Here is a 71,887-nt window from a genome sequence, read left to right on the forward strand (position 1 = left end):
TATCAAGCCATTAGAGAGTGTCCAAAGGAGGGCAACAAAGATGGGGAAGGGCCTTGAGGAGAAGCCATGTGAGGAGGCCTCACTGCAGTGACAACATCATCGAGGGGAAAAGGAGGGACAGACAGTGATCTCTCTGTGATGACAATGACAGGACCCGAGGGAATGACCTCAAGTGTCAGGGAAGGTTTAGGTTGGATATTAGAAAGAGATTCTTCTCCCCAGCACCACCCTGGCAGCATTCAAGCAGTGTTTTGACGATGCTCTCAGCACAGGGTGTGATTCTCAGGGGGTCCTGTGCAGGGCCAGGAGTTGGACTCGGTGATGCTTTTGGGTCCCATCCAGATCAGGATGTGATTTCTGATGTGATTTCTGGTCTCCTCATCTGGACCAAGCCATCTTTGGACATCTGAGCTGCGGCCCCTGTGGGCAGCAAGCAAGTCATCCACTTGTGACTGAGGCAAGCACTGCATGTCCCCAAGTGATGCATGTCCCCAAGTGATGCATGTCCCCAGGACAGGGAAATCCAACAGCACACCACCACAAAGTCCTATAAACTAAAGATGGGGTTTTTTTTGCTAAATGCAAGCTCTCAACCTTGTGTTGCTCTTCCACTTGGCACTATTTTCTCTGTCAGGAGCAGAGCAACCAGTGATGGACACTTCATAAAACAGAGAGAAAAAAGGAGGAAAGATGAACAAAAAAGGGAATAGAAGACAGAAGAAGCTTCAGCTGAGCTAAACATCATAAGCTAAATGCCAAGAAAAATAAAGGTGCAACGAGTCTTGACTTCTCTGGCAGAAAAAAACTCTCCTCCACCCCATGCTTTAATATGGATGTGCAAGGAGACCAACTTTATGTGCTAAAGCTGCCTGGGATTTCAAACCCAGGAAGACCCAGATTCTGTAGACACACAAAAGAACCATGCTCAAATTAGTGATGACGCTTTGGCACAAACTGAACTCATCATTATGGTGGGCTCTGTTCAGAGCTGTAGTAAGGAATGCCTGCCCTCAAGATCTGGTAAACCTCCAACAGAACACTGATGGGAACATAAAGCACATTCCTTATCCCTGTACTTTAGATGATTGTTTCCTTGCTGAGATCTAAAAAAAGGCCATGCAGATCTACCAGGTTGAGCAGAAGGAAAACCAACACACATTCAGCTGAGTAAGAGCTGTTCTCTTGAGCTGCAGAAATGAATTCCATACAAGCCAGAAATATCTGAACATTTATCCATGAATTTTAAGTTCATCATTCAGATAGAAATTCAGTCTGGAAGCATCTGGAAAAACTTTAATGTAATAATGCTTATTGTCTGCTGTGTCAAACTTCCCCTCACATGTACACTGATTTAATATTCTTGATTAGTATCAATCCTGCAAACTACAAATTAGACAATGCATTTGAGAAATATAAATTACCTTTGCTTCATTTTCCTTATGTTTCAATAAATCTTTATTTAGATTTGCAGCTTTGAAGGAGTATAATACCTATACAAATGTTCTGCAATTCAGAGGGGAAAAAACTGCAACCATCAAGATGCTATTTTTAAAATTAGACTGAGATGTTTGCTGTGTTTTCAGCAAGAAATGAGGGCGTGGGAGGGGAAGGGAGGGGCAGGTTGCCTTGGGATGGTCACATTCCCATTAATCCAAAGGGAGGAAAAGTGCACTGGCATCAGGGAGATTGGAGACACTTTTCAATATTCTGGACTGATGTCTCCCCACAGTCCTTTTCCTGTTCTAGACCAAGACCAGCCCTTTCAGCAGGATTATTTATAATTATTTATATATTATTTTACTTTGTAAGCGCTTCTCCATTAGAGGTGATGGGGGTGGAAAGGGGATAATCTCAGAAGTAGGTTTCATTTTTTCCTCTTTCTCATAACTTAGAAATCCCTTTACAGTTTTTATTCAAACTTTTAATTGACTTGAGCATTGAGCAGGAACTGGCATTCCCAAAGGGGAAGAAACAGGAAGATTATTAGCCTATTTAAACCAAATGGTGAACAGTACTGTTTTTACAATAAATTGTTGTTGTAATTCAAGGAGTTACTACAAGGGCTTTTGTTGTATTTTCTCTCTCCTGTCCATCTGAGAAGGGGTTTATATTTGGTGTTAATATATTTAGCAATGAATTTATTAAATGGCTTATGTACACATTGCCATTTTGATAAATATTTTTGCTGGCAAAATGTACCTGAGGCCCCTTCCCCTTATAACCACACTTCACTTCCTCAGGCAAGGACCTTGTCAAAATCATCTGAAGTACAAAATAAAGGTAAGTTTGAAGTTACACAAAAAAGTCCACCCAAATTTTTCCAGAAGACAGAAATCTGCAGTCAAAAAACCCTAGTAGTTTATAGGGCTGTGAATAATAAATCTAAATTACCCAATAATTTCAGAAGCTTCTGAAGCAAAAGAAAAAAGCAGCTACACTATCTTTCTGTCTGAACTTGACAGCCAACCAGAAGCAGAGGTATCTTAAAACAGCTGCACTCTGACTTGTCTGTGGCCCCAAATTTGGATTTTGAACCCTAGGAATTAACTGCTGTCCCCATTTTGAAGCTTGGTCTGTTCAAATCCAAATATCCAGACACCTGGAACGTCAAGACCTGGCGTCTTCACACAGGTGCCACGCAACCATCATGTAACCAAACAACACAGTAGCTCCGAACATCACAGCAGCACTTCCAAATGACAAGATCAGTTTCTATCAACAACAAAGACAATGTTTTATTGAACAAATCTATGTACAGTACAAAAGGTCTTTAAAATGAAACACTACTGTAGATTTATTGCAGTTTGATGGCTCAGTTTTAATTTGTACTCTTATATAAAATGCAAAGTAAAATAATTTAACATTCAACAAGGAAGCACAAATTTCCTTTCTTGCTGAACCTGTAATAGCTTTTACAAATTAAGAGTCCCAAAATGCATACACTGCATTTAATCAGAAAGGTGTTATACAGTACCAAATAAATTAAGAAAATAGTAACACTACCACCCCCTTTGGGTCTTTTGTCCATAGCACTGGTGTTAAACAATAAAATAAATGAGTACAGCTGAACCTTCCATGTGATATTAAAATCACAAAGTTTAATGTTATAAATTATCCAAACTATACAATTAATATAATTTTAATGAATATGGCTAAATAACCAAAGTACCAGTGACCTTGCCCCACAGATATGACCACTTGCAACCTACTTTCAGTATTCCTTTTGTGAAAGGTGCCTACACCAAACGGCAGTTTTTTGAAATAAGAAGTTACATGACCTTTACAGTGAAACATGATGGGGTTAGAAGAGACTTTTAAAATCCAACTGAAGGAATGTTATTAAAAACAATTATGAGCACTGGATTGCACCAACTTGGATCCAACAAGGCTCCTAAGCTCATGTATGACTTCAGTCAGCTTTAGGGTAGCTGGAGGCTTACATTACACATGTACTTCAGGATTTATTGAATCAAAGTGATACATCTTCAAGGATTTCCAATTATATCACACAATGCTTAATGCCTGGGGAAAAAAAAAAGCAACCAAAAAAACCTCCAACTCTCAAGACTTGTAACCTGTTTTCAGCCTTAGAAGTTACAGGCTTAGTATGGAGTAATACTCAAGATAATAAAGAATCCTTAAAAAGCATGGAGAATTATTCCACACATGATTAGAAGTATTCCACACATGATCAAAGTATATTTTTGCCTCTGACTGAAGTTGCTTAATACTGCAACTATTTGAGAATACCAACAGGTATTAGAGAGTAGCTTAAAGAAAATGCAGTGTCTTTTGAAGTGAAAATTATTTTAAAACATTACCACCCACTTGCTACTTTAAGTCAGTTTCACAGATTCCTGGTAATTGTTAGGTGATGCTCATCTTCATCTATGTAAGAATTCATATTTCCTGTTCTCCAGAGTGTACACACTGAACACATGACAGAAACAAATGGTGGTGTCCCAGAAAAGCATCTTTGAACAAAAATGGCTTTAATGCAGGTACAAAAAATTATGGTCACAGTTTATGCATGTACACAGATGCAATTATCTACACACTTAAACCAAAGATAATACAAGTCTCAATCATGTTTTTAAAGCATCTTCAAACATATGGAGCTCCAGGGAAAAGGCAAAAAAGCACCAAAGATTAAAAGGTACATTAAAAAGATTTTACATAAACATCTTTGTTGTATCTTTGTTGACTCAGTTTTTAGATTTTCAGAACTGTAATACTTTAAAATGAACTTTTTTTTTCCCCTCAAATATATTTAAGCAATGTCAAGCAAAGAAGGGGGAGCCTGGGAACATTCAACACAGTACCTGGGTCCTTAACAATTAGTTGGTATCTTGAAAGTAAAAAATGTGAAAGTGCATTTCTCTGATAAGGACTCCATTAACTTTATGTTTAAAACTTTTAATGTTTTTATACATGTAAATATATATATAGTGTGTATATACGTATATATAATGAATGATGCATTTAAATCAGGTTTTTTGCAACTACAAAAAAAATTCTTTGGTGCCTCAAACATCATACAAATCTCTGGAAGTGGGCCATAATTGGAATTCATGTAATGCACACATACCTGTGATCATAATTTTATAACCTTTTATGTTAATCCAACTCAAAGTTAAGGCAAAACTCTTCTAGAACTCAAGAACATGATTTTGAATTTGCATTCTTTTTACCTTGCAGGAAGGGGAAAGAAAGCAGAATTAATGCAAATGCCTGCTTATTTCCACAGAGGATTATTAGCAGAGGCATTACTGAACTACTGAGTTTATGTTCCAGAACTACTTCACAGCCAATCTTACAAAGAAACCCTTAGGTCTGCAAGTGTGAGCCATTGCTACAATGAACAGGGGGTTTTATGCACCCCCTGATTTTTTACTCAGTTTTCACCCACCTGTTGATTTAAGCCCTGCACACACTGGGACAAACTCTTCAATGACAGCTGAGCAGGAACAGTTGCTCTGTGCTGTCCTGCATTTCTGCAATGACTCTGAACATCAGTTTTCACCCCTCTGCCTCCCCTGCCTGCAATCCCACTACAATTTTCATAGAACAGGATCCCAAACTTAAAAAAATATTATGTGACAAGGCAGTGTGAGATGAGCTAGAGGATAGATTAGCACAGTAATTGGACAACGTGCATGTTTGCCACACCTCTGCCCTAGGGTAGGAAGACCAAAAACTTCAACGGCATCTTTTTGGTTTCAAAATCGTCTGTATTTCAGTTTTCCATACAGAACTGAAGGACTCCTATTTCCTGTCTTCACATTGTGATTGTTTCTATGAACAGTGAATTGTGAATAAAGTGCTTAACATTTAAGTAACTCCTTCACCAGCCTCTGAGAAAGGCTCTCCTTTCAAGGGATGCTACTAGATAGGATTTGCAGTGTGTCTTCAGGATTGAGAGGATCCCTGTTTTCTCCTTCCTAGGCAATGGATAAGTAAGGACAGTACTGAGTTGTGGCTCACCACCACTAAGGAACATCACAGATGTGACTCAGGTTCTTCCTCACCTTTTTGTTCACCCCAACCTGAAGTGCTCTGCTTTTGTTTGCCCAAAGTTCCTGTCGGTCCTACCAACAGCTGAGGGACCTCTGTACTTGCAGAATATTAGTTTAACTCTGCTCTGTAATGAAAGCTTAACCCTCCCAATATTCTGGATTTGCTGCTGTTAATATCCACACAATCTATCACTTGTGCTGGTCTTCCCACACCTACAGCAGATGTTTTACAGGACACTTTTCTCAGCCTTGCAAAGGGCTTCTCTTGCATGCATCTGATTTCCATTGTGTGCAAGTCTCACACAATTTCACATCAACTCACTTTTTCCTGCTTGTTCTGTATTTCAAGTTTTTGGCTATTCCAGCATCCCATCTATCTCAAGATTTCCTTCCACATTGCTCTTTGGATTCTGAGTAGAAGTTTATGAAACAAGCTCCATGCTTTTGAGCAGATAATGAACTCACACACTCAAACTTTGAAAAAAAAAAAAACAAAACCAAAACCAAAATGCATGGTTTCTTTATGCATTTATCCACAAGGTAAGAATGTAACACCTCCTTGAATGATTCCTTCTCAGCTGTGTGGGCAGATACCATTACCCACACAAACTAGAGCAGCTTTCAGAACTGGCTGGTTGGATTTCCACAAGGCAATGAGCACCTCTGCTTCCTCTGCCTGCTCACCTCTATGCCTTATTGTCCTTCAACTTTCACGCTAGAAAAGCTGTGCCATTAAGCTTCAATCATACATTTGGAATGAACATGGCTTTTTTGGATAACTGGTACTTTGGGGGTTTTGTAGCAACTTTTCTGGACTCAAGACCTGCAGAGCTCCTATTACTCCTCTGTGAGTTTTGTCTAGAAAATGTGCTTTGTCTTTATCAAGGTCATGTTTTTCTATAGGAATTTGAGACTGCTTCATGATTAAGGCCAACTGGGAAACAAATTGATGCCGTTTCATGTAGTGTTTCTTTACACCACTCCTCATCTGATACTTCTCTCCATAACATTGAATCAGGCACCTGTAAAAGACAAAAGATCAGAATGTGAATAACTTCTTAAATCTAGAACACTGCTTATGTTTTTCACCATATTTTGTTTCAAATATGCAAGGAAAGAGTGGTTGAATTACTTCATTCTGTTTTATCAGAAGTCTTTTCCTTTAGTTTGCCTACAAATTCTCACCACCTCTTGCTTATTCTGAACAGCATGTCCAATTTCAAATTCCAATTTAGGAGAGTACTGTGATTTAGTTAGTGTCTGTCTTATCTATTCCTGTTTTCAAAGACCATTTTCTGATTGTTATTGACTGCCAAAGAAACCAACATGGAAGGACTGCAGGACTTACTTTCATCATCTGAATCGAATCCAAAGAGTGTCTGACACTTCTTTTGTGCAAGATGAGCCTCAAGTGCTTCTGAATTACAGTAGATGGTCAAGCAGTTGCCACATCTAAATCTTTCTGTTGATTTGCTACAAATTTTGTCTTGTTCAGAATAAGCATCTACTTCATCAGCCAAAATTTTTCTCCGTTTTGGCATGCTAATGTAACGTTCATCAAGGTAGCTCGGAGGCAATGGTCTGACGTAGGGTTTTGTTAAGATGACACCATATGAAGTAGTCTCTGTTGTCTGATTTGGTTTAGAAGGTACTTGTGAGGCTGCAGGAGCACTATTTTGTGGTGCATCGTGACAATTCTGTAAAACTGGTAACACTGACCCATTTTCTGTCCTTGTTTCATCTGCTACTCTGTCCAAAGGTATCTGGGATGCCTTGGATGATGTCTGATCTGGGTCACTGTGCCCATTGACCAGTTGGTCACTAACAACATTACAGTTTTCAGGATTTGGCTGTAACACAGGTGTCTTTTGGTCTATCAAACTTAAAACTGGAGCACTACCCTCAGATGAGCTTTCATTTCCATTGTGAATTACATTATTTGCTTTCTTCTCCACGCTTTGAATATATGTCTTTGGTTCTGCAGAATCCTTCCTTGACTTCCAGGTTGGAATTGGTAAATCTACAGTTTCTTTTTCATTAACGGATTCATCATCATCTTGGTAACTACAAAGTTCTGAAGGATCATCTGAAGAATCTTTTTCACTTGCATCTTCTGAACATTCTGGGGTTTTATTTAAGTAATGCTGAGCCTCGTGTTCATACAGCAAAGGGAGCTCCTCAAATAGCTCACGGCAGTTTGAGAAATTGCACTGAGCTTTAAACACGTTGTGACTTTTTGTATGCTCTGCAAGCTCAGTCGACAGCTTAAATCTCTGATTACAATTAAAGTGTAAACAAAAGTAAACATTTGGATACACATGTCTCTTCAGGTGGTCTATAAAATGTTGGGAATCAGCAAATTTCCTCTGGCAGAAGCGGCATTTTCCTTTATTCCATTTCATTATATGCTGTTGTACCTTCAGATCAGTTGGATGAGTTTTTCTGGCGTGTTTGTTGAGGAATCTTATTTTTTTAAACTCTCTAGCACAACCATTAGCAGGGCACTTAAAGGTTCCTTCCTCATCCAAAGCATCAATGTCTTTTTCAGGGCAAAACACTCCATTCACTTTATGCAGAATGGGTGACTCTTTACTGGAGCTCTCATCATCCTCAGGCAGGCTCTCCGTACTTAAAGCATCAGGAACATTATTAAAACAGCTGTCACTACTGTTTTCAGTAGCATCATCCTGGTCACTTAGATGGTTTTCCACTGCATCAAAAACCTGTTCTGCATTCTCAGCCTCCTCTTGGACCTGATCAGAACTCGGAGCTACTGTAGCCTCTGGTTCAGTATCTTTGGAGCCCTCAGAATTGCCATTTTCAAGAGACACAGAAACAGCAGAACATTGCACTTCATGAAGAGCAGGGGCCTCCTGACCAGTCTCAAGGGCTGCAGCAAGATGCTGCCTTTCTATCTTCCTGACATGATTCCTTAGGTGCTTCAGCATGAGTCCTTTCTGCCTGAACTTTCTGGTGCAAAGTACACAGGAAAAGCTGCCCTTTTTTTGGTGAGCTTGTGCGTGTTTCACTATGTGATCCCCAAGGAACTCCTTGTTGCAGATCACACAGCGGTGCCTCAGTTCAGTCTGATCCAACGTTTTGGATGGCTCAAGAGCTTGGTGGTTCTTCCTGGCATTCCCTTTGGAACGGGCTCCAGAGTTTCCAGGGTCAAGCTCCCCGTTGCTGACATCTGTTAAACAGCCACGTTCCTCACCCAGAGCCCTGTACTCTGCTGTTTTCTCTACGTTTGCAGGAGAGTTTTCCAGTGTACTTTCACTCAAGCCATCCAAGGCTTTATCTCCCAATAACGCTAAACAATTCTGCTTGATCATCAAGAAATTCCAGAACTCGGGATCGAAAAACAATCCTTTCTTCAAGATGGGCAGCAGCTCAAACCGCACGCGGTTTTGAACAGAACTAGTGCACTCATTGTATTCTTCATCTGCACATTTATACAAGTGTTCAACAGTGTAGTAAGATTCCAAGGTGCGCTCCAGGAAAAAGATGGAGAGAGCACAAATTCTGAGGATCTCCAAGTCATTTGGCAGAAAATGAGCGATTGCTTTATAAATAAGACTTTTCATGTTGGGATCTTCACGGAGGTCCAGCTGTAGGGCACACCCACATATCTCAACACAAATCTGAAGGCCATCTTCACCAACCTGCAGGAAGGAAATCATAGTGTATGTAAACAATTCCCAAATACCCCACATATTTATATTCATCTATTGATAAACAGGAGTTCAGAAAGCATCCTGCCACTGAACTTCACCCAAGGGCACGAACATTTTTAAATATTGCTCAAACAAGGCTAAAAATACAGACACAAAAATGGTTTGCACTGAAAGCTGTATAGCTACAAAGCTTCAGCTCTGTCCCATGCCCTTCTATAGTTAAAGACAATTATTTGGGGATATAGATCAAAACTGCTGATCTACAAAACTACTGATCTATCAGTATCTTCTGCCTGACTCCTCAATGCCTAGGCTGTTTCACACTGTAATTGGACAGTTTCATCTATATTTTGGCCATTCTAACTTTTTTAGTTTGAATTTCATAAAAAAACCATGGTAATTTTGCTCACAGTTTTGACTAACTAGCAGGAGAACTATAACAACCCATGGCCAAGAATTCTAAAAGGCTTCATTTTCCAAAACTGCAGAATTACTATTCCACACTTTAGGCTGGGGGCCCTGTCATGAACATGACACTCAGTAATGATCAGAAATACACTGCCCAACAGGCAAGAGATTAAAGTCAAAAGAGGTACTGGAAATTTAGAAATAATTAATACCTCCTATATTTGGGTTTTAAGAAACACAGACAATGTCCCATAAGTAGGGGGTTATTAAAAATATAAGACTATTCAGATGCAAATAGAATTATTAATATCACCACAAGCATTTTAGAATACATACCCTTGAACAGCAGCAAATTATTGCATTTAGATGTGACAAAATAATTTAGAATTCATTTAGGGCACAAAATATGAAAGAGCTCTGTTAAGTCAGGTCAACAATAAATTACATTTGCTGGGAAACAACTCAAAGGCCTGTGTGCAAAGCATTGCACATGACACCTTTTGCAGATGGGACAGAACAAGCCTGAGACCTGAAGCATGAAATACAGCACAATTTTCTGAAGCAAATTAACATCTTCTCCTGTATTCTGCACTTTTCTTTTATGTTTTATTAAGCAATTTTTTACAGATTTGATTAGAATTGGTAAAAGGCTTCAGAATTTAACAAGGATGAAGGGTACCTGCAATTACATAGATCTTATTTCTTTAAGAAGTCAGGCTGAAAAAACCCCAACTAATAAATCACTCACATTTATTCCATAAAATTATCAATCAAACTTGCTGCAAAAATAAAAAATCTCAGAAATGAGTAAAAAAAACCCAAAAAACCAAAACCCTTAAAACCACCCAAGCAAATCTAATATTGAAGCCCATTCTGGAACCCAACAAAATTTTAAAGATAATTTTATGTCCTTCCCTAACCCCTCTTTTTAAACTTTCCACAAAAAATGGTCATTACACAATAAAAACATCACTTCTCTTTACTTTAACCAGTTACCAAAAGAATGGAGGATGAGGTAAAAACAAACAGAACTTACTTCATCCTTAATGACTTTCATGAAAGGGAAAATTACTCTGACATTTGTAGCAATTCTTAGAAGCTGGTAGCACTGGTCCACAAATACTTGTTTTGATGGATTAGATTTGAGCTGCAGTTTACTCCAAATGAAGATCAGGTCCCTATTAGGTAGAGAATAAAATATTCCAATTATATTGAGTTTAGAACTCTCTCACTAAGCATAATGCATTATGAAAGACCATTATTTGCATATTCTGTGACTAAAATCATATTTGAGAGTGTAATACTGATCTAATTAACACCACGACTGCACACAACATGCACAATGGAAAATGCATCCTAATTACTTTGTTAAAGCATTCAGGGTATCTCCTATAACCAGCCAGTTAAATATTCAACAAAACATTCATGTATTCAGCTCAGTTTCAGAGAAGTGCACAATAAAATCAGATGGAACAGCACCTAGCTCTCAACACCACAGGCAATAAATATCTGTGTGCTCTTGGGATTAAGTCACTTCCAGTACAAGGATGAAGAATCCTTCAGGGAAAGAAGCTTTTGAATGTGAAACAAGGAAGCAGCATAGGAAGCTCCTGATGTGGCAGGAAGTAGCAATGTTCTCCACTTAGCACAGCATAATTTTCTGCCTAGAGCACTTACACCAAAGTTTCAGGCTATACAGCTATCCTACATCTCCATGATCTGCAGTCAAATAACATTCCTGCCTGAGAAAAGGAAATGTAAGAACAGATTACTGCTAAACTCTGCACAAGTGAGGTGTTAGCCTACAAAATACAGCTAATTGAAGTTTGCAGCATAGAAGTTCTGTGCACTTTAATTCAGAGACTTAGGGAGGCAACTGGGCTAACTTTTAGTCATAAGATTTGCCAGAACAAAGATCTCACACAAGGGTAGGACTCTGGAGAAATCCCACCACAACGTTACAATGAAAGCAGGACCCACTGACTTTCATTTTCTGAAGGAAGACACTTTTCTACTCCAGCAGTCTCCTCCCTCAGAAAACAAACCTAGTTACTGACAAAATATTTGGCTGATTTCCAGAGTCAGACAAACCTTTTGAGATTAAGCTTCTCTTAGTGAGCCCAGAGTCTGAATGAAGGGAAGTGACAGAACTGCCTACAACAAAACCAACTCAACTTTTATGTTCAGGACAGCTCTAGAATGCTGCTTGACATTGAGACCTTGATTGTTTTCTTTCATTTAGAACCCAGGAGAACTAAAGTTGAAAGAAAGATCAAGCTTATGGAGGAAACTGAAAAGGGCTACCTATAAGCAGCTCTACACACAAAAAAAAATTAGTCTTTCTGATTTTCTAAAGATACAGACTGCTCACCTCTGCCTTTACCAGGCTGGGAACCTGAATTCTACATATTTGCAAACTTCATATGCAAGTTTGATATTAGTGTCTTCATGCACTAAACCATTCTTAACAACTCAATAGAAGTCTCAGCCTGAAGTATAGAAGTAAGAACCGAGTATTTTTACTGTAATATATTTCAATTCAATAATCCATTTCATTCTCTGCTTTGTCTCACACCATTTCAGAGCAAGCCATTTCAATACTACTCCCAGAGAATGTGAGAAAAATCCAATTATTCTTCTGAGAGATTAGTGGTTAAAGAGGCTTGCTGTGTGTTCAGACAAGTGCTAGGCAGGCACAAGGAAAGAGCTGAAAAAGGAGAGCAGAAAAAGAAGGAAGAGCTGCATGGGTGAAGAACAAGGTGTTACCCACCATTTACTTAGACCCTAATATGAAACAGTATTTTAGTCTTTTAGTTTTATTTTTCTGTGTCAATACAATGGCTTCTCCTTTTCATGTCCATTTCTGACTTTGTTGGGACAATTTAAATTGTTACTGGGAGATCACAGAACTGAGCACCTCTTTACCAGAGGTAACCATGCATTCCAGCCTCTTAACTACCTATAAAATACCAAAACCACTGTATGCCTTCACCAGCAACATGAAGTGATGGTTAAACCCTCCCTAACTGAACTGGATCTAAATCTTTGCCACTCTTAATAAGTAGAAAACACAATATGCCAAAAAACTGATCAAACCTGTGGTAAAAATTATTTGACTTACTGAATTTACTGCATAGGAGTTACCTGGAAACAGCCAAAATGGCATTTAAAAAAATCAGAGAAGGAAGGCCATCTATGCCTGCTCCACCAAAATACCATGTGTCTTCCTGAAGAGACAACACTTTGATACAAAGTATTATTAATTGATTTCTTACCAGTACTTCGCACAAAAAATATTTTTAAGTATTACCAAGCACAGCTTGCTTGGTCATTTCTTTTCTGAAAAATAATTTGTTCATCTGAATCTAGAATTTGTTCTTAACATCTGTGAAAATTTGAGTTTTGTGACCAAGCTGCTTAAATTTCATCTTCCTTCAAGATGACAGCTATTTGTTTTAGCTTGAAGATTTTATATAGGCTGTAGCAAATATCTGCTATTTACAGCTTTCTAATCTGTTTTGTTGTCTTATCTTTGCTTGTAGTGTTAGCAGCTATATCTCTGTTAGATCTGCAAGGCCCCCAGTTCCAGACAAGGTGAGATAATTTATACTGTGCTAGAGACATTAAAATCTTCCCTGGAGAAAAACAGACTCTGTAGATTAATTTAACCTGGCTCCTACTTCTTCAAAAAATTGGATTACAGTATAGTCATGCCTTCACAAGCTTTCCTGCAGTTTCCATGATCCATAAAGTATTACACAAAGTTCTTGTTGGGAACACAACTGTTAAGGCTCAGCATCTGTGAAGAATGAAACATCTGTTTGAGCTGCACAGACATAACTGCTCTGAACTCTCTTCCAAAGATTCTAAATTTCTGTATTCTGAATAAACTAAAATACAGAGATGCCAAGATTATTTCCCTGAAAACCAGGTATCAAACAGTACTTGAGGCTCTACTGGAATTTCATCTTTGACATCTGCTTTGCCAGAGCAAAAACAGATATATCTTGCTTTGAACAGAAATTTCAAAAATGGAGGATGCAAAACTCAATGGTCAGCTAGGTAAGAGCAAGATCAACATGTTACTACAGCAAAAGGAGTTTTAATTACAGTATTAAAAGTGCAGTTCTTCAAAGAATGAATCCTCCAAACAGAAGGAGGATTAATCCATGGAGGTTAATTAATCCATGGAGGTTACACCTGTAATTTCCTAGTAAGAAATGGGGAGATAGAGCTATTGGGCAGGAATCAGCAAAGATGGATTCAATTCCCACTGAGCTCACACCTTTTTGGTTGAACTCCCTCTTTCCTATGGGGACAGTCCTGGCCATCTTTTCCTGGATGGATTGGATGAAAAATGCCAGTAGCTATTGCTAACACATTGTACAATAAATGGATGTCATTATAACAACCCTAATGGTTTTGACTGAGCAAGTACTCATCCAACAGTCCAACATTTAAGGAAAAACATTAATATCAAACCAAACATTATCATATCTAACTTCCTTTAATTTCTCAAGACAACAAAGCTTTTTGATTTCCCAGAATCTGGGAACACAAAAAGCCAGGGTAGCTTCTGAACTTGATATTAAAATTAGTTAGACAGATTGATAATTTCATCTCTATCAAATCCTTGCTAGTATATTTTGCTTTAACTACATAAACAAAGAAAGCATAATTTATCAAGGAATGCAGATGTTCCTTTAGATACAGAAATTATACAGGCTCAACAGAAGGATTATATTCCTTAGCCACCTTTCAGTCCTCAGAATGATGAAATTTGTTGACAACTCTCTAGAAAACAATTCTTAGCCCTAAGAACAAGTGCAGGTATCAAGATAATTGGATGTGTGTGAAGACATCTTCAATGTTTTCTAGAAAACCCCATCTAGGTGATACCTCTGATCATGACATCCAAGTTTCCATTATTAACAGCACATTTCCAGCACCATACATTCTCTTTTTAGGCACACTGGTGACACATTGCAGTTACAGAGCAAAATATCTACATGGCTAAAGCCTAAATGTACAAATGCTACACTTCTAGGTAAGATAGGTAAAGGATCACTTTTCTGTTACTTTGAAACAGTAAATAAGAGTTATGAACTATTAGGCTACCTTGTATATGACTGTGTGTAAAAGGGCAAACAGGCACAACAGAAGCACGAGGAACATTCAAAAACCATTTTCATCTGGTATTTTTAAGTTAGGTGGGTTTCATTTTGGCAATAAGCATGTATTTTCTGCTCAGCTGCTTCCCCAGAAATAAAGTATTTACCATATACAATACATGTCCCCATTTTGGAGCTGTGGGACTAGGAAGGATTCACAAAGCTGTAAGGCTAAGGTAGTCTTCCCTTCTTTTTCAGTGTTGCAGATGATCTCAATTCCACTCTTGCAATCAGTCCTCAACAAGTGCTATACAATTAAAATAAAATCAATTTAGATCAATTTGCTGACATGAAATCAAAACCAATCAGACCCTGCTCTACTAAAAACTTCAGGAATTGCTATTAGCACAGAATGTCTTTGGAATGGCTTTTGTGTACATCTGTAAGTAAAGTTTTTGGAAGTAATTTGAGTTCTTTCATATTTCTTAGAGTTATGACCATCAGAATAATTGTCTGAGAAATTAAAATACTACACAAAAGCACTTTTTTTGCTTGTTCTTGCCACTTTTTGGTGTCTTGTTCTTAAAACAAGGTTAAGAAAAGCACTGTTATCTGCTAAGTGCTATCAGTGATAAAACATGGCTACATTCAGCTCAAGTGCCATTTTACATATTCGGGCATCATTAAAAAACTTTAACAAAACTATAAAATGTACAATTAATATCAACTAGGCTCAAGTGCTTTTACTAAAATAGTCAATAGTAAAATAGTCAATACACTTAGGTTACAAAATATTTAGGGAATATACCTACAAGAATACTTGACCAAAAAACTGCATTTAGGTCAACAAGATTTGTAGGCACTTCACATTCAACTTTTCCAAGCTTAAGCCAGTACTAAGTTTAGCAACACCAGTGTGGCTGCCTGATTTTATGACATTTGGTTCTACAAAATCAGAGTTCCACATGCTCCTCTTGACAACTTGTATACAGCAAGTATAAAGCACCACTTCATTTTAAAAAAGAAATGTATACTGACAAACAATACCTCCTGGAATAGCTGATCTTCTAATGGTGACATATAAAGACAGGTGAAAAGAGCTTGATGGAAATACAGATCTTTACTGATATCTGGATGATTTATGCAAGATTTGATAAGAGCCATTGCCTCAGGGATGCGTTCACAGGCAATAAGGTATCTGGCACGGAGTTCAAAGAACAGTGGATTTTCAGAGCTTAAATATTTGTTAACTGCACAGAAAAGAAAGATTTAAAGGCAATTAGAATATGAAGTCCAAACAATAAATATACCTAAATGTAATGTTGATTTTAATAACAAATAATATTAAGAAAAAAATAAAGGCTCCGCTAAAAAAGTCTATCAAATATTAAATTAAATCCCATAAGAAATTTGCCCTTCTGCTTGCAAACAGAAATTGTTATTTTTTTAAAACCAGTAATCTAATTCAGTATTTTGTTTCTAACAGGTTAACACAAGGTGCTGCAAAGGATTGGTAAAATTTATATTATATAGAAGCAGATGTGACCATTTTAAAGAAAGAAAATTCCCTCCTTTCTCAGCAGTGGAATCCATGTGACTGTCAGAAGTATAGAATTGACATCACTTCCAAAGCTATAATTATAAATATTTAAAAAAACCTCAAGATACTCATTATCCATTAAAATGTAAGACCTCAAAGTGGTGAAAAATGTTAACTACAATTCATATGCTATTGCCTTAAGAAGCTTTGAATGCCTTGATTTTGCTTGCTTGGAAAACATATCTTCCTGTGCAAGTGCTACTGGGCACAATCCTTATCTAAATATCTTTAAATTCTGGCCCCTAATTTCTGGAAATCTGTTTTTTTCAGCTCTAAAAGATAATATTAACACTAATATTTGAATGAAATAATTTCAAGTGAGATACTGAAAATACTCAACATTGAAGTAACTGGAAATTCAGAAATACCTAGAAGACATGCTTTGCATCTTTATTATATAAGATCATACAGATTGTAGTATCTCTTTGGATTAAAAGTTAAAATATCTCTCAAGACTACAACCGTAGTACTTTAGTGTTTCATGTTTTAAAGAAAGAAAGAAAGAAAGAATGAGATTACCAATTTAAAGCCAATGAAGGCTGAAAGTTCACCCCTTAGAAGGAACCTGTATTAATTACAAGCAATTTAAAGTGATACTTAAGAAATGGTTACTAAAAGCCACAAACCCAACAAAGCATTTTTTCCCCCAAAATGAAGAGATTACTTGTACAATAAGCTTTCAGTTAAAGCTTTTTTTTTTTTAAGGATTGAAATAATTCCTTACACTCAAACCCAAGATTTCTGTGGCATCTTCATTTTTATGCAAGTTAGCGGTGTTCCATGCTAATGAACATTTAAGCAGTATTATTCAAGGTGTCAGGTTTCAATTTGATTTGTTAACAGATGCACTGTAAGAAAAAAATATCTCATTCCCACTAGCCATTAGCACTTTTGAGAACAAACTCAGAAAATGAGGACTAAAAGGAAAGCCCGTGTCTAATGGTGGTGATGAACTGCAAGAAAAAGTTCTTTTCCATTATATGGAAAGGTTCTTAGAGCCAAGTAAAGGCCTCTCCTTTTCTGAATTACCACCCTTAGGAAAATAAAACTACATCCTCTGTTTTGTATGCAAGCATTACCCAACAGAAATTTACTGAATTACTGAAAAATAAGGCTGGAAATACTCAGCTTTGGTAAGTGCTAATGGTAAGGAAATGCTGCCCATCTAACAAGTGTCTGTAACATCCTTTCCCCTTAAAGGAGGGAGAATGGCATTCCACAGCACAGCTCACCCTGTTCTACCATTCCTACTTGGTGTGGGGAACTCTCAGGTCTCGTCTGCTGCAGAAATGAGACTGACATACTTCTCTCCCAGGGAAGGGCATCTCCATACCCTACACCACTTCCAGCAGGAGCTCCCAAGGATGAGGGTTCCTACAGCTTCCAGTTTTCAAACTGTTTCATTGATGCTGCTGGCAGGACAGTGTTCCCTCCCTGTTGTGGAATGTCCTATTTTCCCAGGGCAGCACACAGACCTTTTCTAATGCCCTAAGCCAAAGACAACTGCCAGCTACAGTAGCATTTGGCCAAGCCTGTGATACATTAAGAAACAGCATTTATTCTTACCCAGGCAGTGATGCTTTGCTTTAGAGCTACAGACATCAACCACCACTCAAACTCATTAACTGTTCCATCTGACTGGACCTCTGTAATGTTCCCTTCTAGATGCTCACCTTATTCTCCCCAGTCCATTACAAGTTGACTGTTCCTATGTTTCAACCCTACTATTTTTCTTTCAACTCAATGACTGCTTTGTTTCCAGCCATCTCCAAGCAGATTGTGACATCTCCAAGTTTAATACAACTCATATAAAGACAGACACAGAGAGGTTTATCTGGGCCTAAGCTTCTCCGTGGAGTTAATGAATCCAGGACAGGATTATGTAGTTCACACAAAATGATTTTTGCAAGGAATGGTTGGTGATTCAGCAATAGACAGTTTTTTCTATTTAAAATAACCCCTGAGAGAGCTACATGGCCAAGTTTCAAAGTACACACTAAACACAGCTAGCCTATAAAGCAGCACAGGATGTTTGCTTTGTGCAAGACTTCACAAGAATCAAATTTTAGAGGAAGTGAGAGGAAGAAAGAACAAGCTTTCAAAATATAATTGTCTAAAATACAAGGTTTGTCAGCACAGATGAGATGTGTCAAGGGTGTGTGTGGGGATATCAGAAGATAAAAGGAGAGAAAAATCTCTCAGCAGAGGGGAAGGAGCTGCAGCCTGAAACAAAAGGGAACAAAGTACTCATCTAGTGATAACAGGTCTCATTCCTGCTCTGCCAGCTTAAAAACAAACATCCTCAAACTGTTACCCATCAGGGAGAGGATTCATGATGATCAAGAGAATCATTATAGCAAAGGACTAAACTAAGTCTTTGCTGGAGAGATGGAGATCGAGACCTAATTCCACATCACAATCACCAAAATCATGCCATGCAGAACAAAACAAGGTTCATCTTGGTTTTCATTTTGTTTCCTTAGGTATTTCCCCACAAGTTTATGAGGTATCTAATAAAATCATTGGCAAATCTGTTGCTACAGCAGTTGCTTCACTAAAGAGATAGAACAACAAAGGCATAATGATGTTAATTTGCTATCCAAACCCTTGTTCTGGTAAAGGAGGCAGCTTACAGAGCTGTCCTGACTTCAGTACTCTTCCTTTCTCTCAGTGAACACACTGTCACACAGTGATGAGTTTGTATCAGGCACTACACTGCAAGAACTAGGGAAGAACTAGCATTTTCCACCACTATCAAATAAAAACAACTTTTAAGAGCTCCCCTGTGAACACTGTTGCTTAACATGTTAGTAGAGACTTTACTGTAGCTTGAGTATTTATCCCCTTAGGAACTTTCATTAACATTCCAGTGATTTTGTTCCCATGAACTGCACCTTTCCCAGCTCCAGAAATTACATATCCATAAACAGAAAGCAGCTGTCACATGTAGCCATGGGCATCATTGGAAACAGAACCAAGAAAAGCCACAAGACCAAGTATTTACAACTGAAGAGAAAAATTAAACCGAGTCATAGTGCCAGGAGACAAATACAAATCAGATCCTCTCCAATCATGTTATTTCAGGAGTCAACTGAAGTCAAGTTGCTCTCCATGCTTTAAATGTATACTTAGATTTGGGAAACCCACCCAATCAATTTTATTAACTACTCTGTAGCTACCTGTGTCTGACCAATCCGATCTCTACATTATAAAAGCAGACTTAAATTAGCAAAGAAATTCAGCTTTCTTTCAAACAAGAAAGAGACCATTTTACTACAGAAAAATAGTTAAAACACTGTGCAATGCCAGCTGATAACACCTGATCCCATATATTTTTAAAAAGCAAAATTGAACACATTTTTCAGTACTCTAGAAAATTACTGTGACAAATGAAGTACCTAATTCCTGTGACACAGGCTTTGCTTTAAGAATTGCTTGTAATACTGGATCCTCCCATGGTCCACCATCTCGAATGATTCGAGTCACTAGTTCCAGGTTCAGATTCCTGTATTTATTTAGAAGGTTCTGACATTCCTAAGTGTAAAAAGAGAAACAATTAGAAAGAATAAAAAGATGTTGTCTAAAAATAGTTAGGCCATCCCAGAGATACAAACCAAGAAAGCCATGCATGGCTGACAATTTCCTCAGTCAGTAATTTGTGCTACAAAGTCTTTCATTGACCATACAGAAAACTCTAATAGACAACTGATATTGTCTACAAACAGCAATAAAGAATTGTATAAGATCAAATTCACACTTCTAGGGCCCTCAGAAAGAGCCTTCCATTTGTATAACAATGCAAAACCAACTTGGATTGGAGGTATTACTGGCATACACTGAGGCAAGTCTTCGACTCATGGCAGCCTGCACAGACTTAAGACATGTTGAGCTGGATTTGTGATTTCTGAGGGGAAAACTGAATTAAGCCATGAGTCACCAGGCCTCCAGCAACCACTTTTCTCCAGATTTCTACATAACAGGAATTATGTTTGCCTGTAATATCATGGAATGCTTTAGCCAGACATGATTTTCACATGTCAAGTTCCCTCTCATCCCCACACATTATTTGCTGTAAAAGTGTCAACAACACCATTAATCAACAGAACATTTTAGTAACAAGAAAGTTATCTAATATTGAAACAAAAAATGCAGCAGAAGAATGGCTTCCATCCACATACAATTACCTGCTTTTCCTTGCCGGTTTGATTACACAACTGATGCAGAAACAGTGCTAGCACATTAATTTGTAGAAGCAGTAATAGACAGGTATCAACATAAAAATAGCAAAGGAAGATCTTTTTCTCAAACTGTCTTTTACTGAACAGTATTCATAGATCCTTTTCATCCTTTCTTTCCCTACCAAGTTTCCTCTCATGGTGGCACAACCCTAAAAATCTGTTCAGGTATTAAAAAACCCAAACAAGCCAAACCCCACACTGACCTGGGAAAACAATTTTTTAATCCAGGGTCATTTATTTTATGTATTTTTATGTAAACATAGAAAACTCTGTCTCAGTCTACCCAAGAATAGAACAATTTAAACTATCCATGTTTATGGTGACTTGAAGATTTCATTAAGATTAAGCTTCAATTTTAAATTTACTGTTTAAAACCAGAGGGGCAAGATGATATTTCATGTCATGAACTGAATGACATTAAGCTCCAAATAGACATAAACAAGCAGAGTTTCTTTCACTATAATGGCATGTTTCCTCCAGGTCATATATTCACAAAAACTGTCTTTACATCAACTGAAATAATATTATAAGTTTATATGAAAGTAGGCAACACTACCTGGATTGAACCTAAAATATCTTTCAAAGGATCTTCATAGAACTCATCCTTTCCAAAGAACAGCAGCAATTCAAAAAAACTCCTAAAAAACAGAAACAGCGACAAGTTAAACTTAAAACATTGATTCAAAAAATTAAAGTACAGTAAGTCTCTTCACAGGACTGTAACCAGAATTAGGAATTCTGTAAATTCTAGACTTGTGCCCACATGGAGTCACTCAAAGGTTTTTGCTGGCCAGCAATTCATGTTTTCAGGCACTTTCTACAAACACACTTTATTTTATTTAATTTCAGCCTGTCTTGCCATAACTGAAGTCTTTCTATGATGATGTTGGTTTAAAGGTATTAATTATTTTATCTTTTCAAAAAAAGCTTTGGGGATTATTTAGAAAGGGACAGATTTTGTGCAAATATGTAAACAAAACTACGTTCATCTTTTGTGTGGCATTCAAATCCATACAACTTGAATTTTACCACCACCAAGTTTTTAAGCAGATCTCTGTCCAGCAAGATGAATTCACAAGTGCTACCCCAAGAGGTGGCAGAAATGGGTGAAGATAATACTTGCCAACAGCTGCTTAGATTCAAACTTATATTTGTGGCCTCCATGGTTTTTAGCATCTTAAAATACCAGTCTAGCATTTTATTTCTTTTAAATCCTGTTACGGGATCGGAGAGGTTGGTAAAAAGCAGCTTTCAAGCTCTTCTTTCAATTCAGGTTTTCATTTATAAAAGCCTCCTTCCAGATAATGCAGTTGAGTCAATTCAATCAAAAACTTGGCACTCAGAGCTCGTGGATCTGCAGTGTAACTGTTACTGTTCTGCCTGAAGATTCTGAGAAATTTCATTTCTACTTGGAAAAAGTACCAGGCAGGCATTGCACTAATGAGCTGAAATTGCTGATTGAGAAAGTCAAGAACAGCAGACAAGAACCAAGCAACTCTCAGAGGGACAGGCAGGACTTCAAAAAATATTGTGCAAATTAAAGGCACCTTTTTCTCCTCAGTAACATTTTTAGGAATACTGGGCATTAAAAAAGTCTTAACACTCACAGAAAAAATTAAGTTTTCTATAGGAATAACAGAAAAGTACCATAAAATTAGATTTACAATGGGTTATGCTGAAGTATTTTTTTTTTTTAACCAATGATTAACTATGCCAGAAACAGGCTTAGAGAAATAGATATAAACTTATTATATTCAGTGACAGAATTTCTCTCAAGGCTAGGTCTTAAATCTCAGTTACAATATGCAATGAAAAAACAATCCATACCCAAATAAGTACTTGGTTCTGAAAAAACATTATCTCATTTCATGTGAAACAAAACTTTGCAGCACACTTGACTCTCAGGAAAGGTCAGTCATGAGTCATGATCTGGCAAACAACCAAACTGGAACTTAAATAATAAGACAAAACTAGTTTGAGCAAGTGATGCATGCTTGTATTTAAATTTGCTTTGACTGATTTAAAGAGGAGAATCTTTCAAAAAAAAAAAATAAAATCTGGAAGCCAATAGTGAACAAGTGTAAACTGTGATTTTCTGCTTTATCAATGCACCTGCTCACAGTCTAATACCAGAAATCTTCAAAATATTTTTATTTCCTCATCACCAGTCTCCAGTTAAAATGACTACAGTCAGTTCCAACTTTGTTTATCTCAAAACTGTCTGCAGCACTGCAATCCATCTAGATTGATCACATCACTGCTTTGGCATCACAAGATTGCCTAAAAACACCAGTATGCTACCATTATAAAACCCCCTGACATTAACGCAGATGCTGCTTCATTCGATACGAACTGCAAGGTTATTAAGTATAGGAAATAAACCAGTTGCTCCTGTTACCAGTTTATTGTCTGGTTACCAAGGAAATCTTACTCAAGGATGACAATACAGTCAGGCAGGGTTTTGCTCTCCAAGAACTAAGACCTAATACACAGTGAATTTTCAAAAGAGATTCGAGCAAGGTTGCCCAGGTAACTGCAGCTACTAAGCCCTGGGATCCCTTTATATCACAGCACATGCAAAACTGTGCAAGCCAGGCAGAAGAATAAATAATCTGATATCCTAGAATGGAAGCAAATCTCATTGAGTAAACCCAGTCTCAAAAATCAAAACAGACAAGGGTGACAGGAACTCAGTGACCAATTTACCTGTCAATTATCAGAATGTATCCATCCAAAAGAATACCTGCATTTCCACCTTTCTACCCCTCCCAAGCTTTGCTATTTAAAAGCACATAAAAACATGGTTTGAACTTTGATTTTTTTTTCCTTAAAACTAGTGAAAAAACCCACAGCAACAGATGTTACCATGTTTTGACATAACTTTGAACATTGTGGTCTTATGATGCCAGAAATAGTCCTCCGTCAAACTGTTTCACACACATAAAACAGGAAATGTCCATAGTGAAGCTTCAGCCACATTATAAAGACAACACTTATTTTTCCTTATGTACTTATTACCCTGACACTTCCAGTCTTCATGTAGGAAAATGACCAATGCATCTAGAAAATTGAAATTAGAGCAAAATTTATGGCAGAACATTCAGCAATTCTTGCAGCTGAATGTGACTTTGGGTCAGTTAACTGCATGACAAGTAATTCCTGTAAGTGTTTTGATGACTCAAACATAAAAATCCAAACAATTTTAAAGTAACTAACTTCTCTCTCAAGAAAATTATCTTAATAAGTACTTCACTTATTACATCACTAGAAGTACAGAAGTAAAAACTTGAGATAAATGACTTAAAATTATCTACTGGCAAATGTTGGTCTTCAAATATTCCAAATTAAGGCTATGATAATCACTTATTTCTGAGATTATTTATTTTGCCAGACATCCGTTATGACAAAACCCTGTCATAGCCTACCTGAATATTTAACAAGGATGCAAAAAAGACAAAACTAAATTCTACTTAGTAATTCTTGGTTCTGTGTAGCTACACCACCTGTAAAACCCCTCTAGGGAGCTCTGAGGATCTGAAACCCTTTTGCTGTGCTATTGTAAAGGAAGGAATAATAAAAATGAAGAAGTACTCACAAAGCAAGGCTACTCAGCACGTACTGTACGTGCTCACATTCGGCTGGGAATGACACGCAGGCAGACGTGAAGCAGCACAGTGCCGTCTGCAGCACCTGGAGCTGAGGCAAAGGGACCTGCCATCTTCCAGCATAGTCTTCAACAACCTAGGCAAAAACAAGGAAATATAGATTATTATCCAAGACATCCTCCTTGGTCAGAAAGAGGAAGCAGTTAACACTATACCTGCTTTAGCTCCCCTCCTTCTCCCTCAGGAGCAGAGTTTGTAAGCTAAAAAATTTGACAGTTTTCTGGTTTATGACTTATATGGTGAAAAGAATATCAAGGGATCTTCAGCTATTCTTTTCAGAGGATAAGACAGGAAATACTTTCTTCTTATGCTGTACCATAGTAGATATTGCACTCTGCACTTAAACACAAGTTTTTATTTTACAAGGGGATGCAAATTAAGAGTCTGTAACAACATCCAGACGTTCTAGTCTAAAAACTTTCCAAGAGGGGAAAGAGTAACCTGCATTCTTCCAGGCTTTGTGTCAGCAGAGACAAACATTCCAGTCACTCTTCCTTAACTGATCAAATGAGTAAATTTGGCTTTATTTAGACATAGGATGGATCTAAGGCAGCAGCAGCAGAGATGGATTCATACTCTGTATGTAGATTCTAAGTTTTCCAAACTTATTTTAATCATTTGTTTGAAAAACTGTTAGCTTAATGCAGCAAATATCTAGGTCAACTGAAGAAGGAGCAGACTTGTAGGTGAATACTCTTCCTAAGAAGACCAAACATTTTGTAAGATAGTCCTGACTCACAGATCTATTGAGTTCCCAGAAATAGTTTTAGTCAAGTCCCTTTCATAGAAAACCACAAAAGCCTTAGAAAAACTAAGTAGACAAAAAGAAAAGACATCCTTTTGAGGTGTGAGCCTCCAAAAGGTCAAACAAAGGTAGAAATAAAGTATCACTTCCCACCAGGATGTTTCACAATTCTTGCACCTGATAGGCACAGTACAGATAAGTTCATAAATTATTTCAAGCAATAAAACAACATTTTGTGTCCCACTGTACAGCCCTCACTGCACCTCCAGCACTCATCTGAACCCAATGTAATCTCAATTAGGAATGAATGGGCAGGGAACATCCTCTTCCCAAAAAAAGCCATCAGTCCCAATCTGCACCAGCTCCTCTGTCACACAAATACCAGAGCCAGCAGAGAAAGGAACACAACAGCAACACCACCTTGCTTTGGCAGTTGTTCTGCAACTCAAACATACCGAAATAGCTTCACAGCAACAGTGCCCCCATCCCAAACTGCTCAGGAAAAATAGGAATAGCAAACTTTTTGCTGAATGTAGATAACCTGAAACCATTAATTCATCAGTGGCAGGAAAAGAGAAGTCTAACTGGTCAATCCTCAGAAGACTTGCAACAATCAGGAAAAGATGGGGGTGTGGGGAGTCTATGGACAAAAAGCTAAACTGACTATAAAATAAATTCCAAACCACACTTCACACACATTCTATACAGAAGGAGGGGCAGGGAATAATGTATACTTCAATGTCTGTTTTTAAGTAATCCCATGGAATAACTTCTTCTGTAATAGAAACCAAGCTCTTTTTTTTTTGTACAAAACACTCAAGATGCCATGCTTTGAAATAGGACTGCAAAGCAGAACATAAGTAAAAGTTTATCAGCACATTTTGAACAGGCACATTAATTTCAATGTAATGAAGCCAACCAAAAAAGAAGCACATAATATTGTCAAAGCACAGTGGCCTGCTCCTTGTCCAGCACTCAGGAGAGAAGACCAGAAGCAAAGCAATCTTTTATATGTGACTTTTTGTAACAGTTGCTTTCAAGTTCTCTGTTAGAGTGCAGTTTTTAATATTCTTAAAGCATCCTACCCCCCCAGGTCTGTCTGTACCTGCCAGTGCTAGTAAACACAGAGGGACCAGGCCTGTTTTGTTTTCTCTCTCATTTAGAGCAGATAAAGATACTGAAAGGAGGTTGAAGCATCTTCCTGACACCAAACTCTCCATTCAGCTCCACCTTTCTCCCACACCAATACACTACTTCTCCTCCTTCAGTAGGTTTAAATAACTCACAGCAAAATCCAAGACTCAGATGTGTCCCATTAAAACAAAATCAAGACCAGACTTATCAAAAATTCCTGAGCACACAGCTAAGGCAGCTAACTCCAAAAATAACAAGGTAGTAATTAAAAACCTGAACTAGTGAAGCAATAGCTTTTCTTGGAATATTATGTTTTAACTGATTAATTATACACATATTTTAAGTGATTAAATATGCACATATATATATAGTTATTTGGCTATATTTCAAAGACTTAAGAGAAACAGCATTGCAAATGATTAGATTTACAAATACACAGGACACAAACCCCAAATGTTTTACGCAGTGCTAGGCCACAAGTTGCTACAGCTTTTCCTATTCCTACACACAACAAAAAAAAGAAGCTACAAATCCCACCAATTTTAAAAGCTTATCATTACTAGGATTTCAAACAGTATTACTCTCATAGTTTTTTGTGAGATTTAACAGTAAAGTCACCACGGGATTAAAAGCACAACAATTCTCTGAGCTTTTCTCTTTATAATTTTCAGACACAGAAAGCTTCTTGGCAAATATAATGGTTGTCATTCCTTATAATAGACATGTGTAAGGGTTGTCACGTGAGAGGACATGTGGGCAAGGTTAGAAAAAACAAAGTTTCCTGAAAATTAAAATACATTAAAAGCAACACCTACCACCAGTTGCCTGATCAGCAGAAATACCAGAGCAGCTCAGATACCAAAGTTCAGCTCTAGAACTTGGGTAACACTACATTTACTCTTCCTGGAAACACCACAAGAAATAATCACATCTTTTAAACTGTCTTTTGAACCTGCTCAGTGCATGAACAGCATTTTGTTTTGTTTGCAAATACAAACAAGACAACCATGTCCTTATAAATAAAGATTTTACTATCCAAATAGAGAGCAGGAAAACCCTTATGACTTTAGGGTAATATGAAATATTACTTAAAATGTGAAAGTTTAAAGTGGCTTTATACTAAAATATGTAAGCAATGGCTTTATTCCAATTCACATGTGAATATTACATAAGGAGTAACCAAACATAATCACACTTCTGGCAAAAGAAAACACAGCACCCAGCAACAGCATGACGCATCCTATAAGAGAAGTTTCTACCCTTAAAGCTTAATGCTTTCCCCCTACTCTTAATCACCAAAATCTCATCCATCTCCACAGCCTGCCTGAGGCAAGAACAATTCCCAAGATTGGTACGTCACATTTAGCAAGCCAAAAAGTCATGTATGTTTATAGTCTGTCACTTGCACAACAGTCAAAACTATACATTAATTCTAGAAAATCAGTTTTGGCTGATTGGACCACTGTAGTAAGCGTTCCTACGTATGCTTTCTGGATAAGAGATAGATATATATACTGAAAAGTAGAAATATTCCTCCTCATTTTGATTAGCACCTCACCCTCCAAATGAAAGCCAGCTAATGAAAGGAATTGTTTCGCTCACATATAAAAGTGAGAACTGCCAATCTTATGAATACATAAATGTTCACATCCATATCACTGGTAACCAGTAAAATACAATTTATTAGGTGTACCAGTGAAGAAGTACAATTACTTTTTTTCCTCATCTAAACAAAAGGATATAACCTGGATTTCTGCATTACCTCCTGCACCAAGAGTGCCTTCTCCAACCTGAAAAACCCATGTAGCAAAACTATCAAACAGACAGAAGCATCACTTAATGGAGATCCTTCCTTTAGATAGAAAAACCTGCAAGTGCTTTCTAAATTATAATCCTAATACATTTTCTATAGAAAAATCATGAACTTATTTTCATATAAAAGCTATATGCAATGAAAAGGCATTAAAGCCTAGAGAAGTAGGAATACCAAGGCGTTTGTAAGTGTCAAAGAGGAAAGTTTCAGAAGGCTAAAAAGATGTTACAAAGATAAGAAAAGTCTCCAATGTATTGCACAAATGTTTCTTTTGGAAAATACCAACTTCCTAATCCCACTTGTAAAACAGAGAGATCATTTCCCAGGGTAAAGCTAAGAGGACAGCAGGCACAACAGCCGATGAGAACCAGCCAGAGTATGTGAATAAGAAAAGATTTTATGCCACTAATGACAAAAGCACTGAAGACTGGAAGCCTGGAGGAGTCAATCTTCAGATAAAGAGGTTGCAATTCAACTGCTATTGTGAATTCTCATGAATTGACTGAGGAGCCAAGCTCACTTCACCCACAACAGCCCAGTTTTGCATGACAGACCCTTATCAGTTTTCCCATCAAGTGTCAAAGGAAGGTCTGACACCACCTAACCCAGCCCAAGGACACCCTTCTGCAGAGAGGTAAATCCTCACCACAACTGGAAGTTCACCTTGGCACCCAACTTGGCAGTAAACACCACATGATTTTGCCACATCTGTTTCATAAGGTTTTCCTTTTAAACATGAATTCACTTGAATATCAAGCAGCACAACACTAAAGTGACAATAGCTAAACTGAACACGCTGGTTTCCTCCAGTCCCACATGTAAAAAATACCATGACAGGTTTTTAAAGTTAAATAGTTTCAAGTAGATATGGTACTCCTTGAAATTTAGTTACTGGAATATATGATTGGCCCTTTGCAAGCTTTCATGTAACAAACAGTATCAACATTCAAAAACATGAAAAAGTTAAATACAACTTACAGTGGTGCTCTAAAAATTTGAGCCATTAACAAGGATAAAGTATATTTGCTCAGGAAAGTACAAAATCCCCCAAACATCAACATCACAAAGTATTACACGAGCAAATAGGTGATGAAAAATTACAGATTCTGCCTTCTCAGAGAAATAAGCTTCAAGGATGTTGAAGAAATCACTTTTCACTACTAGTATTCGCATGTAACTGAGCCTAAAAATAGTGTTTGTAGATCAAATATGGATCCCAAAGACACAAAATTTGATAAAATATAAGTCTGGTATAACCTAAAGGTTTGGGGATTGTTCTGGTTTTGTTTTTTTAATATAAAAACAACTTAACCACTATTGATTTGAAGTCCAGAGTAAGAGACTAAAAAGCAAAAACTTTCAAATTTGGGCACAAAAAGTGTGTAACGACATTAACCCCAAAGTAAGAAGAACAAACATCTAAAGTAGTATATTTTTTTACTTCCATCACCACAAAGCAAGACAAACAACAGCTGAGTCACACATCCCTCCCTACCTAAATAAATCCAGGAAATACTATCTTCTCTGGTGTGTTACTATATTTTACTACTTAACTTTTTTATAAGCCAAACAATTGTTTTTCCACCAATTAATGTAAGCAAAGGAGGTAATCTTTCTTTCAGGGGTGGAATCATCCTGGAAGGCTGTAAGCTGATGCCACAGGAAAAACAGATCAAGGAGTGTTTATGCCTCACAGCATCACCTTGTTACTTGAGATGAACTCACCTGGTGTCTATTCCAGTCAGTACCAACAACATAAAATAACATCTAGTACAGTTATGCAGCCCTGAGGACAACTACAGAAATGCTGGAAGCAACTTGTATTATTTTGATAGTATTTAAAGTTATGAGAAAATATCCTGAAAAAGAAATTAATTTTTTTTTCCTAGTTAATAAAACTGTACCCACTTCCAGGGCAATGAAGGAAGCTACATCCATTTTCCAGCTTGCCATTAAAGTTTGTTTTTAAACCAAGTAAAATTGGAAATTCATTCTTCTAATTACAAAAGCATTCCCCTTAACCTTTGTACCAAAAAAGTCACCATCTATGCTATTTTCACTGCCCTTCACCATTTGTATTTCAGTTTCACAGGAACCTCTCAATGGCTATGGTTCCTGAGAAACCTCAGGAAAGAATTTCAAATTCTGGATACAAACACAAGCTGAAACTCTTCCAAATGTTTAGGCTGAGGCAGCTTCTTCTAGGTACCACCTTTCAAATGTCTTTAACTTACAAAGTAGTTACAGATGCGTTGTTCTTTTGCCTGCCAAAGCTAGGAACAGCAGATTTGCTTTTTCCAACATCCAAGTGGGTTTGGAACTCCACAAATAAGAAGAAAAGCCACATCAGCAAACTGTAGAAAGTAGCATAGAAACAGCTGGTGACATGCATAAGCTGGGTACTTGACTCATCTTCCAACTGTCTTTTCTCTTCCAGCCACAGAAAGCTTGATTTTTGCTTTGCTCATGTCATCACTCTCAAAGAACATTCCAATAAATAATTTTATTCCATTTTGCCTAGAAAGGTTCAGGCTGTAATGACTATGACCAGGAACACCTACAAGATATAGATCCCAAAACTACAAATGGGCTTCAAGATGCCACATTCTAACTGCATCTTGTACCACTAAATTGTGATTAACCACAAATTTATGGAAAATGCTCTCATAATCCTGACATCTCATCTTTTTTAACTGGTACTTAATTGATTCAAAAGTGAAGTTGAGCCACAATACTCCAGGCCTCAAGAGAAGTGGGTCTGGCTGTTTACAGCAGTTTTTTTTTTACCTTTCTAACATCATTCGAGGATAAAAGATGTGCACACCAATGCATTTCAAGCTCTAAGCCACTCTCTTAAAAATCAGGAGAATTTTCTGTGTACAGATCTACAGACTGAAAAAGGCTTTATTTACACCTTGCTTCATTTCTCCTGTAGTTCTTACTGAGAGATGCTCACAGACTTCAACAGCTTAATTACAAGCAATTTAAACAATACTATTTTCTGATGGAAGTGAGATTCAGTATTGTGTCTCAAGCACAGCCACATGTTTTGCTAGGTTGTTATTCTGAAAATAACAATATTTCTGTTGGGGAGTTCAGTCTCACTGCACTATGACTAAACAACTATTTCTAAAGTGTTATTACATTTTGGACACAAAACCGAGAGCACAGGAGGCAAACTAGGACGATCAGAAAGGCCAGAGGAGTAAGAAGACAAGCAAAACTGTGTTATCAGTGCAAAGTGGAGTGAGGAGAACAGCAGCCAAATACCTCCTTCAGAAGATCTGGACAGAAAAGCACAAATATATACTACATGTATAATTATACAGTGTCAATCCCATGAAGGAAAATAGGCTCATACGGAGCACATTCAACTCCATTTGTTGTCAAACCATAAATGTCACACAGCTAAAGGCTTTTCACACCAGCACACCCCTTAGGATCTTGTGTTTGCATAGTTAAATCAGTAGAAAAACCCATTACTAAAAAACACGCTTCAACAAAACACTGATTACCTTGAGTGAGCACATGACGGCTGTTCACACCAGGCGAAACTTACACAAAACAAGCAAAAAAAAAAATAAACCCCGAGGACAAACTGTTAATATATTAACTTACTCTCATCAGAATTATTTCAACTGTGCATTGTTAAAAAGAAAGTTTAAGAGAAAAGGAGCAGAGCCCTTTACATACTCAGAACATTGGCTGCTTTTCTGGAGAGTTCATCAACTCAAAGTAGGGGAAAGTGTTTGGCAACCTCCCTAGACAAAAAAAAACAAAACTGCAGGAGAGGTCAACACTAGATATATAGCACATAAAATACTTGTGATACAACTATTTCACATGAAAATTCTACCCCAGCTCTTATCCTGTTCTGTTTCCTAATAATTAATACATTTCCCGGGGATTAACATCAGTACATGTAGTTATCATCTTGTCTGCACCTCCTGAACACATTAAATTCAACATACTGTAAGCACAGAGAGAAAAATTTAAGATAAAACCCTCAGGCCTGAGCAAAAGTTAATGTCTTTCCAACTAGACAACATAATCAAACATGGTTGTCATTGCTTACAGTTGTCGAACATGCCAGACTTCCAAAAACATTAGCTTCTCCTTTTACTGGCTCCACGATTTTTGAGAGATCGTGAACCAGAAAAAAATAGGAAAGGATTGACAGCCCCAAAAAGCAACTTACGGGCTCAGAAAGCAGAATGCACCCCGAGATTATTGTAAGCACGTATAACAGTAAATAATATCCCAAACAGGATGTTTCACTGAATGATAGCACAAAGTGAATGAAAGAACAAAGTGACAACAGGACATCACATTTCTTTAGATGGCAGAAGACAACTGTAGTGATAAGGCAAGTCAAAAAGTTGATAAAATGAAGCCATTCTATATAAAATGACCTCTAGGCTGTGGTTTTTTGGGAAGCAAGCAAGTGGCTTGCATTCAAGCAAGAAAACACCAAAGGTAACTAATGTTCCACCACACCTGCTGGTGAAAGCAACCAGGAAAAGCAACCTGTTGGTGCTTGTTACTTTCCAAGGCACACCTAAAGGGCTTGTGAGGAGCACAAGAATACCGGGCCCGCATCAAGAAAACGCTGCTTTCCAAAGGACAAAACCCTAAATATCATAAAACACCCTGTTCTAATTCGGTCAGCGACACGAGAACTGGTCCCGAGGCCCTACCTTCCTCTCTACCTCCCTCCGCCTCGAAGGCGAAGCCACTCGGAATCGTTCTGTCCGCAGCACCGGCAGCACCACGCGTGTCCCCGCAGCCGCCCCCAGCTCTCCCTGCCCTCTCCCGCTCCGGGAGCCGCCTTCCCTTCCTATCCCTTCCCCACAGGAGCCTCCCTGCCCGCTCGGCCCGGCCCCCGCTCCCCTGGGCCGCGCCCTGCACGCCGCTCCTCACGGCCCGGGAGCGCGGCGGGCCCGGCCCGGCCCGGCCAGGCTCCCTCCGCCGCTGCCCCCGTCGCTGCCCCCCGCGCCGCGGCGCTCACCTGGCAGAAGCGGCGGCAGTAGTACTGGCTGCGGAGCAGAGCGGGCAGCCCGGCCGGGAGCCCCGGCGCCGCCAGCGCCTCCAGCTCCTCGCTGAGCCGCTCCGACTCTTGGTCGCTCTCGTCTTCCGCCATGGCGGCCCCGCCGCCCCGCGCGTACCGAGCACCCCCGCCCCGCCCCGCCGCGCCGGAAGAGCCGCCCCCGCCGCGCCGCCAGGCGTCCGGCCACGCCCCCGCCGCGCCGCGCTCCCATTGGGCCTCCCGTCCTGCCCATCAATGCGCCGCTCACCTCTGGCTCCGCCCCTTCGCGGCAGCGCGCCTCGATTGGTGGAAAAGTCTCGTCGTTACTTCAGACCCTCCTTTCCATTGGCTGCTGGTCCCGTCTGTCACGCCCCCCTCCGCGGCTCCCTGCCCGATCCCCCGTCCGCTGCTCGCCGCCGCCCGGGCTCTGATTGGCCGGCGCACGCCTCTATCAGAGCGCTCACGCTCGCCCCCCCATTCTTAATTGGGGGCGAGGTTCGCCCATCTCCGCGGTGAGCCAATCAGCGAGTGACTTCCGGCGGTGGGCGGGGCCGTGTGGCTGCGGCGGAGCGGCGCGTCCGGCCCGGCCCGGCGGGGCCCAGCGCGGAGCGGCGGCGGCGGAGCCCCGGGGCGGCCCCGGGCGAGGGCGGGCGGCGCGACCGCTGCGGGTAATGGTTCCCGGCACGGGGTCCGCGCGGATTCGCGCGTGGGGAGGAGGCTGCGGGGCCTCCCGGGGAAACACCCGCGCTGCGAGGAAGGGCCGCAGCCGCGGGGCCTGGGGTGTGCCGGGCCGGGCTCCGCGCGTTTAACCCGCGCGGGGCACACGGCGCCGGCAGCCCGCGGAACAAACCCGGGCAAGGAACGCATCGAGTTCTGGTCCCGGTCCCCGGGCGCAACCCGCCCAGTGACTGGAGATCCAGACTCGTGCTCTTCACCCGGCGGCTCCGGGGCTGGCAGCGGGTCCGGGTGCGGTGACAGCGGCCGCCGCCTCAGCGGGAGTGGCCGGGGAGCGGATCCTTGTGCGCCGGGCACCCCTGCGGGGGGAGGCAGCAGTGTTCTGCAAGGAAACCACGCCAAAACTTGATACCCCACCCCCCCCAAAAAAAAACAAGCCAGGCCTACAAAAAATCCTGTGTTCTGCTGCTCTCAGAAGCCCGAGAGATTTTGTTGCAGTAGGATTGCAAACACCTGATTTGGTGGGGGGAAATTTTTTTTTGGCCTTTCAGAAGCCAAAGCAACAAGTTTGTATTGGGTTAGGACTTGTTTTCTTGATTTCAGGAAATGGTTGCTTAGGTAACTCATGTGTAAAGCAACAAAAAGAACGAAGAAGATTACGTTGATGCTGGATAAAGATTGTTTATCTTTGTATCGGTCTAAGACTTATGGTTCTGCAAAGTCGTAGTGAGAGCAAAAAACAAAATCACTAGGAAATAGTTAATAGCAAAATTTTTGTTTCTTTTTTTTGCAGAAGCTTGTAATCTCTTCATGTAGCAATGGCTTAAGAAAAAAAGACAATGTTGAAGACAGAATTCTCTATTCCTTTAGTTCCAGGGTGGGCAAAAACCATTCTGGACAGCAGAAACTTATTCAGCCTTTTTTTTTTAAACATTGCAACAGCAAACTGAGTAACAAAAGAAAACAAGTATAGAGAAGTACACCCTTCCCCCCACACCGAGGTAGCTGGATACTTAGAAGAAATATTGTTGCTGTTTGGAGTTTTTTTGTTGTTTTGTTTTGTTTTTTAAGGAAATGAGTAGTTTATATTACCATTAGCTTTGCTCAGAAAACCTCAAACCTGAACAGAGCTATTACTTGACTTCACCTTTACTTTAAAAAAGGAGTTAAATTATCTTTAGCTGAGATTTGCAGTAGCTATTCCATACCTCAACAACAAAAGGACACAGGCCTTGTTTGATTTCAGAGCACTTAACTGGGTTATTGCCTGCTTTGGTGACATGGTCTAGTTTAGAGTGACGTTAGACCTCTTTGAAAATACAGTTTCTTATTTTGCATTGTAATACATGCAATTCTATGTTCCATTAGGCTGCTCCAGTACTAATTGCAGTGACAAAATTATTTGCTCTAATCTCCAAGTTCAGGTTCAATCTAATAGCTGTGGTTTAAAAACCAGGGCTGTTTCCAAATAAGTGCTGGCAAAGCTTCAGTTTGGTTTTGGTTTGGGTTTATTGTTGTTGTTTTTTTCTTGTTGGGGGTTACTGGCTTTTTAAAGCGACGAAAATGGTTTTATTGCTTGCAATGGACAAAATACACAGAAAAATACTGACTCAACATAATTAAAAAACTGTAAAATACATTTAAAAAGTGTTAAGAAGGAAATACCCTTTGTCCTAAAGTGTAAAGGATGAAAAAAGGTCTTCAAGGAAAGCAAAAAATGTTTTTGTTTGACTTTAAGTGATTACAGATTGGGTTTTGAGTGTTCAGTTGAGAAACTAAAGAGCATTTTACTCTGACCCACAAGGATCCTTATTCTCCCAATTTCTTTGGACTTCCAGATGAAAAGCCTTTCAGTGACAGTGTCACAAATGTGTCTTACATGTAAGTTGTGATATTTTAGGTGTCATCAGGTGCCAGGCTGGATACTGAATTAACACTTGTTTTGTTTGCCAGCTTTGCCTGGACAGAGGCAGCAATGGAACGGTTCGGGGTGAAATCAGCGCCGTCGCGGAACCGCTCCAAGACCGCTCTGTACGTGACCCCCCAGGACCGCGTGACCGAGTTCGGCAGCGAGCTGCATGAGGACGGGGGGAAGCTCTTCTGCACCTCCTGCAACGTGGTGCTCAACCACGTCCGCAAGTCCGCCATCAACGACCACCTCAAGTCCAAAACGCACACCAAGAGGAAGGCGGAGTTTGAGGAGCAGAACGTCAGGAAGAAACAAAGGACTCTGACTGCCTCCCTGCAATGCAACAGCACTGCCCAGACAGAGAAAAGCAGTGTGATCCAGGACTTTGTGAAAATGTGCCTGGAAGCCAATATCCCACTGGAGAAGGCTGATCACCCCGCTGTGCGAGCCTTCCTGTCCCGCTACGTTAAGAACGGCAGCTCCATACCCAAGTCGGAGCAGCTAAGGAAAGCATACCTGCCTGATGGCTATGACAATGAGAACCAGCTCATCAACACTGAAGACCGTTGAGAAGAGAACTGTTTTCATCCTTGGTGTGAAGTTTTACATATTGATGGTGTGGTTTATTTTTATATTCATGCATATATACAGTGTTACATATTGATTTTACAAGCTATTTTGTATTCTTGTAGAAATGACAATCTACTTCTGAACTTAGTGGTGTGCCACAGATTGTTGCTAACCCTGCTGTGAACTTCAGAGCTACACTGATGTAGAGCTCACGAGGAATGTAGGGAGCATCCCTGGCACACACCTGATCTCTGTTCAGTCCAGCTGTAACTGAGGCTGAGAAAAAGGCACTTGAATGAATGGAGCACCCCACTTCACAGTGCAACTAAGAAGACAGTGTGGTAGGGATTGCTGCTTGTGGCAGTGGATTGTTTTGTCCAGTATCCTGTCCCTGAGTGACCAAGAAGAGGTGCTGCACCTTTGAAATGCAAGAAGCTCTAGGATGATTAGTTAAAATATCACTGTTGGGGGAGGACTATTGCAACTTTCTATTCAAGCTTGGTTTACGTTTTGAAACAGGAAACATTTTTCTTCTAGAACTCTCTCTTACGCTGTTTGGTGCAACTGTGGATGTATTTGTTATCCAGCTTAACCAGCCAGTCTCTCGTACTGACCTCAGAACTCCACTATCCTCATAAGCCTAGGAGTTCTACCCTGTCGGCTTTTCTAAAATCACTGTTCCTTTGTCTTGGTTTCACATGCCCCCTTCCATTTCAGTGCCAATACTTGGAAGCTGAGTAGACAGTAACTGAGTGTGGTTTGCAGTGCAGCTGCTGTCAAGTGAAACTTATGCTGGACCAAGTTCGTAGCAGAGAAGATTAATGCCTTTTTCCTACTAGCAGGACTAAGCTAAATCTAATTTGGGGATGGCACAGGCACTAAATTGAGGAGTTGGGAAAGTTTTTTCATTGTGCACAGGAGAGGCTGCTCCATCTTTCCCTGAAGGTCCTTTACACCTCTGGCCTTGTCATCAGCCTGTCATCAGTCAAGGGAAGTGAAGTGATTAAAATAGTTTTTAAAGCAGTTACTGCAAAGGCTCTTCAGTACTTGTAAGCACAAGTAGGAAGGCACATACACTCCGAACTTATACTGGAATTACAGACCTGGGCTATATTTCCTACTCTGTGCTATGGCCACATCTATTAGACTGGCAAAAACCAAAATGGGATATTGAAGAATTTCAATAATGTTACTCTCTCCAAAATCTAGTAAACTGTTACTAAGCTGTTCCAAATGATGACGCCAAATATTTCACCTGACACAAGTGTTCTGTAAAGGTTTTGAATGAAATGAGGGAGTACTGTGCAAAGTGCTATAATTCAACTGACCTGTGCCTGCTCCAGATCTCCTGGGGATGCTTTGGGTTCAGAGAGGTGCCAAGCAGCTCCTGGGAGCACAGGAATCCTCTCTCCCCATGTACAATGTTATAAGGATACAATGGTATAAGGATGCTTTAACTCCTGAGGGTGGAGCCACTTGTCCAGCTTCCTTTCCCCAGCAGAGTTTCACAGCAGTTTATTTACAGCAATACCAAGGAATTGCTGAAAGGAGACAAAATAACCAGATTATTTTGGGTTTGGAGGTATTTCCCTAGCTGTATATAGAGCAGTCTCCTTTGGTGGGCTGAGAGAGATTTACATACTTAGTGACAACTGTTTTTTTTGTGCAATTAGCCTGCAGAAATGCACTTGTGTTCCATGTCCTGCTATGAAACCTGCTGGAATAAATAGACAAAGCTAAAAAGTAGAAGGTTTCTTACCCATGTGCATCAGTCCAGGGGTGCTCACCCCACTGCTGGTCTAGGACTTCAGGCAGAAATAACAGTAGCAACTTTTTAATTTAATCCTAGAGATCAAGATATGCCTTCCTAAATATCATTTTTTATTGCACAAGCTTGGATTTAGCTTAAAATCCTTAACTGCCTTGGGCTAGAACTGTTTAATAAATCTTCTGAAGCCAAGTGAAAGGTAAACTGCCAATAGCCTTTTCTGTCCTGACAAGAATTGAAAGTATTTTCTCACAGCTGCTGTTTTCTTACAGTGAAACAATATCCTTGCTTTATATTTTAATCTTTTTTGAAACCTCAGCAGTGGTATCTTAGAATTGAAGCAAATAGAGAATAATGGGCTATTGAGAAAACAAAAGCAGCTAGAAAAATGGGATGGTCAAAAGGTACGAATTTGGGCTAGTTCACTCAGTTTTTGCTAACATGGGATTTTCCAGACTGCACCCCATAACATTTTTTTATAGTTTAGATGCTGTATGTTCTTCCCTTGACTGACTGACTGACATTTTGAAATGCTTCATGGGAACATTAATTAGGCTCTTTTATAACTGAAAAAAAAAAAAAAAAAAGGAAATTAAGTTGTTTTAGAAGTTACAGTTTTACATAAAAATAAAAATATTGCTAAGTGTAAAGAACTCACTTTGCAGGACTGCTGCCTTAATAATAGGATATTTTCATTTAAAAATGAAGCCACAATACTTTTCAAGCTTTTTTGAAAATCAAGATGTTGATCTTGACAACAAACATTAATAATGGAGTAAAGTTATGAAAAATAAAGCACTTCCAGGTGATCTAGAAAGAATGTGTAAGTTTAGAATCATGAACATAACCCAAATCATCAAGACATTTTAGAGAAAATATGAGTAAGTGATTGCATTCTGTAATGAAACAGAGTCCTGCAAACACTCAAATTCAGAATGTAATTTTGCCGGTATGGCTGCAGTTGGATAAAGCATAACTTCCTTTTAATTGCTGTTCATCTCAGGGAAGATTTACAGCAGAAGTTTTCTCATCTGTCTAGACCTAAGGAATAACTAAATCCTCATCTATCTAAACCTAAGGAATAAGAGTAAATTTGAGGCTGTGATGGAGTTGTCTGAACAGTCACCATGGATGTTTAATTTCTTGTGCAGGAATGTATTTCCTGTAAAGAAGAAAACTCTCAGAAGTAAAGGGAGGATGGTAACAATGTCAGCTTTTCACATTACATCCAAATGTAGGAACAAGCTCTAAGGGATACTTTCTGCCAGGTGGTTTTATGAATATATTTGAACTCTAAATGTAATAGAAAAAAAAATAAAAATAAAAGAAGACATATTTTCTTCTCTGACCAATACTTAAACTAACATAGCCAAATAGCTAAAATTACTCCCAAGTGTTTTTCTTGAATCAACATGTGCAAAGAGTAAAATACAAACAGGAGCACCCTCTGTTGTGTGACTCCTTACATGCATACACAACGATAGTTTCAGCTTGTGTGCTCTTGAATAAACATGAGCAAACTTAAAAAATTTTAATAATTTTGAAGACTGTAATTTGGCAGGTCCCATGGGAAGGTGAAGCATTCAGCATAATGAAAGGGAAATCTGTTTTTCATCTGAGAGAGAAACTTGTTCTGCAAAGTATGGGATATTCTCATGATAAAGGCTGGTTTTAGCCAGAGCCCCTTTTAGCAATTCTGTTGAACTGAAGAGTGAGATGTTCCCCGTTAGGTTTTGCAGCATAATGAGCTGGTTTTCAGGAAAATGGAAAACAAAAAGCTGGAAGTTTGGCAAGGATAATCTCTATTTTTATTTGCATATAAAGAGAGGCAAGGCCCACTTGTTGCATTCACATTGTACTCACTGCTACTTACTCTGTGTAATTTGAGTGCTTGTTGTCTTTGTACAATTTTAAAGTCGTGTCTAACTTTCAAAGTATTTTTATTTTAACAAAGCTTCTCACTGTAATAGTGCTGTTAGAGTTTAGTCTCTTTTGGACTAATGAAGATGCTTTATTTTTGTTTTGGTGGTAGGAATGTTTTGTTCATGGTGAGTGGCCACAGAAATGGTTTTATTTAAAAATCAGTCATGAACTTATGATTAGATACTAGAATGAGGCTGAAGATACCTGGGTCCTGCAGTACCACAAGACTTCCTGTAGGAACATAAGACCAGAGTAAGGGATTTAAGTTTTTATATTAAAACAATACTGAAGAGAAATACTTTACATTGTAAAGTTTTCACTTGGTAATGAAAAAACGGTCTCTTTAAAAAAAAATAAAGGTATTCCTTTTTTATAGAATTTATATGATCTCTTATTTTATCAACCAAGAACATGGATTAAGAACATGTGGTAGTTCACTTAGAGAGGTGTAATACAAGACAGGAGGAATGGATGGGGACAGGAAAAATGAGGGAGGTGCTGCTGTAGCTTAAGGTAACATCAGATATTGAAGCAGTTGGGTATCTGTGCAATGACACTGAAGTCTGTTTCAGGACTGGTTATACAAAACCTCTGTTTCCTGTCAATTCCTGATTTCCTTCATAGTGACAGAATTCCCTACTGATGCCTTCTGCTCCAAGTGAATACCAGGTGGAATGATTGTTGGGCTTTTTGACACTGCAGTAAATGCTTTGAAGGTACAGGACCTTGCAGCTATCCAAGGCTTCAGATCTATTCAGGAAGGGTTTCTGAAATGTGGAAGAAACCAAAAAGATCACAGTTTGATCCTGTCCCTTAGGGGCTTTATGAAAATTGAGCAGATAACATCAACCCATCAAAAATTATAATCAAGTGTGGGTTTGATTGTTTACACATTTCCCGAATTCTGACCTGTCTTGACATCTCAGGATGTATCAATGATAAATTCAGGCAACCTCTTGACTGATGAATTTATGCACAATTATCTTCTCATTTTCAGTCATTTCCAGGTCACAGCACATTAAGATCAAGTGCTTCTTGTTGTGAAATGGAAAACCAGAATAGAAATAAACATACCCTTCGTAAAATCTTCTTGTGCGGAGAATTAGTATATGAAACAGCATGTGCACACTTGCAAAATCAATGTATCAGTCAGGATTTGTGTGGAAGCTGATGCAGAACCAGGTGAAACAAATATTTAAATTTCAGTAATTAGGCCATGCTGAATTCTGATGGTGACATTTTACCTTTTTAACTGAAAGAAGGCAGTTCAGTGCGTATCTAGGATGCAGTAGGATCAAGTGCACACAACTTTCAGGCCACAGTGATGTTGATAATTAGGTTTGACATTTGTTATTTGCACAGGCTGGAGGAGAGACAGCCTGTGGAAGTTCTGGCTTGTTGGGTTTTTTTGTTTTGTTTTTTTCTCATACCACCACTTTTTTTACAAGGGGTTTGGAATTTTGTGGCTTGTGTGGTGGTGGTCATATCCAAAAGCACATCTCGAGTAGAAGCAGAAAGTGCAGGATGAGAGCTGGAATACAGAGAGCTATTGCAGCTCACTTGAAGATATTGTGGAAGAAAAGCATTTAGGGACTTTAGACATTCTTAGGAGGGGTTTGTATATTGGTTTGCCTCAAGTGGTTTTTTAATCTGTCCTCCAGTGTACAAAATAGCTCAAAATTCAGAATTTCACTGCAGTAATTGACACCTTCTCACCTTAATTCTTCTATAATTAGCTTTAAATTGCTCTCTCCCTCCTTTTATTTCTGAAACCTGTCATTACCTCAAGACAAATCCAACAGCTACCCATGATTGCACTTAGGGAAATGTTTTACAGACAACGAACTCCCAAGTGGAGCTTTAACCAGCTCTGGACTGAATGGACTGAGCCCCCTTGTGAGAGCACCCAAGCTCAGCCTACAATACAGAACCTGGCTCAAGATGTGTGCTTTGGTTTAACAAGGCTCAGCTCATCTCCTGAAACTGAAATTGCTGAGGGAAAAGTGGGGAGATGCAAAGAATCTCACATTGTGAAGGACTTGAATCAAAATGAAGGAGCTGATCCTTCCTTTAACAGGAGTAAAGCTGCAAGGGCCACCTTGGCAAGTGCAGCAGCAAATCCTGAGCTCTGTGATCACCAGGGACAGGCAAGGAGCTGATGGGACACTGCAACACTGCTGTTCCTTTAAGGCACTGAAACCTCCTTCACACAGTGTTAAAAGGTAATCTTCAGCAGACTTCCTGGAGCCCACTCTCAGAACGCTGTGTCTCACCCTGTGGTTTCCTGCAAACAACAGAAAATTGCAGCCTTAAAATAGAACATTGGTCTTGTCAGAAGAAAAACGGAGGTGGGACAGAAAGAACATTGAATAGATTATGGCTGGGGTTTTCTTTTCACTTACATTCAGTAAAGTAGCAACAGGCATGACAAACGGGACTGAAACAGGTAAAGAAAGTTTCTGTTTATAGCAATCCTCAGTGCTCAGATTTCACCCCGTATTTTTGAAACCTCTTCCTCCAAAATAATCCTATCCAACACAGAGAACTGTGCTAGTGGTGTTTAAATTGAATTAGTTCTTTGAATTCAGTTGCACTGAATGGGGTTTTGTAAATACCTAATGTCTGTTAGGATTCAGCAAAGACGTTATGAAGTTACTACCAAGAGTGCAAATCAGTGCCCATCTGGTGACATCTTTTTCTGCCATCTCTCCTTCCTAATTATACACTTTAGGATTGGGACTCCCATTCCTTACTTTGACAAACACTTATTTTATATTTATTTAGCATTTACTATCCCCTGAAGCATTCTTTTAAAGTGAAACTAGTCTCTTGCAGTGTCTCAAATCCATGGACTGAGTTAAAAAAACAAAATTAAAAAATCTAAATTACCATTTAGATGTCAATTGTATCTAAATGATATCATAAAAATAAAATGCCTTAAGATGGTAATTAAGTCTCAACAAGAGAAAAACTTCCCTGAATAACCAATTTTTCTCTTGGAGCTGGCTTTGGATGCAGCCACCAGGTGTCTTCAGAGCACAAAAATGCAATTAGTGGTAGGAGTGTTTTGGCTCAAGTGGAGCCCTGCTGTGTGTGCAGTTACACTCAAGGAGTTTTCTTCCATAAATATTTTCCATTTAGGCTGGATTGGAATTTTTGTCAGGCTTTTTCAGTTCTTCACAAACATCAGTAGGATTTTCCTGATCATCACACACTTCATCCAAACACAAAATTTTTGATAAAGGAAAGAAATCCAAACATAACATTTCAGAAAGTTGTTCCATTATTTTTTTCCAAAACACTACCCTGGGAAAAAAAATCCTGGTAATTTAGTAAGCATCTAGTAGCATTTGGTAAGCATTTCCATCATAAGCAGAGGTGACAATTGTTATATACAAAATTTCCATTTGCGTTCAATTTGGTTCTAACTTTATGAAGGAATTTCGCACAGGCAGAAGTTTTTGGGCAGGTTCAGCTAAGTGCTTCAATGTCTTAAAAATATTTAGGGGAAAAATCAATCTTGAAGACATGCTGAGAAAGGAATACACAAAATCCAAATTACTTGTCCTTATGAAGATGCTGAGAACAAGCAGCAGAAACAATCATCCCTTACAGTGCAGATGGTTGTGTGAATAGTGAATTTTTTAAACTTCTTAACTGATTGATGTTGAATTAGTCATGCAGAAGCACTGAACAAGTTTAAAATCCTGTTTTGCATCCCTCCTTTCTGCTATCTTGCTTCTTGAAAATCAAAACCTCACTTCCAGAAGCAACCTCACTTCCAGAAGCATCTTTCAAAAAACCAAAAAAAAACCCTGCAGCTTCGTTCATTGCCCTGTGAGGTGAGCCAGGAGCCAGAGAAGGGGAGATGTTTTTTAAACCCTCAGGATCACCTTCTCTTTCCAATGCCCAGACAATTAAGGTTTCTCCAGTCATGTTGATAAAAAGGGTATTAGTGTACATTCTTCAGGTAATGCTGGCTCAGAGCAATTATCAAGTTCACAATAAGATCTGGCCTCATAATTAAAGCTGTCTGTAGCTATTAAGCATTACAGGTGGAGAACAGAAACCAAAGCAGTGCTCAGTGCACCCTGCAGATAATGGGTCTTATTTTATTACCACAGCAGAGCCTCCCAATTTAATTTAAGAGGATGATAATGATAATAACTGAGAAATATTCAGTAACCAGCTAGGTTACTTAATCCAGTAACTCCAGAACCTGAGGGTTCAGGTACTTCTGAACCATGGCCAAAGGTTTTGGTAGCATTCAATCCTGAGCTTGAAATCTGGAAATCCTACAAGTTCTAGGTCCAGTCTGCAGTCAAATTATCCCTAATTTCACAGTATATCTTCAATTATTTAGCTTAACCACATCTAATTATCATCCCACTTTCAACTTTGAATGGCCAGTTTTTGAGTAAGAGGCTCTGCTAATTTGGACTGATGTGAGGACTACACTGTGCCCCATATCCTCCTGTGATAAGGCACTGCTAAAATGACACAAATTACTACAAATATCAATATAATGTTTATAGGAGCATTACACAAACAAAAGTCTTGCAAGTCAGTCTCTACAGAACCATGATGGAAATATTCTTTTTTTAAATGCACTTCCTTCTTACCCCTTCTGAACTTGTTTGGTTTTTATTTTGGTCAAAAGTAAGCTGAGAGTTGAAGCCAACTTATTTAAGCTTTGTATGTCGCAAAGCTATCCACAGAAAAAACAATGAGAGCCCCAGAAAACCCTCCAGCCTACACCAGAAAAACTACATTAGTGTTTCTTTAAAATGGGGGAAAAAAAGGGAAAATTACTAAAATTCAATTTCTATTTGCAAAATTGCATTCCTCAAAAAATAACCCAATGGAAATATAAACAACTACAATTACTAATATAAAATCTTCCATCATTCCTTGAGAAGCCTTCTCTGAAGCTTGGGGAAGGTGTTTAATTAAATTAATTTAATTAATTGTGTTGTAGAATTGTTGTGCTCATTACAAGGGATTGAAGAATCCTCTCTATCTGCTGCTGGAACATCTTCATCTGTTGGAAAAGATGAGAAGTTCAGTACCCTGAGTAGTACAGCAGCAAAATATTTGATAGGTATGTGAGAACAAGTGAAACAACTCCTAACTGTGCCTTCACATTTTGTATATTCACACTGTATAATGTGCCACTGTATTTCCATCTGTGCACTGATCCAAACTTCCTCCAAATGCTTCAGCGGTGAACTCCGAGCATCTGTGTATTTTAACAAGGCTCTTTCTTCTTCTCTTGAGGTCAGAGGGACATGGAAGACTCCGGTCCTTAATCATGGCCAAAGTGATCCATGCTGATAAATGCTGATCCTGGGAGAGGAAAGAACTTTTTAAGCCAAAAGGAGGATATCTTAGTCATGCTGCTTGGAAACTTGCAGTTTGTTGTGAATGTTGATGGTGTAAAATGATGCTGGTTCTGACCAAGGACAACTGAAGACAACAAAAGTGATACATGTGCATGGCTTGTGAGACTCTCTGGTGTGTGGCATTGGTTATGTCAGAGGATATTGGATCATTACAAACCTGTTGATATTTTGTTCCCTAGTTCATTTTTTGGGTTAATTTCTTTCTTGATGTTTTTCTTGCATAAGTAAGTTCCTGTCATTAACAGAGCAGACTGCATTCACTGCAGTGTTACCAACTCACAACTCTGTGTTCAATTTTCTTTATGCCTACTACCTGGCAGGTGAAGAGAAGTTATCAAGACTTCCTGAATCTGAGGATTGTCAGCATCTCTGGTCCCGCTTGCCTGGAAAGTATTTGTGTGCCTTTTAAGCCACTTTTCTTCATTGTTTCCAGAATTTCATCTGTAATGGAAAGTGCAGTGTTTACAAATAAGTTGAAATTGGTTATAGAAGATAGTTCTAAGGTATCTGCCAAACTGTAAAGCAAAGTTTATAAACTCTGCCCTCTTTCAGACAGGAATTTTTATGCAAAATAATCTCCTACCAAACGCAAATAAAGCTCATAATTTACAAACTGAAGTTTGGTGTTTTTCTAGAATTCTGCATGAAGCTAAACTGTAAGACAAAGCGAGCTCTGTAGCATCTTTTCATAAAAGCTGCCTAATAAAGCAGGTATGAAGAATAATCTTGACATTACATGATCATTTGTGGCCATTAAGCATTAGATCAGAAGGAAAAAGTCCAAATCTTTTCTCACACCTGTAAAATTAAAGACATCATATTTCCCACTAAGCCTTTTAGGTTAATACCACCGTTCTCTTCCATAAGAAAAAACTGGCCTGGCATCATTAATTAATTCAGATTTTATTAATCCACTTTCAGACTTGAAACTGAAATCCTGCAGAGCTGCTAGGGTCCCACACACTTTCACTTTCCAAACTAGCTTGGGGAGTTCTTAGCTTTGATAAATTTGCCTGCATTTTTGGTCTAGCTGTGATCAACATTTTGATTTATACCATGTTCAACCTGGTTTGGCACATTGGAATGTCCAAGGACACTGATCACCTGGATTATTTTCTTTAATTGTGACCAAGTAGAATAATCCTCCTGGTGAAAGCAGGTCTGGTACTAATGGGAAAACTCTATCCATTACTTCTCTGCCCTGTTTGCCCCCAGCCCAGGATGCCTCTATTCCATGGCTTTTCACCTATGAAGGAGGAAAACAAAGATTTTCATAATACAGAATGACAGAACTGTCACAACAACAGACACCAGCAGTACTATTTTTACTCTGTATTTCAAAATTTTCCTACCTCTTCAGAAGGTGTTACCACATATGGTGGGTTAAACAGCAGTAGATCAACCTTCCCATTTAATCTTGGGGATAATCCTTTGACCTGTAGGTGAAGTTGATGATTGTGTGACGTTTCTTTTTGGGAACATGAAGAATGCAAATGTTTTGTAAAAATACAGTCACATAGTGCAGTTGTTCAGCCATTTTAAATCCCATTTATTGTGGCCTACCTGCATCATCTTTTATAAATGTATAAAATGGTTAAAGAAATGAGAAAAAATATCTTTTCTCCTCATCAAATTTTGTAAGAAACTAAAGGCAACAACAGACATAATTAAATTCTAATTAAATCATAAAAGGCTGAGAACCAAGAATACCATAACTTTAGACAAAGGGCTATGATAATGACAGGCCACTATAAAATTCCTTGTCCAGCACTTTCCAAACTATATCTACAGTTTGGTTTCTTTTTCAATTAATACAATGAATTTTTAGAGCCTAATTTTGAATTTTAGAGCTTGAGTAGTTGGTTGGGGTTTTTTTGGCAGGGGGTGATGTCCAGAGGTCCCTTCCAACCCTAACTATTGTGTGACTCCATGGTCTCCAGTAAGCATTAAGAAATTGTACAAACTATGAAGAAGATACTATTGAAACCTCTCTCTCACCAAGTCAGTAATGATGGGCTGCAGGTGAACATTGTTAAGCAGAGCTGTCTCCTGGGTACAGTAAGCTGCCATGGGGTTGATATCTGTGCATCTAAATGGGAAATATTACAAAGTGTAAGTTATAGGCTGCTGTACCTGGAGGTTTAACCCTATGAACCACAAGCTAGTTTATAAAACCACAGAATATTGTGAGTTAAAAAGGACCCACAAGGATTAAACCCAGCCAACACAAGTGCAGACTTAGCAATTTGACTGAGAAATGGGAAAATGGATTTCAAGTCACAACACTACTCCATTTGTTACAGAACCTGAAGTAAATAATTCAGGCTGCACCATAAGCTCAGAAATGCTTCACGGGCTCTCTTTGCTTTGATTTATGTATCTACAGAATCGAGAAAAGAATAGTTTTTAAAATGCGAAAATGATAAATACATATGAAAAGGCTAAGCATCCTGGGCTAAGCATCCTTTATTATTGCATGCAACAGTTTAGGTGCTGTTATACTTACATGTACAGTGCACTGGGTCCAAGGATGGAAGAAGCCAGAAATGTTGAAACCACACCAGATCCTGATCCTATTTCAAGGCAGATCTCAACTCTAAAGAGAGAACACTCTGGATGACTTTTGTTTATAACAGACACAGAATTGGTCAAGACAGTTTTATAGACCATGCTGTCCTCCCAAACACGTTGAAGTACAGAATCACAAAACATCCTGAGCTGAAAGGGACTCAGAAAGATGATCATCCAGTTCAACCCCTGGCCCTGCACAACCCCACCCTGTGCATCCCTGGCAGCGCTGTCCAAAGCCTGAGCTCTCTCAGGCTGGTGCTGTGACCATTCCCTGGGGAGCCTTTCCCATTGCCCCACCAGCCTCTGGGAGAAGAATCTTTTCCTGATATCCACCCTAACCCTTCCCGGCACAGCCTCAGGCCGTTCCCTCAGGTCACAGAGAGCAGGATCAGCGCTGCCCCTCCGCTGCCTCTCATGAGAAAGCTGCAGACAGAGATGAGGTTTCCTCTTCTCCAGGCTGAAGAAGCCAAGCGCCCTCAGCCCCTCCCGGCACGGCTTCCCCTGCAGGCCCTTCCCCATCTCCGCAGCCCCTCTGGACGTTCTCTAACGGCTTTAATTAGAGATTAAAGATTAAAAATTAGAGATTCATTTAACTGTGCCCGCAATCCCCCCTCAGCTCACCCCGCCCTGCCGTACCGAGCCTCCCGCAGGCTGCCCGCGTCCCGCTCCAGCGCATCGAGCAGCAGGAAGGTGTCCTCGGCCGGCTCGTACACGTCCCGAAAGGGCCCCCGCGGGCCCAGGTGCTCGTAGCGCGGGGTGGGCAGCGCCATCCCGGCCCTCCCGGCCCGCATCCGGGGGAAGGGGAGGGACGAGGAGAGGAACATCCCTCAGCATCGCTCCGTGCCGCTCGGATGTGCTCGCCCAGAAGTTCCACCGGTTCGGTGCGGTCTGGTGGCCCGGATCGGACGGGAAACAGCGTCGGTGTGGCGGCGCTGCCCGCCGGCGGTGCCCCTGAGGGGGAGAGGCAGAGCGCTGCTGCTGCTCCTGCTCCGGCCTGCGGTGTCGGCCGTGCCGATTGTGTTTCCCTTACGGGAACGACCACAGGGAGTCAGCACAAACCCGGAGGAAAGAGGTGCTGAGGGAGCTTCTGAAACACACGGGGGAAACCCTTCTATCCCTAGCCAGTAAAGCTCCGTTTTCTATTAATAAAAAAGACTATACTTCTGTGGTTCTTAGCCAGCAACGCTAGACAGCATCCTTCTGTACCAAGCATCTGAACTTCAGAGTCGCAGAAACACAGATTGGTTTGGGTTGAAATGGACATTAAAGCTCACCTCATTCCACCCCTGCCATGGGCAAGGACGCCTGTTCAATCACAAAATCATAGCATGGTTTGGGCTGGAAGCTCATCCAGTGCCACCCCTGCCATGGGCAGGGACACCTTCCACTGTCCCAGGCTGCTCCAAGTCCCATCCAGCCTGGCCTTGGGCACTTCCAGGGATCCAGGGGCAGCCACAGCTGCTCTGGGCACCCTGTGCCAGGGCCTGCCCACCCTCACTCAGTGAAAGAATTTCTTCCTAATATTCAATGAACCTACTCTCAATCCATTTGAAGCCAATCCTTACTGTTCTGTCGCTCCAGCCCCTTGCAATGAGTCTCCATCTTCCTTGCAGGCTCCCTTTGGATAGTGGAAGGCTGCAATTAGATCATCCTGAAGCCTTTTCTTTTCCAGGCTGAACAATCCCAATTCTTTCAGCCTTTCCTCACAGCAGAGCTGCTCCATCTCTCTGATCATCCTGGTGCCTCCTCTGAGCTCTCTCCAGCAGTTCCTCATCCTTCCTTTTGCTGGGACCCCAGGGCTGGAGGCAGTGCTCTAACAGAAATGAGGCTCTGCAAAATTAAGAATTGAGGAAAAATTTCAGGCCACCGATTGGATTAATAATTTTCTCTGCTCCACGAAACCCAAAGACATTCTGACCAAAAGCAGAAGAAAGAACTGAACAGATTCTAATTCCCATCAAATGTCTGTGTGGGATTATTAAGGCCCTGAACACTCAAATTCTGAGGGAGGTGACTGTCTAGGTCAATGAAGGAAAAAGATGATGTTAAAAAAGGCAGTGTAATCAGATATCCAGAGATTAATATTCACAGATCCAAAGACGAGGTTTTGACTCAAGGGTTGTTTTTGTCCTGTCAAGGAAATGAAACCACCAATCTTTATCTTAAAATAGGCTTCTTGCTCCACTACCTAAAAAAAAATCGAAGCAATTCTAGAAACTCAGAAGTTCAGAAAATTTCAGTTCCCAGAGTAAATTTATTCATGGACCTGATCTTGTACTAATATTACCTTTTCATTTAAAATGTTACTTTCTCTTCAGGAGACGATACCAGCTTTTTTTGGCTCCAAAGGAAATATAGTAGATGCTCCTTCATTTCATCTGCCCTCCCAAAGATTTGCTGCTATGCCAGAGAAACAAGTACTTGTAAAACATAGTAAGCTTGCATGAAATTCCATTCCTTTGGCCAAATGAAGTCATGTTAAGAGACAGAATTTTGCACTGTACCCATATTAGGAAAATTAATTCTTTGGATATATTTTTTTATTCTCTCCAGGTGGTCAAGCTTTGCAGTGCAGTAGGAGAAATGACTTCATCTCCTTCAGCTGTACTGGTTATTATTTTTGGCTGTTTCATACTTCATGAAAACTGGTTAATTATTATTGGGGACTTTTTTTAATACTTCTAAGTCCTTGTGGGTGAATTTTATAAAACATTTATTTTTACTGCTTATATAACTACCTGCCTAAAATGTTTTTCTTGGTAGACAACTGTACTGTTTTTGCCAAAACAGATTCTATTTCAATTTTGGGAAATTGTTGGAAAGCTGATATTCTCATTTTTCAGCGGTGCCCGTGCCATGTTATTAAACTGGGCTTTACAGAGATGAAAAATTGATCTTGACAGGAATCATAACCATTTGTTTACACTAAGCTGCATGGTTTCATCCCATCTGGAATTCAGCGCCATGCCTCTCATACAGAATCCTCACCCATGATTTCCTGTCAGCCCTCAAAGGCTTCCTCTGTAAAATTCTCAAACATTTCACATCTCCTGGAAGAGACCTAGGCCTGTGCTGGACCTGGGAATTCTCCTGTTTTGCTGCATTTGAGGAAGTAGAGCCACCAGGATAACTGCAAAGACAGAACTGCTAAGAGAAGGCTGGAAGAAACCTCATCATTTCTTTCTTGCCGAGCAAGTATCTTCCTAAAAGTAGATAATTTTCTTGCCCTCAGTATTTCTAATTAAAAGATAGCGCTCCCATGCTCTAGTAAGTAGAAATCTTGTAGATTCTGGCCTAAATACAGAGGATACATTTTATACTCAGTCTTCTGGCAAGTATATAAACTTAAGTAATTTTTCTCACAGTTTTTCTGTGTGGATTTGTAGGCAAAGAGAAGTTCTCATCAGCCCTTGCTCTACTTGACTAAATAAAGCATCCTCTTAAAAGTTTTCTGTCACAAGACATTATTTTCATTTCTCTTACCATACTTCTAGACTTTCTGCATATGGATTTAAGTCTGACTTCACCCTGAATGTGACTGGCACAAAATATTACAGGTAATGCCTTACTGATGCTTTGAAGAGTTTACAAGCTTCATTATCTCTTGTGGAACTTTCACGGTACATGCCAGGCTCATGGTTGTACTTGATTTGAGGAAATGTTTTTTTGCCTTTTGTGATCAGCTGTTTTTCCTAAGTTTTCCTCAATAATTTCCAAATAACTTGCTATAAAGTGAGAATTCTGTAGAATTTTATTTGTTTTAAGAGTTCCCTTTTTGCATGCCTATTGCTCACATTCTGATGATTTCATTTTAAATTGGTGACTCCTGATTCCTTGCTGTCATCACAGTGATGCCAAGGATCCTGATAAAAAGACTAAGCACAGTCAGCCCCAAGACTGAAATTTTGGGAGTCACCAGTAGTGACTGAATCTGTCATTATTCCTTTCCAGCACAGTATATGACTAGCTTTTATTCACTTTCTTGTTCACTTCATGCTCCTGCTGCCAATTCCAGCTTAGTTCATACTTTTACACATGACATCACATCTCAAGCTGCATGACAGCCTAGGCAGGTTAATTTTTGGTCTTTAAAAATTGAGACAGACACTGCAGAAATATAATAGTGTCCTGCCTCTGCCACATGTCCAAAATCATCACTGAGCTGTTCCTTTTAATTGTTATCCCAGGTTATTGGGTCCTGCTGTTTTCCTTCTTGTTCTCTTGAAAACATGTCCAAACCTTTTTGCTTTAATATCTTCATAATAATATCTTCAATAGAAATACAAAATTATAAAATGGTTAGGGTTAGATGGGAATTTAAAGATCATCTCATTCGAATGCCCTGCCATGGGCAGGGTGACCTTCTACTAACCCAGCTTACCCAACCCTGTCCAACCTGGGCTTGAACACTTCAAATTTTAATAATTCTTATTTTACATTATAAAATGTAAAATATATAAAAAAAATTCTAGCTTCCAAAACATTGCTTTTTTAGTGATCAGTCAGTCTTTTAGTCTATTTTTTTTTGATGCTATCTCATGCTTGAGATGGTTATTTAACCAATAAGCTTTGAAAACTATTTCTGCTCTCATTCATTCCCTTGCTTCCATCTCTTACCTCAATCAAATGTTTTCATCCCCTTATGACCTTGGCATCCTTGAATAACATAATCATCACTTAACTAAGGCCAAAACACTAAGGACATCTTTTTACTACTGTCCTGGCTATTAAGTGAAGAGCTACTGCTGCTGTTGATGTGAAAACCACTTGGGTGTTAATAATTTCCTGTCTCTGGATAACTCACCTTTTTTTCCAAGTGTTGCATTTCCAAATGACCCTTTCTAATCATACACCTGAGTTCCCTAACCTACCAAAAGCCAAACCATGGGGTTTATCCTTCAATAAAACTCTCCATTCTCCACAGATACTGTCAGATGAGTTAATGTTGGGTTTACACATGGTTCTTTTGTTTTTCTAAAGTGAATATCTCAAATCTCTTTTCACTTCCTTGCTTCCCTCCTGACTGATGAAAATCCTTGCCCTTACATCATAGCTGCAGTATCTCATGGCATGGCTTTGGGAATTTTAGACCTGCTAAGGAACGGTCCAGGGATAACATATTAGAGAGCAGGAATGCTGGATGATTGTTTACAGCCCCTCCTGAAAAGACCCCAGAGTTCATGTTAAGCTTTAAAAACCAATTGCAAGCTCTTGAAGGAATTATTACATCACTGCAACACTGAAATGCAGCTGCCTCAAGGGAAAGGCAGGGAATTTTTAATAGTGCACAGAAATATTTCAGCACTTCAGAAGAGAAAGTGAATAATGCCATAATCAACTGAGCAGAAAGGGAATGTTTAGTAAGTGGTCATATATAGTTGTTTTAACTGGATTTAGGCCAGAAACCAGGGAAAAACCTGCTGCTAATGGCAAAAATAAATTGGGGTTTTTAAGTCACCAATGACTGTATCCTTTGGTTTTCACTTGCATTTTAAACCGCAGCACCTGAAGCAGCAGAGTTGTAGTGGAGCTTTCTTTTATAACTGGTTACCAACATTTCCTCCTTCAGTGAGCAGGAATGATGTCTGATTGCCACAGGAATTCACAAGAAATTAAGTTCTTTGCAGGCCTGTACAGAGAAGCAGCAACACCGCTGTCAGCTGGTCATTTAAATTTGTCAGTGCTAGAGAAAACAATAATTAACAGCAACTTTGTCTCATCATAGACATCTGAGTGGGTAAACAGACACCAGGCCTTTACTTATTTTAATTTATAATTTTATTGACTTGTTGTAGCTACTCTAGTGTTCATAAAGAGAAGATAGAAAACCTAGAAAACACAGTTATAATTGTCCTTATACATTTCAGGATAAATTTATAGTCATCCATCAGAAAATAAAACAGCATTAGGGAAAATCAGTTTGAGATACCATTGGCATACCTTAGAAGAAGAGGGAATAAAATTTGAAATAGTATTGTACTATTATATATATTACACAGTATATATACAATATGATAGATAGATAGATAGATAGATAGATAGATAGATAGATAGATAGATAGATAGATAGATAGATAGATAGATAGATAAGCATACATATATTTATAACAGCAATTTTAAAAATGGTATTTTTTGTCATATATGTTACCTGTTGATGAATATATATGTATATTTTTATGTCATATTTCTTGTGTTCTGGTTTTGTAAAGAAGCTCATAAATGGATGATAGAAGGCTCTTAAAGCCAGGAAAAGACTCTGGCTTTATGGAGAATAGATTAGGATGGGAGACAAGGGAAGTATAAGAATAAAATGTGATTGGAGCTTTTAAAATAGTGAAGGTTAAAAGCTACATCATATGAAAGGAAAAAATTGAAGCTCTGTGTGAATTCTCGGGAACTCAGAAAATTAAAGACAAGAAAGGTTGCCCCGTCTGTATTTTAGTATGAAAACCTAATAAAGAGATATTAAAAAGGGTTTTTGCTTCCAAACAACCTTTGAAATGTTCTTCATAATGACATTCTGAAATGATACATTGTTCAGTCAAAAATAGAATAGTAAAGTTTGGCCCACAATGAGGGATTTTATGGCAGTACAAGACAGAAGCAAACTGCCACCAACACAATCTGAGTGCAAGGGACTATGAATGAAAGGCCATGTTTTTAATGGCTTTCCACAACTTTGTATCAAGACTTTAATTACTTTTCTTAGCTTTTTTTTAGAGGAAAAGTAAAAGGCACAAAAAAGCATGACTGAAAGAAGAAACTGAATATGTTGTGGGAAGGAACCTGAAATTAGCATATTCTTGGCTGAGTTATCCTGATCTACAATCAGAATGTGAGATTTGTGAAACTTTTTTATTTTTGGCTTGTAACATTTTCATTGGACTACACCCAAACCAAGTCTTTGTCCAGTAACAACAACCTCCTTAAGTTGTCTGTTTTTCACACTCACACCTGTTAATATATTTTAAAGGAAATACTAAAAATATGTTACAAGTAGAGACATATGTCAGGGAGAATGAATGAGGTGATTTAGAATTAAAACTTTTAAGGTGCCTGGTTGGTGAGCCATGCTCCAAAGCACTGCAGGTTGACCTCAGCTGGATCCAGGGAAATTGCTGTGATGGATCCTTGTCACTCCTTCTCCCTCACTTTGGTCTCTTAGTGTGGGGCTCAAGTTTGTAAGAAAAACTGGAAAATATTTTGTGATGTGGTGCTGAGTTGAGACAAAGCTCTGGAGATCTTCATCTGCTGCATGTAAACTTGGAGGGCTGAACTCAAAGATTTTTGTCCCTTTCATCAGCAAATCCCCACCAAGAGGTATTTAAATTACAAAGATTGAGAAGTTGAGGAGCACCTTGCAGGGAGAAATTTCCTAGCAAGAAGAAACACAGAACAAACAAAGAAAACAAGAAAAATTCTCTTTGCTTTAGAAGGATCTAAACATTTGTCATATTGTGGAAGATGAATTGCATTTTTTCCAGTTTTGCTGAGCCTGTAAAGATTTTCATCAGCTGTCATCTATGTCAGTGGTACTTTGGAATATACCAGAAGATTTGGGGGATATTTGAACTCCTTGGCACCTTTGGTGCCTAAACACAAGGGCTGCCAGCATCTAGGGGGTTTTTGGGATTTACTTCAGGAAAGGGAATACTAAGGTGGAGTACTGCTTCTAAAGGGAGTAAATCTTTAGTATCCTCACTGTGCAAACAACAGCATTTTGAAACATCACTTTGAAATGTAATACCCTGAGCAGATGTTCAGTCAAACAAATATTTAGAGAGAGATGTAAGTAAGCTCTAGAGTTCAAATTTAGGAAGGGAATAAAAACCTGTAAATAGATACACAAATAAGGTCACTCTTTAATAGGTCCACAGCAATTGCACATGGAAGAAAAAGGCTATAAATCCTTTTTGACAGTACATATGTTAAAGAAAGCAAAACTAATCAATCACTGGGAGATGGGTTGGTGGTCTGATTAGTTAATGTAATTCTCCCAAGTCAAATTAATTTGTTTTTTAAATATGCTAGATGTTACCATGAAACCTATCAAATAAAAATTCCTACAGCCATGTTTTTCTTTTCATTGCCAGCTTAAAATAACAATACTGACCTTGGCATGAAATAATTTATTGAGATTAATGACCAGTTTGGGTTAATGATCCTTGGCTATGCTGCTGACCTTCATCCCCTCCCAGCCAGGCATTAGTCCTCAGGAAATTTACTGCACCTTGACTATTATTGCTCACACATGTACAAGCCTCAGGAGCTGGGGCAAACCTGTAAGTTGTGCATTGCATCAAGAACTCTTACAGCATAAACCAAAACAAGAACAGCTTTGAAACTTTAAAAAATCAGAAAGTCAAATCATCTGATTTTGATCAAAGAATTAGTCACAGCCTTTGTTGTGCACTGTTCTCTCTGTATGAGTCTTGGAGCAATTATTGAGGAGCATTACAGAATATAAAAAATGTAGCCCTTGGCACTGACTGTCAGGGTCAGGCATTTCTGAAACTGCTATCAACTTTGAATTTAAATGCCAAGTACAATATTTTGCCTTGATGCGATTCTTCCAAGTACCATCCATCCTCCTTTCACTGGAAATGGTGCAAATCAGAACAATGCTTTTATGAAGGTATGAAATGAATGGGAAGGGTTTGGCATATCAAGTCTTTTTCACTCCCACAGGTCACATAATTAATTCTTGCACTTAGCTACAACTTGCAGAGGGAGATGATGAGGCAGAAGGTTTGCACAAGACCTTACAAAAGACCATATGTAGAGTTATAATTTGAAAATGAGATGTTTCTAGTTAATACTGATGTTGGTGCTCATTCCTGTAGACTTTTTTTTCTTCTCTGTGCTAAGGATGGGATGTTTATATACCTGATGGTGGTGTACAAACCAGAGTTACCTTTTCTAGCACTAAGAATTTCATCCTGGTGCTAGAAACAAGATGAATATACGTTTCATATAGAAACAAATAGGAATAAAAATAAGTGAAATTATCCTCCTCTCTATAGTTGTTTGAACTGGCAGTTCTGGAAAAAAAAAATATGCAAACCTTATGGCTGAAATCAGACATACAAACTTCACTGTATCAGAGGTTTTACTGTTAACCTTCTTCCTTCTGAAAATGAACAAACAAGGAGTTTGAATAGGAAGACATCCTAGAATACTTTAGCCACATCAATTAATGCCTGTAGAATTTATTTAACCAAAGACTTTTCCTTGAAAATTAATGGCCTTAAAGGCCTTGGCAGATCCATCTTCTTCCAATTTTTGTGACTTTCTTGTCCCAGTTCTTTACGAGCCTAGGCTCTGCATTGCCTCCCAGGAGCATTCTGGCTAAGGGAAATTGTATGAAAACCTTGGAAGTGCTGTATTTTAACTAACTGTGCAGATAACACGTGAAAAATGTAAGGAATTTATTTCCACCACAAACAATTCATCACAATGTCTTCCCAGCTTTCCCACATCTTCCAGTCTGAGAAGCAGAATACCTGAGGAGCAGGAATAAAACACCTGAAATGTCTTATTTCCAAGGCAATTTTTGACTCTGTGCAGATGTGGATGGAGCAAGTGAAAGAGTGATTTTCCCAGGAGAATAAAAAGAATCAAAATGCTTTTTAAGGACTTCGTGAAGACTGCTGGGAATTTTTTCATGACAATGAGTAGAGTCATCTTTCTTCCCACACTATATATAAATTTGTAAACCTTCCATCAGAACTACTGGCATGTAACATAAGCTGCATCCAAAAATCCAGTTAAATCTTTACAAAGTGAACATCTCACAGATAGTTTCCCCTACTACATTTTCATAACACAAAAGTACAAACAATTTGGCCTTTCTCTAGTTCTAAGAGGATTTTACTGAGATAAAATGAGAAGTTCCTCAGTTGTTCAAAACTGTAGTTTTAGTGTAAATTTAGTATCTTGCAGTGCAGAGGAGGAAGAAGGAAGATTTTCAGGGAGATTGAAAGAACTCGATAACAGAACTTTATTGTTTTCGTCAATCCCTGACATGAACTGAAATGTTTTGTTCTCCAGATCTCTTTTGACCTTATGGCATTTCACTAACATGAAGTTTATCTAATTTTCAAATATTTGTTCCAGTATCACACTGACATTGGAATATGAGTGATATTTTTAGAAATAGCAATTAAGGTAATAAGCATTAATGATTTAACTAAGAGTAAAAAATTATGGATGGCTTATCCAACACTATTCCAGCTCTGTCTCAATATCCCACACCTGAAGCAAGCATCCTCAAATGTTTAGTTATTGATTAACAACAGCCAGCTTGAAAAGACTTGGAGAAATGGAGAGCTATTGACAATGAGGACAAGAGCAGATGTCTGGACAAGGGCATCACAGCAGGGCAGGACTGTGAGGATATTCCCATTACAGTGCTTTGTCTTACAGTATGTATAAGGCATGGGAGGAAGTGTTTTATTTTCTCATCTTCCAGAATTACCAAGCAACATCCATCCAGGACAGATACTCCAGCCTCCCTGTCCTGGTGGTGGGACAGTGGGTCTGTCACTGCTGTGGCACAGGGAAGGACATCTTTGGGTGCCCTGTGGTTCACAACCTGCAAATTTGGGGGCCACGGAGGGTGGGGCAGTGGTGAGCATAGGCTGCAAACACTACCTGGAGCACCTGACACAGCTCAGCCTCAGACATGCCTCCAAAGGGGTTTTATCTGACCTGTTTACTTATGAGGAAATAGAGAAAATGCTCAAATCTACCACTTCACCCACTTCCATCCACCTAGAGGGATTAGACTGTCCTTTCTCCCATGCAAGGAAGGAACAAAAAGTCACTGTGGTCATTCCTGCCATGTCCTTACAGATATCTGTGACACAGGCTCCAGAGTTTTCTAGGCACTCTATTACACACCAATACTTTTGTTAAAATTAGAAAGGACTTTTAAAATGCCTATCCCAAACAGCTCTCTTTTCAGTTCAAGTCCAGGGTTCCTTTTTTCCACCAAAGAAATAAGATAACTCCTTGCAGTGTGTCCTGCACTGAATGATTGTTGTCATGACTGCCTCTTTGGGCACTGTGGTGTTTAACACCAGCTGGAAATTCGACTCCAAATAAGCTCCTGCCCTTCCTCCCTGCTCCCTTCAGTCAGAGAGGGACAAAGGCAGAGACTGAGGGTTGAGATAATTTACTGAAAGCAAACAGCAATGGGGTGAGGAAATGCACAGTAGCAGCAGCAACCTATTTGAATAGATCAAGATTAAACACAATCACACCTGATTCACTCTATATGTGCCAGAACAAGAGGAAAACAATCACTCCTCTCTATTCACATCACATTTACTATGCAGGAAAAGTTCCTTTCTTCGTGCAGGACCATTTTTTTTCAAAGTGTTTCTTTTTTCTCTCTAGCCCTGCCAACATTCCTTTCACATGAGGAAGCTTGAACAGATTGAAGCCCTTGTTCAGAGCAGGGTTTGTAGTACAAACATACTACAGTTATCAACTCACAATGCCCAAACACACAGAGGCAAAAACAGTCTGAGCTCCCACAACTTCATTTCAGAAAGTGGTTCAAAATATAAGTGTTTTAAAAACAGATCACTATTTAGTCATCTGTTCATGAAACGTGATAAAACTAGTGTTGTCTATAAGATTTAAGATATATACTCAATATTTAAAATGTCCAGTATAAATACAGTTGTACAAAATAAAATACAATTTATCTCAGCACACTTTACTTCATCTGATCGGATTCCACAGGTTAGCTTTATAATGCAGCCAAGGAGACAAGAGTTATTATTGAAATTCCACCTGTCCCCACTGGTATGTACCCAAAACTGAGGCCAAGTCTAGCATGATGTCAAAATGGATCCACTCACACAAGAACAGAATTAGCCTAACTGAAAGCACTTGATGTTATCCAGACACTCTTAGAAAAAGGAGAAAACCTAAATTGGGCTGAATTTTTGTTAGGGAAAATATGAAAAACCAAGGTGCTAAGATTTCTGCTGAGTATTCATCTCTGAAAATTAATTTTTTTAGCCTTTTTCTGTAGAGTGGGACACTGCTAAGCAAGGGGATGACAGCAGTGTATAGACATTCTGCATCCCAGTTGGACGATAGGGTAAATTCCAAGCGCTTATGCACATGGTTAAAGTGCAAATTCATGGATCAGCTCATGGAAGCCTTATCTATGTGAGATGACAGAATAAACCCACAATCATTCAGATGTATTGCAGTGCCAGTCCCAAGGGGTCTTCTAAGAGAACAAAAATCCATTTGTTTGCATGCAGCCACTCATATTAGTTTTGAAGCTGTCTGAGTTTTTGTGGAGGCTGGTTTTTGCATAGCATGTCTGAAACAGGAGCTGTTTGCAGCAGAGTACTGAGTTTGATTTTTCAAGATTGTTTAGATTTATCCTTAAAAAAAAAAAAATAAAGAGTAGGCTATGTAAAAGTAAGCTGGAAGAGAAGGAGATCTCAACCCACACTACACTGTTCTATTTGGTAGCAATGGTTCCATTAGTTCCATTAATGGAGAACTAGGTTACTAAGATGAAAAGATTGTCACCACTAAAAGATTCAGTGTATGATTTCTATTTTTCTCCATTCAATTGCTGAGATCTTTTAGTGTCCATAAAGTTTGTTAAGGTCAGAGCTTCTTTCTGGTGTCACATTTCAACTGAATTGATTCATGTAATAGTTATCAAGAAACTCATAAATGGCTATTTTTCCCCTGAAAGAGATATTTAAATGAGGACACTCAACATTAACTTGGGCAGATTTATCAAGAATACAGGACCAAGGGGAAAAAAAAGGAGAAGGAAAAAAAAAGAAGAAAAAGTTCCAGTATTCCCTGGCAGATAGATCTGCAATGACTAACTGTATCTGATGTTTGTAGTAGCATTTTGCTAAACAATGTTTATAGTTCCTGTAGTGTATATTTTGGCAGGACACTGTTGTTCCTTGAGAACCGTGGAATTCAAATGCCTTAATGTTGGAAACATGCTGTAATTAAAATTGCTGCTTTATTAATGGATGGTTTGTGAGCTATGTGATCCTCCACTCCAGCAAAATTGGAAATAGTCCCAACAGCCTGATCTGAAATAAAACCTTGAAATTCAACATAAGTGCAGGGAAAAAGCAGAGAAATCATCTGCATGCGTCACAGTGGTAGATGAGATTTTGAATCGAGGCTCAAATAATAGTTTTTAAAACACAAGTAGTCTGAAACCTGCATAATTTCCTTTGCCAGGCTATACATGAGATCATGCTCTAACATTTTTTAGGAGGGCACTGATGAGTTCAGAGGGAGCTGTGTTAAGCTTCAGCATTCCTAACACAATGCCACAGCACAGGCAGTAGAAGGTGCTCTTGTAACAGCAAACAGTTGATTTGACCAGCAAGAGAGCTCAGGATCCTCCTGCCCCTCATGCATCCTGTGTTTCAAAAGCCAAGGAGCCATAGGATTGCACAACCTGATTGTTTTTAATCAAGCAAGGCCAGCTATAGCCACGCTGAAGTGGATAGAGAGAGAATTCCTTCATGGTATAGGAACTTACCCCATTGCTTTTGTTCCCTCTCTCTACAGCACCTGTCTTATCCCACACCCCTGGAAGTTCTGAGAGTTCTGATGGTGCAGAATATTTCTCTATTTAAATAGATTAGAAAAGTTAATTTCTATTAAATATGGTTTCCCTACATAACAATTAGGACAGGTGAGTGTGAAACAACTTTTACTGCTTCACAGGGTCAGATATTAGGAATCCTGTTCCTGAAGTCTTCAGAAAAGGGAGTTGAGCTTTTTCCTGAGCAGTGGTTAATGGTGAATGGGAGAAAACTCAACAGTTTTTCGGTTGTTTTGACATCCTGCCTGTTTTTTATCTGAGCATTGCACCTACAAGAGACCTATCACTTTCCAAGCCCTTTCAAATGCCCAGGTAAGACAGAGCATGAAATTGTGAAAAAGGATCTTGTGACTGGCCAGTTATTGATGGCTCTGGTTCCCATTGTTGGGACATGGATCTCAGCACTCACAGAATGAGGTCTGTGGAAGGGAAACAGATAAGTAACACGTGTTATCTTAGCTGGAACATTTGAAAAAAATGTTAACATTTTTCTTTAGACATTAATGGATGAATTTCAATTTGTCCCTTCAAGGCTTAAAACAACTTACAGCTGTTACTTGCTAGAGGAAGGCATATTTTAATTCTTATGATCCCCTGGAAATGACTGTGTTTTAACTCACATCTTAGTGTCAGTAAACCAATACTCCTAGAATTGTTCTTTAAATAAATCCCTTTTATGGATTTTTATAGTGTATGGTGATTCCCTGTCTGAAGAAGAGTAAGTGCTACTGAGATTTTTCCTGAAATTTGAAGGAAGAAATTTTCTGGGTATCTTTTAAAGTAGTGTTTGTTTCCTGATTAATGACAATATATTCATAGCCAGACAAAATAAAAGGGCACATGCTTTAAGAAGCCTCAAGCATCAGGCATACTGATTAAGAACTTGTTAATGTTTAGAAGAAAAAAGAAAACAGATGCTTTGAAGTCACAAGAACAAGTTTGTTTCCTTTTGTGTCTTAAATGTGATTCTTTATGTACAGCCCACAGCAGTTGTGCTCATTAGCAATGACTGAAAGGCTGTGCTATCAAGTTTCCATAAAAATGTCTAAATAAAAAGAATAAAAAGAGCAGTGTAGAATTACATGATCACATACCTAGCTGGTTGTTTCTGAAGCAAAAATTGGTGCATTGCAAGGCACAGAATTCCTGATTCAACAGGTATTTCCCTAAACAAACTCTCTTGTTCTTCTGCACAATATATAGAGATTATCCCTTTAATAGTTGTGGCCTTTAAATTGGCACAGTAACCATCCTCAACCTATACCACCAGACAGCCTGATGCTTTTTTTGGCAGAACATTTGAGCAGAGAATACATCAGAGGTAAAAATGATGAATTCACACAGAGAATTATCTCTGTCTCCTAAAAGACAACCACACTTGTTACAAGCCTAATCACTGCAATTAGATCTTCTAGTAGCTGAAGTTATCATACACTGATAAAATCACAGGATGATTTGGGCTGGAGGAAACCTTAAATATAATCTGGTTCAAATCCCTCTGCCATGGGCAGGGATGCCTTGCACTAGATTATGTTGATCTTCAAGTATCACGAATTTATAGAAATGGTGCACTGCCCTGACGTGGCACTGCCTCTGCTGCCCCAGAGACAAGACCAGTAGGGACCAGTGTGCCCCCACGCTCTCAGCACTTTCTATTTGCTTTTCCCCTGTGTATTCCTCACACAATTCACTCCTTAAAAGGCTCTGACGTTCTTCCAGCCACCTCCCTCCCCTCATCCTATCAGAGGACTGACCATCACCAAGGCAAAAGAGCCAGGCCAGGTTTTTTAATTAGATGGATTTTTGGCAAATGGGCAGACAGTTTTGAGCACAAATGTTATGAATTGCAGTTGCCAAGTCACAAGGCATTTTCCTGATCTTCTTGCTCCTCTCATCTCTCTGTCTAATACAGAGATTTGGGTGCAGCTATTTTGTGATGCTGTATTCCCTAGAGACACATGGCTTGCTGTCACCTTTGCCAGCTGACATTGGGTCTTGTGCTTCCAGCATCCTCCTCCTATTTCTGGAAAATTTCTTTTCATCATCCACATGCCTGGGAAACCAGTGTGATTCTAGTGCATCCTGTCCAGAGGGGTTTCAGGCAGATTAATTGGCCTTTTTGAGGCATACATGATGTTTTTTATGAGTGGACATAACTGCATGTATCAGATGCAGACAGGAGCCGGGAGAACACAAGCAATGTGCAAACCCCACGCACATTTATATCATGGTGCCTGATGTCCAGAACCCTCTTCAACCTCATATTCCACTTTCTTACAAACACAACCTGCCAGCCATGCTCCACCAGGCAATGTTTTTGCAGTGGGACCTGTGAGGCATTGATGACATCATTAAGATATCTCCAGAAAGCAGTCAGGCTTTGCATCTTCACATCTGGAAGCTCTAGATTTGTGCTTGAAAGTCCCCCGATGTCTCCCAGAAATGCAGGCTTGCTGTCTCCCCTTTCTGTTTTCCGAATTTGACTTTCAAATGAGCAGAGCAGTAAGAATTTTATTTTGTGCTGGGTCTGGGTATGTCCAGTTCAGCACGTTGTAATTAGCTAGCTGATTGCACAGAACACTGCATGTGGCGTGCAGCAAGTGATTGCAAAATGAGTTATAAATGAATCCATAAAAAATGCGGAGCTTTAGCCCATGATGGATTTCCAAACAAAAGCCTTGGATGCTGAAAGTTATTTTGATTTTTAACACCTGGAAGAAATTGAGATTTATTTCTCCACCACACTCCTGGCCTGAAGATTTATTTTGCTCATATTACAATCAGGCTTATCTGGGGTTTAAGGTTTAACTTCTGGTTAAGCTTCCAGATGCAATTACTGTTTTAAGATGGGTGGTTGTACCTATTCCAGTGATGCTGTGCTGCTTCAGCAGATTTTTAATTCTCATCCATACATTTATTTTGTAGCTTGTCTTGGCTTTATACGAAACATTCTTCATTAATCTCTTAAAATCTCAGCAGCCTTCACCTTTATAGGGCTTCTACATTCATTCTTATAGGAAAGAATTCCTGACAGGCTGATCATTTTAGAATTTAAGAAGTCTGATAATTTTATTTCTCATCTGGACATTTGGGTTGTGCAAGCGTGCTGTAAGAGTCTCTTCCTTATTATCCTATTTCTTTTTACCCAATTGGCTCAGTGATCTTGCAGTAATTACCACATGTGACATCTGAATTTAGGACTCCCCTGGTACTCAGTACAGAGTGAATTGATGTCACTACACTAATACAGTAGATTATTTTGTTTGAATTGTATTAAAATATGCTTTTTATTTTAATATATTTTTGTTCTCCTCTTGTGTTCAAACTATTCCCAGCAATTAGAGGAGAACACTGTAAATTTGCTTCTGATTTATGGAGCTTGAAATCATTTTCTCCAGTGGAAATTATCCTGCCGGTTGTATGGTCAGCACATGTTAAACACTTACTCTGTAAAAGCACTGCTAAGCTCATCAAACTCAGGAGAAAACCCCCAAGAATCTACAAGAAGTCAAAGTAACTGTTAATTTTAAATAAATGGAGGGTTCATTCTGTTTTAAAATGAGTAACTTAAAAATACCTGCAGGTGGATGAGAGGCTGGATATGCCCTGGCTGTGTGCTCTGGGGGCCCAGAACCCCCTTCTATGATTCCATTTTAATTACTGCATTTATTTAAAGTAGGGACTTTCTTCCCCATGACTGAGCATTTTTTTACTTTTTAACAAAAGAGTATTTTTGCTTTCCTTCAATTTTGTTTTAAAATGCTGTTTGGATTTCTCAACAGTTGACTGCTTATCTTGGAAAACAAGCTTCAAAGATATATCCAAAGCAACCCTTTAGAGTGAGGATACCAACAGAGTGACCTGTAGTCTTTAATTAATAGACACAGTTTGCTATTTATTGACTTGTAGATTTAATTGGTAGTGCTGTAGGAATTCCAGGAGTAACTGAAGATTTAGATTCCTCCAAAAATCTGTTGCCAAGTCGTCCTGCCTCAAATCTGCAAGAATGTTTTTGTTTATTCAGCCTTTAGAGTGCTCCATCCACATATTTCTAAGTAGAGCTGATCTGGGTTTTTGCTGAGGGGGAAGGTTCTCTCCAGACCTTGATCAGGGCCAAACCACACAAGTTTGTGTGCAGATGGACATACAGGAGGCAAATTACAGTCTTCTGAAGCAAGGAGGGAACACTGATGTTGCTAGTTTCAGGTGGAGTGTGAACTTGCCTCCTGAGTGGCTGTACAAAGAGCAAAGCTGTTTTTTGGTTTTTTTCTAAGAGGTTCATTCCATGGTTAAAGAGATAGTAATGGAGTGTCCAGTTCAGTAAAAAAGTGAAAACTCAAAAGCCAACATGGCTTGAGTTGCGTTGAACATGAAGTTCTGTGATTTGTTTTCCAGCCTGAAAAAGCTCCAGGAGGTGTTCTGTGGAAATTTCAGAATTGTAGCACATTGTTCCTACCTAGATCACCTCTAGTAGGAACCAAGGAAACAAAGGAGTCAGCTTGCAGAACTTGTGGAGATGGACTTAGCAGCGCTGGTGCCACCTCCCTTTCATCCAGGCACTAATGGGGCCCTCAGCATCACTGGCTGTGATTTGTGCCACCTGTGCTGCTTTGCTTGCTGATTTCTGCAGCCCCACATGTACACCCAGCTCCTTGGAGTGACCTTTCTTCTAAATCTTACCCCTGCTCTTCCCTCTCTTCTTTATCCCTTGTCCTTTGTTTTTGTCAACCAAGAGAATGGACTGACAACCCCTGAAGAGCAGTTCATAAAATAACAACAGAAATTGCAGAACAGGACTTTCCAACATAAAGTGCCCTTACTCATTCTAGTTTTGAGCTCTGTCTTGTGGGAAAGATTGTACTTGCATTTGTGTTTTTTTCACTTATTCCTTTTCCTGTCTTTGGAGAGCTGCCTGCTCTTCTCATCATTCCAACACTGCTTTTCTCCCTTTGTCTCCCTGTACATTGCACTGCTTTCTCAGAGTGCTGTGATATCTCTGTGCTGCAATGAGGTGGAGTGGGACACTTCATAACAAAAGACAGAGTTGTGTTGGGTTTTCTTGGCCAGGCTTGGTTTCAGGATTGGGGAGAGAAACAAATTTGAAACCAGGATGTATCTAGGTGAGTCTAGAATCTATCAGCTGCTGAACAGGCAGGAAATTCTGCAGGGATAAAAGAAAGCAGTTTTTATTTCATGTTTCTAATAAAAATGGCAAAAAGTCCAGATCAACTAAACAAACTCCCGAAAGCAATTCCTGATATTTATAAAAATCCTAAGACATCAAGTTGCCAAATTAAGCACTTGGTTTAGGAAGTGCCAGTCATAAGATTTTCTGGCCAGTCTCAATACCTCAGAGTTATGATTCTGTTCTGCAAGAATTCTGGCCCACATCTCATTTGCGTGGGAAACACTGCAAAGAAGTTCCATATTTCACTTATATTTGTGAAAGAAAAGCATTTTTTTTTGCAAATTAAGTGTTCATCTCACACTGGTTGAAGAAAACTCTGCAGATGTAGGGTCCTAGACCTTGCCTGCAGTTTATTAAATGTCTCCTGCTGAAGAGGGAGTTTATTCCCCATCCCAGCTGAGCAGCTTTGCCTTGGGCTGCACAGAGGAACTCTCAGCAAACTCATATTAACCACTTGCAAAATGTCCTTTTGCTGAACTGGGGCCCTGACAAATGTTGCCTACAGAATGCCAGGATGGCTCAGGCTGGAAGGAACCACAGTGGGTCACTGGTGTCACCTCCCTACTCAAGAAAGGCCATCCCAGGGCACAGGGCACAGGCCACAGGAGTGTGTGCAGATGGCTCTGGAATATCCCCAGTGAAGGAGACTCCACAGCCTCTCTGCTCAGGGCTGGGCACTGCCCAGGGCAGAAGTTGTGCCTCCTGTGCAGGGGGAATTCCTGGGATCAGCCCAGCCTGTCCATTCCTCTGGTGCTGCTGCTGGGCCCTGGAGCAGAGCCTGGGCCCTGCTCTGCCCCTCCCTGCACCCAAGGACACCGAGAGACACCCAGGGACAGCCAGGGACACTCAGGGACAGAAGGGACACACAGGGCTGTGGGCTCCTGTGAGTACAATATGCCCCCTGCCATCACAGGGCTTCCTTGGAGCGAGCTGTGACACTGGACCAGACCTGGATCATGGACATCCAGGGACATCCTGAGGACTCCTGAGCTGGCTGCTGACTGTGTTTGACTCTGTGTAGTTTGTCCAAGCTGAAATCCTGATCTCTCATGGCTGGAGCAGCTCAGTAACGTTCTGCACTGATTTACTGGCGCCTCCTCCAATTTGGAACCATGCCCAGCTGTATCAACTCCCCAGGACTTTTTGTTCAAACTGGCAGGGGTTTTGCCTTTTTTAACCATTAATCACTAAATTGTGCAAAGTGGAGAGTGGGAGACAGGGCATTGTATAGCCCCAGACATAATAAATAGTTTGCTGAGGATATTGCGTGAAGTCACATGGAGAATTCTTTAGTTATTTATCTTTACTATGCACCAGCTGAGAGCAGACTGGAGTGCATTTGCTGACAAGATTTGTGTGCCATCAGGAAAACATTTTATAGACCTACCACAATAGTTCAGATATGCTAAGAATAATAATGACAGCACTAACACAGTACCTGAAGAGCTCCTTCTAGCCAGAGGATGCTTTTAGGTGCACAGATGGAAAAGATAACAAATTTGCCCCATCAGGAAAAATCTGAAAGCCAATTAAAATATTTTTCCTTTGCAAAGACTGTGATTTGGCAGCTGATTTTATAAATGTTCTTTAGCTCAAACAAAACTGTTTTCCATTAAAAAAACCCTTATTCTTTTGCTCTTGAGTTGCATAAGACAAGCCTGAGACAGACATTTTATTGCTGGAGTCGGTTTAAATTTATCTTATGACTAATTGGGCTTTGATTAAAGTATAATAAAACATTAAGTGTCTGTAGGCTGAGTCCAAAAACTACTTTTCCTTTTTTGCAAACGATGATTTTTGAGCGTGCATGACTCAATATTTCAGTGCTATTAGTCTAAGGAACTCCTGGTACTGTAAGTACTTGCAAATGGCACTTACAATTTGTGGTTACTCGTAGTGTGTAGCAATTTGTGGTTACTTGCAGAAGAAAACCTCCACATAATTTACCCTATTGCTGTGCTATCTTTATAAAAATTCACCATGGTTTGATTAGCTTGTACAAAACAGCAAATCTTTACTCTCAGGGTGGGAGCTGGAAACTCCATGTCTCCAGGATTTGAAATGTCCCTTGCTCTGAGTAATAAAATCTCCTGACTAAGCCCCTAACTCAATGTTTATTGCCATTTATAGTCTGCTTGCAGTTGCCATTAGCTGAAGGGTGTCTATTCTGGGTACCCACTGTTTTCATAAAGAAAGAAAGGGACATAAATAATACAAATAAATATTTATTTCTTCCACCTCTCCCCTGCCCTCACTGAAATAAAACTGAAGTGTCCCTAATGAAGGAGCTGGCCTCAGGGTCAATACAGCATTTGTGATAATGCTTGACCTCTCTTCTATTATTTTTGCATCTTTTATTAACACTCTGGTTTATTTTGCTGACTTTCCCATGGGACTGATGTTGTGCCAGTAGTAAGGCTATAGGTCATGTGACCTATTCAAATGCAGTTTTTCCTAGCTCTTCCCACTGCTGGTATCCATCTGTAGTGGGTTTTCAGATGTGTTGCTGTCCTAAAAGCTCAGCTTTTAGGAAAAAAAAAAAATCTCTGCCCCAAAACCTGCAACTGTGAAAGTGTGAGTTTATTCCCTTACATTGAAAGAACAATTAAAAAACTTAGATGCACAATCAGAATTTTTCTTCCTCCATTCTCTAGGGTTGTTTTTTTTTTTACCAGAAGGGAAAACAAAGTAAATACAAAATACATGCTGAAAGGCCTTCTACTTTACAGACTGATATTCTGAAGAAGAGCACAGAAAATATGGCATGATGTCGTTTCATGCCTATGTAACAGCAGCTTTTATGACATTTTGTTGAGTCCACAAGACACATTTGTCCATCTTCCCGCTCTGCAGGCTTCTGATCTTCTTGGAATTCAAGCTGCAATCCCATTGACTTCTTCTTGTCACGATAACCTCCCACCAGCCAAACCGTGTCTTGTATTGCATTTATGCAAGCACACATTCTTCAGATTCTGTTTCTGGTTAATCTTTTTCGTTCCTTGTCTTGCAGAGGCTGTCTGGAGAGACAGGATTATGGCCTTGGATTTGGAACATATTGATACGTGATGCAGAACAGAAATCCATTAACTCACAATGCAGAACAGCAGAACATGTGGCAACATGATGCAGAGCAGAACTCATTGTTCCTTAATAGATGTGGCTTTGCAGTACTCACAAGGGGCAGAAATAAGAATAAATATCTACTTCAGGAAGAAGAAAGTACTATAATTCTTAATATCAGCAGGAATATATGATTTTTATAGATCTGCTTGCCAGAGCACAAGTGCAGCTCTTGTTACATGTTAGAGGTGCAGTCACATGGAATTTAGAGGCTAAGGTGGGGTGGTCCAAAGAATGGGATCACAATAACTAAGTTTGCTCATCTCGTTATGCACTTTTATAACACCAAATAACCTTTATTCTGTTGAGTTTCCCAGAGAACCTGTTAAAAGCATGATGATGATCATGCAGAAATTGCAAAATTTGTGTTTCATAGGTGCTTTTGCTGGAGGTGTTTCCTTCCAGGCAGCAGGCTGGTCTGTGTAATATTGGGATTTTTCTTGATCTGTGGTATGTTGCTTCTCAAAAGCCAGAGATTATTTTGACCTGTGTACAGGAACTTTCACTTGCTGGCTCATTGAAGGCAAGGGACATTGCACAGCAATTTAAATTAATGTTTCCTGCATCCTCTGACTTTTGCAAATCCCAGGATGAAAGAATGGATCAGGTTGGAAAAGACTTTTGAAATGCTTCTAGTCAAACCTCCCTGCTGAAGGAGTCTGCCTTCACTGACTGCTGTCTTCCACTAATGATGCCCTTAAACCTTGTACCAGCATTTTCAGGAGTATTTAACACATGGGAAGGTGGATTCTGCAGCTTTTTGTTGAGGGACATCATTTTTCATCAGTGTCACGGAGTAGTCTGTCAGAAAAATGGGCTGTGGGATGTGCTGAGTGTCACCTTGCTGATTGTCCCCTACAGTTTGCAGCCCCATGAAAAATGTGACATTGTCTTACTCCTCATTGCCCTGAAAAATCACTGATTTTTCAGATGAAAAAGCATCTGAAATCTCTTGATATGACCAACATTTTTGTAGGCTTGGTTTACTTCTTGGAGTTATCCCTTGAAGATGACAAGTTTGAAGCGTTGTGCGTACTGAGGTATCACTGTGCAAAATTCATGCCATCTCCCTTGTTCCTTGTTTGCAGCCTGACTTAATAATGGAGACAGGAAAGAGTCTGGTCAGTGCAGGTCTGTGGCCTGCAGAGTCCCTCAGACAAGGCAGGCTGGACTCTCCTGTTGGAGAAGGTGTCTGTGAAAGCAAATTAATGTATGGGGGGCATACAAAAATGCTAAGGAAGGGCAAACAAAGCTGAATTTAAAAAGTGGTGGGAGAAGGAGCAGTCCTGAAAGCAGTATGTGATTTTGGCCTTGCAAAAGTAGGAAAGTTGACAATAGAGAGAAAAAAGCTTTTTAATTGTGCGGAGCTGGGTGGCTCTGAATGGCTGAGTTCATAACACAGAGGTCTTGGAGAGGCAGCAAATGCAGAAGGAAAGAAGTGAGCAGAAAACAGTATAAAAAAATGAAGGAAAAATGGTGAGAGAACTAGGAAAAGAGAGCAACATGAACACTAAAGAGAGAAATAAAGAGTCTCAGTGGCTGAAATTGAAAGTGACAAGGCAGCAGTGAGAGTCACCAGCTGAAAAGGACTAATGAGATAGAAAAATCGGAATATCCACGCTGCGCACTTAAGGTGTCATATAAGTATTCTACTGCTTCATCATAGTGCAGTATTATCATATTATTCGAAGGAAAGTTATAAACTTGGATTTTTTTCTTGGTATTTCTGAAGATTTTCTTTTGGCATGCAACCTTTGTCACGCTCCAATGACAAACAAAGCATCTTGCCACGTAAATGCACACATTTATCATCAAACCCTCTTTTAAAGTCCCCTGTGTTTCCCATATTGTAATAAAAGCTAGAATTTGAAGCTGGAGCCCACAGTACTGCTAGTATAAAACATAACAGGGTGTGACCAGAGATTTTTGGCTCTCACTGAATCCATTGGAAGATTTACTGTTGACGTTAATGGGAGGAGAATTGGGCCCACGGTAGGAACTACAGTAGTAAAAACAATGTATTTGACTTATTTAGCTGTATCTCTGCTTGCCAGTGGCCCTTTGGGCACTGCATGTAAATGAAGACAAAACAACAAAAGAGATTAAAATGTCTCTGATCTCAGCAGATTTAGAACAGACACACAGTGAAAAATCAAAGTATGCAGTGATGCAAACTGTGTCATCACACTGTTTATGGCAGGCCATCCCACACT

The 71,887-nt window shown here is 39.5% G+C and overlaps 3 protein-coding genes across 6 annotated transcripts; 1 reads left to right on the plus strand and 2 right to left on the minus strand.

Annotated features, from left to right (window-relative positions):
• Positions 1-2,705: 2,705 nt before the first annotated feature.
• Positions 2,706-33,067, minus strand: ZNF654 (zinc finger protein 654). The gene is made up of 9 exons (XM_015644469.2): positions 32,913-33,067; positions 24,143-24,288; positions 21,104-21,185; positions 19,708-19,843; positions 15,757-15,959; positions 14,877-15,016; positions 10,635-10,776; positions 6,865-9,178; positions 2,706-6,538 (listed from the first exon to the last, which is right to left on the minus strand). Exons 1-9 carry the CDS (start codon positions 33,042-33,044, stop codon positions 6,531-6,533), a joined length of 3,303 nt encoding a protein of 1,100 aa, XP_015499955.1. The 5' UTR covers positions 33,045-33,067; the 3' UTR covers positions 2,706-6,530.
• A 483-nt stretch (positions 33,068-33,550) lies between these two features.
• CGGBP1 (CGG triplet repeat binding protein 1) lies at positions 33,551-39,776 on the plus strand. Of its 2 annotated transcripts, none has more exons than XM_015641054.2 (2): positions 33,551-33,598; positions 35,559-39,776. In XM_015641054.2, exon 2 carries the CDS (start codon positions 35,581-35,583, stop codon positions 36,082-36,084), a length of 504 nt encoding a protein of 167 aa, XP_015496540.1. In that variant the 5' UTR covers positions 33,551-33,598; positions 35,559-35,580; the 3' UTR covers positions 36,085-39,776. The 2 variants fall into 2 exon arrangements, with proteins under 2 accessions (XP_015496540.1, XP_033374770.1); XM_033518879.1 differs by lacking the exon at positions 33,551-33,598 and adding an exon at positions 33,966-35,486.
• Positions 39,777-40,129: 353 nt separating this feature from the next.
• Positions 40,130-48,711, minus strand: N6AMT1 (N-6 adenine-specific DNA methyltransferase 1). 3 transcript variants are annotated; one of them, XM_033518875.1, is made up of 7 exons: positions 48,385-48,708; positions 47,684-47,773; positions 47,176-47,266; positions 46,530-46,613; positions 46,282-46,423; positions 45,491-45,618; positions 40,130-42,059 (listed from the first exon to the last, which is right to left on the minus strand). In XM_033518875.1, the coding sequence occupies exons 1-6, from the start codon at positions 48,570-48,572 to the stop codon at positions 45,512-45,514; spliced, it is 702 nt and encodes a 233-aa protein (XP_033374766.1). In that variant the 5' UTR covers positions 48,573-48,708; the 3' UTR covers positions 40,130-42,059; positions 45,491-45,511. The 3 variants fall into 3 exon arrangements, with proteins under 3 accessions (XP_033374766.1, XP_015496526.1, XP_018863429.1); XM_015641040.3 differs by lacking the exon at positions 40,130-42,059 and adding an exon at positions 43,157-45,121 and having other exon boundaries at positions 48,385-48,711; XM_019007884.2 differs by lacking the exon at positions 40,130-42,059 and having other exon boundaries at positions 43,157-45,618.
• Positions 48,712-71,887: the final 23,176 nt, after the last annotated feature.

This window comes from Parus major, chromosome 1, assembly GCF_001522545.3.
Source record: "Parus major isolate Abel chromosome 1, Parus_major1.1, whole genome shotgun sequence".
Classification (NCBI taxonomy): domain Eukaryota; kingdom Metazoa; phylum Chordata; class Aves; order Passeriformes; family Paridae; genus Parus; species Parus major.

Excerpts from the sequence above, each read along its gene's own strand:
- ZNF654 (XM_015644469.2), bottom strand. The coding sequence starts at position 33,044 with ATGGCGGAAGACGAGAGCGACCAAGAGTCGGAGCGGCTCAGCGAGGAG. Across the intron at positions 19,844-21,103 it reads ATATTTTAGGTTCAATCCAG|GAATGTCAGAACCTTCTAAA; the intron begins GTAGTGTTGCCT and ends TTTTACACTTAG. Across the intron at positions 15,960-19,707 it reads GCCTGTGTCACAGGAATTAG|TTAACAAATATTTAAGCTCT; the intron begins GTACTTCATTTG and ends TTTTCTGTGCAG.
- CGGBP1 (XM_015641054.2), top strand. The coding sequence starts at position 35,581 with ATGGAACGGTTCGGGGTGAAATCAGCGCCGTCGCGGAACCGCTCCAAG.
- N6AMT1 (XM_033518875.1), bottom strand. The coding sequence starts at position 48,572 with ATGTTCCTCTCCTCGTCCCTCCCCTTCCCCCGGATGCGGGCCGGGAGG. Across the intron at positions 47,267-47,683 it reads GGACCCAGTGCACTGTACAT|ATGCACAGATATCAACCCCA; the intron begins GTAAGTATAACA and ends TTTCCCATTTAG. Across the intron at positions 46,614-47,175 it reads AGCCCATCATTACTGACTTG|GTCAAAGGATTATCCCCAAG; the intron begins GTGAGAGAGAGG and ends CTTCACCTACAG.